At 46.1% G+C, this 72089-nt stretch overlaps 3 non-coding genes across 3 annotated transcripts; 2 read left to right on the top strand and 1 right to left on the bottom strand.

Annotated features, from left to right (window-relative positions):
- Positions 1–21738: 21738 nt before the first annotated feature.
- TRNAR-ACG (transfer RNA arginine (anticodon ACG)) lies at positions 21739–21811 on the bottom strand. Its single transcript has one exon. It is a non-coding gene; the product is annotated as a tRNA-Arg (tRNA).
- Positions 21812–43874: 22063 nt separating this feature from the next.
- On the top strand, positions 43875–43947 carry TRNAR-ACG (transfer RNA arginine (anticodon ACG)). The gene has a single exon. It is a non-coding gene; the product is annotated as a tRNA-Arg (tRNA).
- An 8907-nt stretch (positions 43948–52854) lies between these two features.
- Positions 52855–52927, top strand: TRNAR-ACG (transfer RNA arginine (anticodon ACG)). The gene has a single exon. It is a non-coding gene; the product is annotated as a tRNA-Arg (tRNA).
- The last annotated feature ends 19162 nt before the right edge of the window (positions 52928–72089 follow it).

Here is a 72089-nt window from a genome sequence, read left to right as displayed (position 1 = left end):
ATGCGTCGTTTTCGTCGTCGACTCCTATGGATGCCTGAAGAAAGATGCTGACAGGCAGTCAGTGAAGAGTGTCCAGTGGATCCCAAGGCTGGGATCAAGAAGAGAAGAAACCTGCAAGCAGAAGGGACAGAGTCAAGGTCACTAGCCAGTGACCACGTGGAACCAGGAAGGAACCAGGAAGGAACCAGGCGATGTCGTGAAGAGTTGCAGGTGAAGGTGAAGCTTGTCGCTGCAGCCAGGAGGACCAGGAAGCGTCGAGGACGACCAGGACCAGGAGGCGAGCTGTCCCACGAAGGCTCTTGCTGTCGGCGGCGTAGAAGTTGGACTAGGACTCACCAAGCCTTGGCAAGCGGAACCCACGAAGAACGAAGGACTTGCTTCTGGTGCAGACCAGGAAGGTCTGGGGTGCTTCTTCTTTGCAGAGAAGCGGGAGCCAGTCTGGAGGAGCCAAACCAGCGCAGAAGATTTCAGGGTGCGTCGTCACAAAGGCCACTAGCCAGCGGGCAAGCAACCGGACAGATGCGGCAAGCAGGAAAATGCTGAAGGGCCCCACGCAGGACTCGTGGAGTGTGGGGGGCTGATCTTCGGTGCAGATGGTGCTTGGGGTTGGGGCTTCTCAATCCCCGGTGCACAACTTCGAGGGTACCTCAGAAGCTGCGCTGTAAGTTACTAGCCACTTTTTCCAGGTAGCCGGTCCCACGTCGCTCGTCGCCTCCACGGATCTCAGCTTTGCTGTCGATGTGGATCAGGGTCGGAGAAGTCTGGAAGTCAAGGCTCTGGTCAGGCTCTGCAGTCGGTTCCTCGTAGAACGTGGGCAAAGCAAAGGGTAGTCTCTTGATGGTGCCTGTTTGCACAGGGTAGCCACTCCTTGGCTACAAGGGAGATTCTTCAGTCTTCTTCTTTCGTCGAATGTCGAAGGTCCAGAGTTTCTGTTCAGTTTTGCAGGTTCAGGATAATCTAAAGTCTTGAGGCCCAACTCCCACTCTTATACTAATCTGGGGGGCTGGGATACCTGCTAGGTCACGCCTTATGGGTGGGACCTGGGAGGGGGTGGTTACACCCACTTCCCTTTGTCCAGTTTCGCGCCAGAGCTGGGGCTGGAGTGCCCCAGCGCCGGTTTGAACTGGACTATGCAAGGAACACCTTGTGTGCCCCAGGCATGTCTCATTCCTTTCAGCCCACCCTGCCCCAATACACTAAAGGTTGTCTGGGGAGGTGCTAGCACCTCCCCAAGCAGGAAACCTATTGTCCAGGCCTCCCTGGCTGGGATCACTCCCAGCTGCAGGAGGTCAGACTTGTGTCGTGGCAGCAGCATCCATTTTGTGATGCTGAGGCTTTGGTCAGAGGCTAACAGTTGAAGTATGATTTTAACATGTCTTTCCCTCTAGAAAGGGGGAATAATATCCTCATCACCAGAAATGGTATGGGGGTAATATTCCAAAGTGTTAGACACCTTACACGACATGTTTTGATAAAGCCAAACCATAGTTACCATAACCGTTTAAGATTATAAGGCACTTTAAGAGTATATGGTAGGCTATATCATAGAACAGCCATAAGGACATGGTTCCGAAAGCTGCAGACAGGCTCAGCTCATGCTAGAGCACCATCTCACATGTTACCAAGCACTCTGCCTCCAGGATTGTTAAGGCCTGCCATAGGAGTGACTGATAGGTACACATGTGTCTATATATAAGGGTAGATATAGGCATACTATATCTAAGCAAGGGGTGATTACACGACCTTGCCCCAGCTGAGTGATCAGCCAGTTGTGTCTGATTGGAAGGCCAGACCAGGGGTGGCATAATACATGCTGCAGCCCCTGGGAGGCCTAGGGTACACCTATGCCCTGGGTACCTAGGGTACACTGTACAGGGTCCAATAAGGTGATCCTTACCAATTGGTTATGTACCTAGGGTACATGGAGTCCATTTTAAAGAGAGAGCAGACAGCCTGAGACCCTGAATGGCAGGATCTCAGGCCAACTAAGTCGAAAAACCAGCTAGACACTAGGCAAAAAGTTGGGGGTAACCATAGTCAGATATCCACCTTCCTACAATGTCAACAAAGGGGGTGGTTTGACCACGCAAGCACCATTGCGCTCAAGGGGCTTAAAGCAGCATTAGCAGCCAAGAACAGGGATAAAATTGTGATCAGGGAGCTTAGAGCAACCTATCAGGCTGCAGTCAAATGTAGGAAGGCCGAATTAAGGCAATAGGCCTGGGATAAATTAGACCAGGCAGCCTTAACTTCGGATTCCTCTTTATTTTGGGCCACAGTTAATTGTCCGTTTTTAAAGGATGATAAGATGCCCGAATTGACGGCCAACGTTAGTGTGGAGAATTGGGTTACCCATTTCTCTTCGATCTTTGATACGGATAGACCTAGGGGTGTACACGAAGATGGTTGGCCTATTGTCCCTCTGGACATTTCCATCGCCAAAGTGCAGGGAAGTATCACCTCCAGTAGGGGTGGGAAGGCCCAGGGGCCCAATGGGGTGCCCATCGATGTGTATAAAATTGAACCGGAGATATGGGGCCCGTTGCTAACTAACGTTTTTAATGCTGCTGTATGTAATGGTGTTCCACCTACTTGGGAGGAATCCATTATCATCCCCATTTACAAGAAGGGAGACAGGAGGGATGTGAAGAACTATCGTCCAATTTCCCTCCTTGAATCCTCAGTGAAAATTATGAGCAGGGTGCTTTTGGTTAGGCTGGAAGAATGGGCTGAATCTAACAATATTCTGGCAAATTGCCAATATGGCTTTAGGAAGGGACGAGGGACCATTGAACAATGTCTTAACCTCAAACTATTAATCGGGAAGTATACGAAGGCTAAGAAAGGATCCCTCTTTCTCTGCTTTGCAGATTTGAGCAGTGCTTTCGAAATGGTGGACCATAATATTTTATGGGCTAAACTATTAGAAATGGGGGCACCCGAGGGCATTGTCTATTTCTTGGCCCGACTTTATGCTAATTTAAGTACTAGTGTCCGTTATGGTCCGGGCGGGGAGCGCACCCCAAAGTTTAAGATTAGGCGTGGTATCAGACAAGGGTGTGTGCTTGCCCCACTACTCTTTACTCTTTTTATCAACGACGTTGATTCAGTTCTAAAGACGGTTGCGGCAGATGCACCTAATATAAATGATCTTAACGTCCCTGTATTACTCTACGCGGACGATGCCGTAATCCTGTCCAGGACCCCTATTGGCCTACAACGCCTGATGGACAGGTTTTCACTGTTCATCAAGGATAGAAAGCTGTTGATCAATAAATCCAAAACTTACATCATGGAATGTGGTGTGGAACGTAAAAAACCCCACGCCTATTTTATTGATGGGCATAAGGTGCAAACGGTGGAGTCCTTTAACTACCTCGGCATTACCTTTTCTAAGTCAGGTAGCTGGTCTAGTGAGCTTACTCATGTTCGGGCCAAGATGGCGAAATGTGCTCATGGGGTGTTCAAGTTTGCTACTAAAATAGGGGACAAACGGATTAAAGACATGTTAAAAATTTACCAAATGAGATGTCTTTCAATTGCCCTTTATGGTGCTGGGGTTTGGGGACATGCCATGGTAGGGAGCTTACAAGTGGAGGAAAATCTCTTTCTTAAGAGAATCCTGTGTTTGCCTAAATCAGCTTCTAATGACTTGGTGCACAGAGAGTTTGGTATTCAACATCTTTCAGACCTGATCACCCTAAGACCATTAATGTTGTGGCGTGCTATCTGGTCGAAGGAAGAGACTTCCCTAAACAGAGCCATCATTCAAGATTGTCTCTCTATTGATGACCACTTAAAGATTCCCTGGATCAAATTTATTAACTGCTTCTTAGAGATTTACGGTTTCAATTTAAAAGAGGACTGTTATGTTGCCTCCAGTCTGTCTAAAGCAGAGATGAAGACTGTCTTTATGAACCACAAGTTAGAGAGGTGGGGGAGGGTCGGTGGCAACCTTACTACATGTATGCTCTACTGAAGATTTTGTGAGACTGTGGGTTTTCAACCGTATTTGAGTTTAGTCACCTGAGCTTCCCACCAGTTCGTCTTAACGAGATTAAGGTTTGGGATTGTGCACCATTTGGTGGCCTTCCCCTGCATTAAAAAACACCCGATTGGTCCATGTCCATGCGATAATGCCTCAGCACAAAGCACTATGCACTTTCTATTGCTGTGTTACTTATATGATAATTTTCGCTAAGCTTTTTTAAAACCCATTTTTTTGAAGTATGGAGTCAGAAATGTACAAGATTCAATGAAGTTGCTTTTTAACCCCCACCCTGATGTTTGTTTTTTCACTGCTACCTTTCTCCTTCAAGCTATTAAAGCAAGGTCTAGCATGCTTTTTTAATTGTTTTTAAATCCTGTAATTTGTACTGTATTTTTTAATCATGGTTTTATGATTGTTGTATTTGTTGTGTAAATGTATGTTCTTTTATGGACTTTGTGTTTAAGCTCCGAATAAAGGCCTATGAAATGAAATGAAATGAAATGAATGACTGACTGCTGAACTACGGCACTCAGACCAATCACAACGCTGCATTGCAGCATTGTGATTGGCAATGAAGAGCCTGCGTGCTTGCTGCTTCCTGTTCCGGCCCGGAGGAGAGACACGGTTAAAGGTAAATGCATTTTTTTCTTACTCCCCCGCCCAGCCACTCATGGTCCGTGCCAGCTGCCGCTATTATAGTGTACAGCAGGGTTTACTTTATTCCTTGTAATGCATGTTCACACTATTAGCTTTCCCACAAAAATCTTACATTCTTGGTGCATAGCTCTTTCATACGAAAGAGAGAACATGTTTGCAAACATGAAGAATAAAACTGGAATCTCTAGTGCACAAGTAAACAAAAACAACATCTGTTAGCTATTTGTAGCAAATATAAATTAGGATCCATTTCATTCAAGTAAGATTTTTTTTTTAAAGCTCAGCTTAGAATGAGTAGAAACATTCAACAAGATTCTAACATTTCTATAATTACCTAAGGAGTGCAGAAAATAAACATGTTGCCATAAATATCTCTCTGCTGCTTCTTGCTGAACAGAGCAGAAGAAGAGAAAGCCAGGTTTCATTCTCCTTCTTTAAACTGCAGTTTTAATTATGCTCCATGGCCTGACCTGCCCATCCCCTCAGCTGCTGGCTCTGCCAGCAGGCCTTGTGACGTCAGAACTCAACTGTAATACGTCATTCCAGTTGAGTGGCGGTAATTTCTTTATAATCGTCTGCTGGGTGTATCACAAGTCGCCTACTATATTTGGTATAATGTACCACCTGCCCTACTTTGTGAGGATACTCCAAGTACACACAGTATTTTGGAAAGTATCATTGTATTGAAAGTATCACTTACCTGCTACTAAGTAAAAATTGGTTCTAGTAAAAATAACAAAGTGACAACTTTTTATACAAACAATTGGTCTGGATTCGGTCTGTGTGTGACATCTTTTCTTGCCTGAGTGTGTACAACACATGCTTAACACTACCCTCTGATAAGCCTGACTGCTCAACCATATTACCACAAAAGAGAGTAAGTTATTATCTACTTTAGCCTCTGCTATACCTCTGGGGATCCACTGGACTCTGTGCACACTATACTTTACTTTGGTATAGTATATACAGAGCCAGCTTCCTACACACTGGTCAGCAAAGTCACCCTAATTAGCCACCTGTTCTTTCCCAGTTAATCGTCCCCCTCAGGGCTCCAATGCCTGTGCCTTGAATCCTTCGAGCAACGTCTCCCATTGAATGGATTTGGGTGTCTTACGTAGGCCTCCATATTCTTCTCGCCATAAAGCCTCACTTTCAGCCAGACCCCAGTGCAAAACCTCCTCATGCCATTTATCCACCCTAGGGGCCAGTGGGGACGTCCAATGTTTCATTATGAATCTTTTCGCTAATAGCAGTGCTAAGTTCGTGAAGCATACATGCACCTTAGGACGTTTGGGCCGCGAGCATAATTCCAACATACTTACTGCCAACAAATAAATCCTTGGATCAAAAGGTAACTCAGTTCAGTTCAGTTCAAAATTTATTGTATGATTAATTAAAATCTTTACAATTTGTACAAAAAAAAAGTTATAAAATTAATGTCATTACAATCGCAATTTAAAAACCAAGCTTTAAAATCCACATTTGTGATATCTCATTGGTTATATGGTTTAAAAACGTATGTTTAACCATCACATACTTGTTATAATTACAGTGGTAACATTTTAAATCTAGTCCAGCTTCTGTGCACCTACTTACTAAAACTCTTAATCTTTTTTTTTTTTCACATTCTATCCGTATTCACACACGGCGCCTTGAGGCTAAAAACTGGATGGTCATTCTTCTCTGCTTCCTCCTGATCGGCTTGTCGTAATAATTTTCTTACCTCTACCAGGTATTTTACTCCCCGGCAGGCCAAAATTGTGGAGGAGCCATCCAACCAGCGTATCACGGCTTGCCTGCACGTGCGGATGTTCAGTTCGTTAAAAATTGGTTTTAAATACCGTTTCCTCAGGAACATAACTGCTGGGCACACACATAATAGATGAATTAAGGATTCCTTGGTGTGTCCACACAGTCGACACTGCGCAGGTTGTATGTGATGTTTCCAGGACGGCTGTAGATCTTTTGAGTCATGTTGGCCCATCCGAAAGTCTGTGTAGCTCCTTTTTATGTGCCGGCTGAAATGAGAGAATAAATATGCTTGCGGTTTTAGTAGTTTATAAGAAGAGATGACTGTCCACCCGTGCCGACGTTTGGCAATTATATTTTTGTCTTCCAAGAAGGATTCACTTTTTGCTGCGTCGTTGACCGCTTTACTAATACTTGCTTTGTCTGCCCTAGGTTCCCATGCTGTTTGTACTCCCAGGTCGGCCAAACATGTTTTCAAATAACTTCCCCATGAACTCGTTATTTCGTGGTCCACCTGGTACTTAATTTCTTCCCAGCATAGGCTATGCATATTATTTGGTTCCGCTGAATGGAATTTTTGGCATAATTTTACGAAGCCGCTCATGCTCCGAAATTTCTGGTTTTGAAGACCAAACTCAAGCCGAACTTGCGACAGAGAGGCAGAATTTGGCAGGTTGAAAACGGCCTTATAAATCTTTGTCTGGAGATTATTTAATAGGACAGCCTCCTTGCCACACCAGGTGACTAACCCGTATGACAAGGTGGGCAACATTTGTGCCGCCATCACTTTTAAAAGGTGGTTGTAATTCGGCAATCCAATTTTGTTTTTAGCAGTCTATATGCAAAAATTAGTGATTGTGCTTTGGCTTTTATAGCCAGTATATGCTCTTTATGTGTTATGCCCCACCCTATTATTATTCCAAGATATTTATATGACCCTTGCTCTTCAACCGTTGCCCCTTTCACCGACCATTTGAATTTGGTATTTTTAGGGTCCACTAGGCGAACGACTTTTGTTTTTGCTTTGTTTAGTTCCAAGTTTTCCTGGTCCAAGTAAGATACTAGGTTATTTATCGCTCTTTGTAGACCTATCGGAGTTTGACTTAGTACAACTATGTCGTCCGCGTATTGTAACACGGTGATCAGATTATTAGCCATTTTCGGCGGAAGACAGTTGGCTGCTTCCATGTTTTTGCTAATATCCGAGAGAAACAAGTTAAATAGGCTTGGTGCTAGCACGCAACCTTGCTTCAAATCTTGGCGCGTGTCAATGCTCGGAGTTGTTCTGCATCCGTCGCCTAATTTCACTCTTGCCCAGGTGTCACTGTACAAGGCAATTATTGCTTTTAGTAGTTGGCTCGGCAGACCCCATTCCTTTAATTTTAACCAAAGACGCTCTCTACTCACTCGATCAAAAGCCGATTTTATGTCGACAAAACATGCATACAGCTTTGTTCTCTTTTTTAAAGCTTTTTCTGTTAACAGTGACAGGATTGCCAGGTTTGTTATTGTGCCCATCCCTTGCCTAAAGCCTGTTTGGAACTTAGGAATTATGTTCTTATCGTCCATCCAGTCTCGCAGCTGTACCAGGAGGCACGAAGCATAAAGTTTTGCCTCTACATCAATTAAGGATATCAACCTATAATTCAAAGGCTCGCGATGATCTCCCTGTTTAAATATTGGGTGGATTATATTCCCTTTCCATGAATCTGGGACTTCGGACTGAGCATATATCTGGTTAAAGAGAGGCGTTAGATTCTCCGACCAGAAATCTGGGTCGCTCTTAAAAAGCGCATTGGGCAGCCCATTTGGTCCTGCTGCTCCCTCTGTCTTAAGTTTTTGCATTATGCCTCGAAGTTGTTTACAAGTGGTCAGGGAATATTCTTCAGTACCTCTTCTCAGACTCAGATTTGTTTTTGATTTTTTCGCTACCAACGTTAGCCCACAGGAGTCTTCTGTACTGCTTAATTCTGTACTGCAGTACAAATTTCGTACATGTTGAACCCACGTTTCCACTCCGATTCCTGCTTCCTGTTGCAGTCTTGCTCCTTTATTCAGGTTGTTTATAATGCCCCAGAAATCCCTGCTGTTTGGCAGTTTACTTACACACAATAGTTTGTTCCAGATGGATTCCTTGTATGCAGATTTAGCAGTCGTCAGCATCTTCCTATAGATGTTCCTTATTTCCTTTAATCTACATTTATTTGGGTTACTTCCCATTCTTATTGCCTGTGTTTGTAATCGTACCTCTCTTGCAACCCTTCTCTTTTGGTCTCGTAGGTCCATGTTGAACCATGGTTCCCTCCTGGTGTTAAACCTTCTTTGCTTACCCGGCACGGCTGGAAACTTTCGTGTGAGGGCCTGGGCCAGCTGTTTCCAGTTGTTAATGCGTTCGTCATCTAACTGTGGCCCCAGTTTACTCATGTATTCCCTTGCTGAGTCCTGAATGTTTTTCAGGTCGCTACCTCGCCATTTTAGTTTTCTCAAACTAAATTTTTCAGAATGTTGAATGAGGGAATTTATGTATTGGGCCTGCGTAAGAGATTTTCATTATCGTTAGTTGGGGGAAGTGATCACTTTCTATACGTTCAGCGATTTCAAAAGAGTCAATGCAGGGGAGTAAGTTGTTACTTATAATTGTAAAGTCTATTGTTGAGCGAACCTTACCACTCAAGTATGTAATGGACACTGGAGTGTCTCCCTTTATGTTTCCATTCAGGATTGTCAATCCCAGGTCTTTTAATTTGTTCGTTATTATTTGTCCTCCCCCGTTTGCTTCCTTCTTTCCTTCAACACGATCTTTGGTTATAAGATTGCAATTGAAGTCTCCTGAAATAAACATAGAGCATTGGACATTGGATCTTTGCAATGTTTTTATCAGGTTAATTAATGTAGACTGCTTTTCTTTCTGAGACTTTCTCTCTGGGTGAATGCACACATTGATCAGCAGAAGTTGCCACTTAAAGTTATTTACTGGTGACTTGCCACTAATTTTAATCACTTGTACCCAGTTAACACCTACATCCTGTTCTTCAGTTACCCAATCATATTTTTGGGCTGCGTATATCGATAGACCACCTCGTGGATGACCAAACGATGAGAATCTTTCTGCGAAAATGTGGTGTTCTTTAAATCCAGGAATTGAGATTGGAGTCATATTCCATGTTTCCTGGAGCAAGATAATGTCTTGTTGCTGAAAAAAGTTTAAAGTTTCGTGGTCCTGGTCCATTTCTTTAAAACCGTGAATATTCCATGAGCAGATCGTAACAATGTTCGACCTATTTTCCTTCGGAGTTTGGTCCTGTGTTTCCATTTCCGTTGTTTGTTTTTCTTCATCGTTAGGTATACTTTTTGTTTAACGCCTTTGGTACCCATGACCAATCCATTTTATCCAATGCTCGACTTCCCGCGTTTTGTGTACTTGTTGTTAAGTTAACCCCATTTCCAATAAGTGATGTTACAGGCGTGGTGGATCGAGCGCCTCGTACGCAAGAGGACTGGCTTTTCCCAACTCTTTCATCCTTCTTTGAATTTTTTGAACTATTTAGGAGAGGATAAGGGTTTCTTGGGGGGTTGTGCAACATCAGTGTAATTCCCCAGGCTCCAAATATTGATCTTGTTAAGTATATCTTATCCACCAGGTCCTTTGAGGCCCAAGTTGTCACGGTTTCTTCTATCTCTAAGTTTGATTTCGTTTGTTGAAATTCCACACCTGTCAAATCTTGTGAGGCTATCCCTTTTAATTCTGGGATTTGTTTGAACAACTTTAACAATTTCCCTCGGTTTAGAGTATCCTGCCTTCCTTTTGTAGGATATTCTGGCACAAATGTCAGTTTTAGTGCATAGGCCTCTTGATGGTATTTATGGCCTTCGGGAAATTGAAAAAAATCATCTTTGGCAGCAGCAGAATTGCTTATTATGAATGAGTCGCAAATAACATGATCTTCTTGTTCCACTGGATCTTCATTCACCTTCTCGTTTTTTCTCTCTGTTTTACTCGGGTGCCATATTGACCTTATCCTAGGAGGTTCGGGGTCTGGTTCTGTGGTAGATAGAGTACATCTTCGATCCTTTCCAATTATTAGAACCTTTAGTGGGTTATGTTGTGATTTTGGATTAGTTTTTTTCTCCTGAAGCTTTTTATTTGTTGAATTTTCCCGTCTTCTTTGTTCCTTCAGTATCTTACTTTCCTCATTCCGATGAACAAGTTCGTCTTCTATTACTGTTTCACGGCATATTTTATTCCAAGGGGCTTTTATTTCCAATTTTTGAGATGTTCCTGCTTGCCCCTTGTCTTTGATTGATTCAGGCTGTTCCTGCGTTTCCTGTCTAAGTTTTAGGTCTGTATTGTTTGTTAATGAACATCCTACATCTGTAAGGGCACGTTCATTCGACTTATTTTTTTGAAGAGAGGAAACGGTGTTAACTGCAATAACTGAGCCTTCATCCGTTGGAATCCTTCTTGGCCCCTTCTCAGCTCCCCGGATTCCTGTCGCGCCGTTTTCCGCCCCAACTCTGCAACACCTGCTACCACAGCTGTTTTCTCAGCTCCGATTCTCCCGACTCTCCCGCTCTCACAAAACCTAAGTACGGGCCAAGTGCCAAGTGCCTACACGTGCTGATCCTCCTGCTCACGCAGCTCACACAGCTCAGGGAAGGACCGCCAGCACCTAAGCGCCCTACGAAGTGATTCAGCGTAAGGCAGATCCGAGCTTCGGGGGTACAAGGGTTCAGAGGGCACGGCAGGGCGTACCAGTGAGCGCTGCGCGATTTCCACGCCCTCAAACTCTAATGCTGGCTAGTGCGGCTTCGTCCCAGGTCAGATCTCCTCTACCACATCTGCAAATGAGAGCAGCCGTATCGGCAGTATATTCCACTCCAAAAGTAATCCCTGCGCTCACCAACGGGAAATCCTACGCAATAGTACAGCGCTGGACAAATCGAAATGATTTGCTATGACTACCAGCAACAAAAACGTTGTGTAGATGGGTGGTTACGTTTCTGGTGTTAACTCAGAGATCCTATTGTTACTTGCAGATCATAAAATGCAGCCCTTTCAATATAGCGCAGTCGCTTGTGTTCAGTATTAGCTGGTGTCTTGGAATTGGTGTAACTCCCAAAAACAACGGACACAAAATGATGCCCCTCAGCTGCGTGCCTTACTTGCTGGTTCTCCCAGGCCCCTGTCTCAGCGTGCAGCCACCGGAGTTGGTCTCAGTACCTGGAGGCTTACTCCTTGGAATGAGGGCAGAGTGAGCTCCTGTACCCGCCTCCTTGCCGGATGATCTGAACCGCAGGTAGGCTTGGGTGTTGCTCAGTTTACCGCAGGAGCTCAGCTGCACCAACGCCGAATCCAGTCACCACTGGGTTCCAGTCGCTTCCTCCGGACCGCTGCAGGCTGCGCTACTCCTCGGCGAGGCTCCTTCCGGCGTCTTCGCGATCCACAGTCAGCAAGTGGGAGTGGGAGTGGACCAGTAGCTGATTTGGAACAACATGCTATCTTCACGCTGCCAAAAGCTCTTCCCGCAGGGGGGGAGGGGGGGTACAAGCCGCAGGATAGAACCCGGCCACCACTCCCCGCCGCTAAGGACAGTCCGCGGCAACTGCAACCGCCGTACCCGCCGTTCCCGCCTGCCACTGGCGGTACCGTCAATAGGGGACACACGCGGCAACTGCAGAACTCAGCTCAGCTCGATTCCGGCGCCGGGTGTGCTTGCCGGTGATTGTCGGCTCAGACCAAATCCCAGTACCGCAGCTCAGATCAACCCCAGCTCTCCTCCGCTCCCGCTGCTGCTCTGCTCTGCTCTGCTCTGAGCTCCGCTCACGTGACTCAAAAAACATGTAAAGTGACGCGCATAATCACACTGGGGAACCTGTGGGATGATCCCTTTCAGGACGAAATCGCTCACCCACCATAGGTGGCATGCTTATCATTTGGGTTTCTCCTCTCTGTGAGAATTCCTAGTCCCACTAAGGGCTACAACTCCCTCTCTGAGAGGAAGGAGCTCAGGGATGTTTTTGTATTCCTACTCTGTCGAGGATATACTAAATCCACTCGATGAAAGACAAAGGTCGGTCGGGTGAGGATGCAACACAACTAAGAATAAACTGTGAAGGAGTGATCTTAAAACTAAGTAGCAGGAACAAGAGGGAAACCTTTATTAACTTGTTCTTGCTGTCAGGGTTAAAAACAGTGCAACTGCAGTATTGATTTAAAACTGCATGTGTAAGACGAAGGGGTCTACATGTTTCAGCCAGGATGACCCATCCGGTTTCAAGGCTTTCGTCAGGACCTAAACAGGGTGTGCTGCTGCTGGAAAAAGTGCAAAAATAATACAGGTAATTTTGTTCAAGTATCAAACCAGTAATCCTGCTATTTTCTGGTCCAGATATTTACTGGTCGTGCCCATAGTGCACAGATTATTAGCCTCAACTCTACACCAGTCTTCCTGGACACAGACACCGCTTGCACTACACTTGCACATCAGTCACACTGGACTCACAAAGCTCTTGCATTATACTCATACTCGCGCACCTCTCACCTTGCACTTTCCCCCAATCCCCCTCACAGACCACTAATACACCACCGAGACGCAGTGGCGGCTAGCGGGGGCGTTAGGGGGGAACAAAATATGGAAAAAAAACACTTACCTCCTTGCGTCGCGGCTGCCTCCATCTCTCATTTGTCATTGCTGAAGAGTCCGGAAGCACATAGGCTTCCCTAAGCCAAACACAACGCTGCAATGCAGTGTTGAGATTGGATCCCCATAGCAATCACATCACTGCAATGCAGAGTTGTGATTAGTCTGAGCGCCGTGGATCGGTGCTAAGATGGGGACTGAGGGCATGGGCATGTTCTCCACCAGGCTGTGTAATGCAGCCTGGTGGGGAACATGCAAAGTGCACATGAGGGTTTGGCTGGGCCTAGCAAGCCGGCCAAGCAGTCATGCGTTCTTAGTGTGCACAGTTGCTGGAGCGGGTAATACAAAAATGTTTGTATACCCTCCCTATTTGCATGTTATACTAATTAGAATAATGAATTAATTTTAATTTTACTAATTGTTTGAAGTGAATAAATTAATTAACTTTATTAATAATGAATTACACGTGGGATTTGCATTTGCATGGCCTAATTAATACGTAAACTAAAATATGTACGCATACTAATGATAGACAATTAGATTATTGCATGTTATATGTTGCTTTTGTGATGATTTTGTATTTGTGCAATATAAAGTGAGTATAATTCGCATTGAGTGTTGCTTTTTGCTAGATAAATACACACACATAAGGGTTTTAGTGAGGGAATAACATTTTATTAGTTATTTCTATGTATTAATTACGTTTTTGTGTTTCTTTGCTTAAGTTGACCATTTGGGCCTGCCACAAGATGGCTGCCTTCCGTACTCGACGCGACATAAGCTGTTCCATGAGGTTCTGGGCAAAGTGCGCCTGCGCTAATACAAGCTACATTGGCCTCGCATTGACCTAAACAGACTGTGCCCATCAAGGACACTCTGGGACACCATCCAATTATCTGAAGACAATGGAAAGTCTCTTGAAACAGGAATTAACCCGTGTCATGACCTAATGGACAGAAAGCCTGTGAAACCTTAACGGATGATACCAAATCCACCAATAAGGAGAACTGAGACCTAAATATTTGTTACTTTGTCAATCATTTTTACTATAAAAATGATAGAATAGAGAGGTCGAATGCCATCGCACTTGATCGCCTTCTTGATTTCCTGACGTTATGCTGATGGAGAGGACACTGCAGGACAGCTGTTTCCCTGCATCTTTGACGGACTAAATTGCTGCCCAATTTTCTGATGAACTGCACTAATTGAATGGGCATAGATTGACGGGTTCGTTCCTATGGTCCCTACCCCTTCGTTGGGACTGTAGAGTCCTGTGAGACAACCTGATTGACTTAGAGGACGACTTTAGCCAGAATAGGTAAATATGGTCAATTGTGATTTACATAAATAATTTTTCCAGGTCATATTAATTTAGATAAAGATTTATTGTTATTGATCCTAAATGAGTTGTGTTGTTTATTCAATGAGAAATGTTCAAAATTTAAGGTAAAAGGGTTATTAGTATCATCAAACTTGTAACTAGCAGATTCGTCCCATAGCATGGAAGGGATATGCAGGATGAGGTAAGATATAGTGGTATAGATTTGTGAATAAAGGTAATCCTTTCATGCCAGCGTTTGGAACAATCAACTCCCAAGAGAGCAGACTAATGAGGTATGAAAGTTGGTGTTATGGGCCCCACCAGTGAATGTATTGATTGAATGTGGTAGTGTGATTTCTGGTCTGTGCTGAAGGGAGGGTTTCGGATTCCACGCTGCAACACAGTCCACTCCTCCTCCCTGAGCCACCAGCCCTGCCTCGCCCTAACCCACACCAATGGAAAAAAATAATATATATATATATATATATTACATATAATATAAAAATATAGTAACATTCCTATTATCTTTTTATTTTTCCCTTTGCCACTGCTCTGAGAGCAGTGGGGTGACGCTCCTCCGCCTTAGCGACGGTGCCACCCCTGCTCAGACACTTCTCACCAAGTAGTCACTCACCATTCATCCTGCTCTCACCCACATGACATTGATTGACCTTTGAGGGCATGTGAGTAAAGTTAGTAAAATTAATCGTCCTTGAGAAAATTGTGTTTTCTTCCTTCTCATTCTCCTGCCTTTCTTTGATTACTAGCGATTAATGTGATATTCTATGTTGCCTGTGTCTACAAGAGTAACATGCTCTGATAATTATTGACAAAATAACCTCAAATTTGTGAGAGCAAGGTGAATGGTGAGTGACTACTTGGTGAGAGGTGTCTGAGTGGTGTGTGAGTGGTCTGTGAGTGCAGGGTGATTGGTGTATGAGTGCAAGGTGAGAGGTGAGAGTTGAGTGAGTACGAGTACAATACAAGAGCTGTGTGAGTCCAGGGTGAAGGAAGTGACCTGATTAGGGTCACTCGCGACCACCTCTCAGCCTTCCATACAAATGAAGAGTCGGTCAGACAGTAGAGAATACAAACCAAAGTTATTTATTAGTCATACACTTGAGTGGAGTCCAGTCTGACCAGCCTCCTTACAATGCCGTAGAGGGACTGACCCCCGTCAACATGGTAATACAAGATATACATTTCCAACACCCCTAAAGACCTGCCCAGACTGGAATTTTCCAGTCTGGGCGCTGATGAACAAAGGAGGTACAGAAGGACAAGCTACCATCCTGAGACGGGTACATGCTATCTTAGTTTCAAGGTTACTCTGCCCATGCCCGTCTTCTCTGAGAGTGGGAGCAGGGCCACCTACTGGGAAAGGCATGCAAAGACAGAACGATCTATTCATTAGTGCAGTGAAGCTCAACCTTGTATAATAAAGAGAAACAATCGAGGCTGCTTTCTGCTGAGGCAGACAGTATGGGACAGAAGGTTACTTTTGATCTTAGTACAAAATGGCGGCTGAATACAAAATGGTGCCGCAAATGCTAACTTAACTAGCACAATGCTAAAAGGGGTTAGCTAGATGCATTCTCAGTCCAACAAGGGTGACCAATGTGTAAGTGCAGTGCAAGCAGTGTCTTTGTGCAGGATGACTAGTTTATGCCTGTGCAGTGTGATCTGTGTATGTGTTTGCAGAGTGAGCTATTTGTGCAGGGTGAGTGGTATGTCTGTGTGCAGGGAAAGTGGTGTATGTGAGTACAGGGTGTGGTGTGTGAGTAAAGAGTGGGTGGTTTGAGAGCTGTATGAGTGGTGAATGAGTGCACAGTGAGTGCTTTATGGGTAGGGGTGAACTGTGAGTGACTTGTGTGAGGGGTGCAGTGTAGGGCAGAGTGGCGTAGAGTGGAGTGGCATAGATTAGATTGGTATAGAGTGGAGTGGCGTAGATTGGAGTGGCATAGAGTGGGGTGGAGTGGAGCAGAGTGGAGTAGAGTGGAATGGGCGTAGATTGAAGTGGCGTAGAGTAGAGTAGGGTGCCGTAAAGTGGAGTGGTGTAGAGTGGTGTGTCGTAGAGTAGAGCAGCGTAGAGTAGTACAGTTTTGGATATTGGTAACTGAAGCGTCAATAGAGATGGCAGATAGGGTGAAGGCAACAGAACTAAGAAGCCATATGCCTGTTTTAACAGTAGGAATAATATTGAAATTCTTATTAAATTTAAATAATAATGCATTGCAAAATGACAAGAAAGAACAAAAACGAGGAAGAACTAATCTACTTGGTCCATGCTGCATTAAGGAGCTAACAAAAGAAAGGAAGGGAAGCACATGGGAGCTAAGCAATCGAAAGATTGCAAATGAGTGTGACAACAAAAACAAATAATTGTATGCTATGAGCGTGTTGTAAACAGTAAACAATATGTCTTACAGCTTAGCGCATGTGCTGTGTAGGTGAGACCCAAAAATGTGGGAGAGCAGCTAAGACAGTGAAGATGAGAGCACAACATGAGAAGGAGGCAAGGAAGGCAAGATACAAAGAATTGCCTTCAGTAAGAAGGACAGATGTGCTGCAGAAGGTGAGCAGCTTGAGGAGTGCAGCTGGAACAGAGAAGGCACGGCACAGAAATACGGTGTCATATGAGAGAATGCAGAGTAAAAGAAAGAGCTCAAGGAGAGCGGTGTAGAGAGAGTACCATTTATTTTAGTTATTTATATATTTTTCTAGTTTTATATAGCACAGACTTGGCCCGAGGGCATCAGAGTGCCTTACTCTGGATGCATAAACAACAATTACAGGGGGTAAAAAGCAATAGGATGCATGCAGGAGATATACCACAGGTAGGAAACATACAGTAAAACGCAATATATAACAAGTACAAAATTTGCAATGGGGGAAGGCGAGGAATGTCAATGCACTTCTGGGGTAGCTAAAGGAGCTTACGGCATGGGGCATAGCATCTTAGACCGGTGTGGGACAGTTTGTTCCTAGGATGTGATGTACAGGTTGGTGAGAAGATTTGCTTTAGGAGGGAGGGCTTAGGTATTTGTTGAGAAGAGATAGTTTGAGGTTTTTCCTGAAGTGTAGGTAGGATCAGTTGTCACATAGTTCTATTGGAAGGACTTTCCAAATTAGTCTTGGATTTGGGTGGAATCAGGAGAAGAGTGTTAGAGCTTCATATGGGTCTCTTTTGGCCCGCTTTTGAAAGTTTGTTGGCGAGGTAGGTTGGCTGTCCTGAGTAGAGGGTTTTGTGGGTTATGCATGCTGTTTTGAATATACTTCTCGCTTCAATTGGAAGCCAATTGAGTTTTTTGAGTGTGGTAGGGATGTGGTCATATCGTTTCTCTCCAGAGAGAAGTCTGGCCGCTGCATTGAGTGTGGACTTCGTAGGAAGGAGGTGGATTTTTGAGGTGCCGGTGAATATTGCTTTGCCACAGTCCGTTTGGAGAGGACTCAGGATTGTGTTACGGTCTTCAGTTCATCAATGGGGATGAATGGTTCAAATTTGTAAGGTGATTAAGCATGTAGGAGGCGCTTTTTGCTGAGGCACTGATATGGTCTTTCATTTTTAGGCTCTTGTTGAGACTGCAGAAGGACTGTCACCCACGGACTCATAACCAGCAGACTGGACTACGGCAACGCCCTCTACTCCAGAATCAACAGAGCGCTTCTACACAAACTCCAAACCATCTAGAACGCCGCAGCCAGACTGGTCCTCGGGACACCGCGTCACGAACACATGACGCAACACCTACGAGCCCTCCAATGGCTTCCCATCGAGAAGAGGGTCACCTTCAAACTCCTCACCCACGCCTAAAAATCCCTCAACTATATCGGACCCAAATACCTCAACAAGAGAGTATCCTTCCACGTACCCAAGAGGAACCTCCGCTCCGCCGACCTCGCCCTGGCAGAGGTCCCCCACATCCGCGGAAACAGAACTGGCAGGAGAGCTTTCTCCTACATCGCAGCCAAGACCTGGAACCCTGTGAACATCGCACTTTTCCCCACCCTGCAAACGTTCAGGAAAGAACTCAAGACCTGGCTCTTTGCCTGATCCGGAGCCGCTCCTCCCCCAGCGCCTTGAGACCCTCACAGGTGAGTAGCACGCTATATAAAACCCCTGATTGATTGATTGATTGATCCCAGGAGATTTAACTGAATTGGAGGTGGCTAGTTTACAGTTTAGTGCCGTTAGGTTGCTGAGTCAGTTCTGGATAGGGAGTGGGCTAGTGTTTGGCTGGATGAAAAGTTTCATTTTGGTTGGTTTGGGCTTTAGGTGGTTGTTGGTCAAGCCAGGTTTTTATCAGGGAGAGCATATTTTTTAGGTGTTGCATGGCTTTAGGTGATGACATTTTGATGTAGATTTGGGTGTCATCAGCGTAAAGATGGTTGGCTATCTTTGCCTGTTTTAGGAACCCAGCCAGGGGTTCCATCTAGAGGTTGAACAAAGCAGGGGATAGGATTGAGCGTTGGAGAACTGGTTGTTTAACAAGTGCTGCTAGTGATGTGCGATTGTTTATTTTCATTGAGTGGGATCTTTCATTCGGGTATGATACAAACCATTGCAGGACAGTACCACTGATGCCATCACGTTGTGAGAGGGTGTTTTGAAGAGAGTTGTGGTTGACGGTATCAAAGGCAGAGGTGAGGTCCAGGAGGATTGTGAGGCAGGCGTCGCCATCATTCCGGGATCTATGTAGATCATCAGTGATGTTCAGGATTGCGCTCACTGTAGTGCAGCCTTTCCTGAATCCATATTGGAAGGAGTCTTGTAAGTTGAATTTTGCGATGTGGTTGTTTAGCTAGGAGAGTACGCATTTCTTCATAGTTTGGGCAAGGAGTCGGAGGTTGGTTATACGTCTTTAGTTGTTGAGGTCATTGGGGGTCAGCGCCAGACTTATTGAGGAGGGGGGTGATTTGGCCAAGTTTGAGAAAAGCTGACATGGAGCCGCTAGATAGGGAGGAGTTAATGATTTTGGTCCAGGTTGGTGAGATGATGTGTCTGAGATTTTTGAAAAATAAGGAGGTGAGAGAGTCACAAAGTAGGGAGGTAGGCTTCAAGCATGATAGTATTTCGAGGTCTTCCTTTTCAGGGATGGTTTCGAACTTAGACCATGTGGCGCTGTTTTTTTAGATATGTGATTGGTGATGCAGTTCTGGTTCTCTGTGGATGCGGAGTTGGGAGGACCGGGGGGCCATCTTTGGGAGGGGGGTCGGCTTTAGAAGGATACAACACAATTGACAGGGGTGCTGCACCTGCATGGGTCACGCACTGCACTGTGGTGGTGGCAATTCAGTGCCAGTAACTGACTGTGAGTAGGGGAGACACAGTGCAAGCAGATGGGATTCAATTCAAATGAAAGGAGTACATTTTGGGTGGAGGAATGCAGTGCTTGAGATGCAGTGTGAGTGGAATATGTGTGGTGGGATGAATGCAGTGTCAGAGAAGCAGAATGAGTGGGCCTCGCTGGATTGGACGTAGTGCCAGTGGAAGCCATTTAGTCTTATGGGAAGGCTCTAGTGCTGGTGATGCAGCGTGAGAGATAGGAATGCAGGGTGCTGTATTTTAATACTACTAGCTGCAGATGGAGAACTCTTCTTTTTGGTCTATGTTGTAAGTTAATTGGCATTAGTTAGTGTTCAGGTTTGTTTTCACTCACAATGTATTCTATAGCTCTCCTAGCTTGCTAGGCACTTACCTCTTTATCATTGGTCCTTTGTGTCCTATTCTTTCTTAGCATTCCAAGTTCCAGTATGCATTCCATGTCAGTTGTGATTTGTTTTACCTGTGTGTGGATGCTCCCTGAAAGCAGCTACTTTCTTATACAAGTGTGATGTCATTACTTACCATATTTTGGCAATGAGAAGTGGAACACTAGAGCACCCTCCTTCCCACACACTGCCCCGTGTGAAACTGAGTGAGAGGAGTATGATTCGAAGTTGGTCGGGACGTGTTATATTTGTTCCAGCTTCTCCAATGGTGTACTAGTGGTGTACCACTGGAGGGACATTTTTTATACTGTTGTCCTTCCTGTTTTTATGGTGAGAGGAGGGATTTGGCTCAATGGGGGGCGTGAGTACTCAGCACGAACGTTCTACAGCGCAAGAACCCATTTTAGGTACCCGGGGTACCATTAACAGGGACTTACATAGAGCCTAAAATGGTGCCAATTGTAGAACAATGGTACAGTTTAGGGAAAGAACACTGGTACTTGGAACCTGATTAGCAGAACCCAGTGCACTTTCAGTCAAAAATGCACCAGTTAACAGGCAAAAAATTGGGGGTACTACCACAAGAACCCAGTTTCCTTCAATGGGCAACAGCATGTGAAAACAACGGGAGTATGCCTCATACAGGGTTTGTTACAGTACCCATGTTTTCAAATGTGGTAACTTCAGAGGTATATTTCCTTAATTTTGCTGCAGCTAGACATTCTTGACGTTTCTAGTATTGGAGCCCTGGGTCCGGATGGCCCACAATAGTTACAATGTACACGCTGTGTAGAAGCAGTACCCCTTATAGGTTTGATACTACGCTCTCCGTTAGTGACGGCACATTGTTATTGTTTGTTCTAAGGTTTGTAAACGACGGAGAATCGCTGGGCCAAGTATTGTTGGAATGTTCTGCACTGTTCGACGCTGTCACCTGATGCATTAGTGGGGGGAGGGGGTAATAAGAGATGTGTATGGGAACAAGTTCTCTCCATCGTCTTCTTACGTCAAAATGTCGACTTAGCGAGTGTTTACAACATTATAACTTGGAATGTGGTGTGTATGGGGGTCTGTGTACAGTAGGCATAGAATACTTGCCCAATTGCATTGGCGCCATGCCCAGATTACCTTCATACAAGAAACCCACTTAGTGGCTTCCGAAGCTCAGAAATTACGCAAAAGATGGAGATGTCAGCTGTTTCACACATCCAACTCCACTTTCTCGAGGGGAGCCATGATCTGGCTCTGGGTTGGGTTCCCATTTGTGGTGTTTTACTCTAAGATTGACATGCACTTTTTATGGGATCCTGGCGTATTTTGTTTTCCATTTCTACTACTGTTTGTAATCAACTCTGTCTGTACACACCTTGGCAGCTCTTTTAAAGATGTCGAGGCTCCTGTAAAAGTTCACTTAATTACTCTACTATTAACCGCTTGCCACGAGATCGAACTGTCTCTGGTCCATCAAACTTTTATCACACTTTAAGTGACCTCGCGTTAGATGACAATGACGCCTTCTTTGTGTCACAATTAGTTTTACCATAAAAGACACCTTTGATACATACCTACAGCTTCAAGGATGGACTTGAGTAAAACCGGGCTCTTTATAGATTTAGGTGCACACTTTTAGGTGTAGGGGAAACTCTAAGTAATAGGAGACATCCACACCAGCCAGCCAGGAGTCGAACCTGGAATCTTCTGATCCGTAGTCAGACGCGTTATCCATTCCGCCACTGGCCCGATGCTGAGGACTGACGTCACGACAAAGGCCTGGGAAAACAGAGTCATGGTGGGAGACACAAGAGTCAACTCATCAGTCTAATCATAACGCTCAAATTCAAAAACAGAACATGTAAAGAAAGCCAGAAATTGAATAAGAGAGCGGCTTTAGTATTCGATTTACCCCTATAAACTCCAGCTGCCTGCACTCACGCGGAGAATGTTCGTCCTTATAAAGAAGATTACAGTTTAAAGGATTTTATGGCTATTTTATTATACGAACTCCCTCGCTGTCTCACGTGTTAATTATTGTCACGAGATGTGGACATTGTACGTTTTTAAAAGTAGCAGAACGAGGAAAAAAACTGATGGCGAGTGAATGATGCCACTGCAGTGTAATGTCAATAAATTAAACTAGCAGTAAACACAGACGGTAAGTTTGGTCCCTGCAAGTTGGGAGGATATGCTTTCAATTAAGCACCAACACCTGGCAGATCTCTTCATCCCTGTAATATTCTAGTAATCAGGTATTTTCTGCAAAGAATCTGTTCGCCTCCTCTTTCTCCCCGGTGCTCAGAAGTCACCCCTTCCTTTTCTCTTGAGCTGCATTGGAATCAAAATGGCCGAGAGTTTAGCTAGCTCAGGCTAAAGAAATAGAAAGAGGGTAAAACAGCCTGGGAACTGGAAATAAAAAAAGGACGTCCTTGGTTAGCTGCCTACAAAGAGGCAGCCATGTTGGAATGACTCCAAACTGATCTGATGTAACTGACCTAATCTGATAATTTGCAATCTACCTGGTTGTCCCCCTGGACTGGTCCAAATAATAACGATTACTGTAAAAACATGGTTGGTGGGGCCCTGACCTCTTGTGAGTTAGGAGATACACTGCTATAAATGTTTTACACTGCAGTTAATATGGCACTTTAGAGTTTAGTGGATATACTGCATATAATTGTATGATAACTACCTCCCTGCATTATGCTTGATTCCGGACTGTGCCTCAGCATTTCTTCTTCGGCCTGAGTCCTGATTGTATCTCGGAATTTCTACCGTTCAACCATGCACCAACCTTACCCCACCCGGAACTAGAATCTTATGCGCTACAGACCCAACTCCTGGTCCATTAACTACCCAGACAAAATGACCAGTAATGCAAAAAAGAACTTCAAGCATAGTACTCCAAAACAACACCCGGAAACACTCATTGTAGATAACTACCACACAGCGACCAACGGCAACACGAAAACTAACTTCATTTTCTACACAAATCGCCCGGCTAAATGGAAAACCACTTTCTCTCGTCACCTTCAAGTCGCCAAGTCAGTAATAATCCCCTATGGAACTGGAACCATTCTCATACAGGCCACCGACCGGCACCTCACCACTTTTGACCGCCACTTCCCCACACTTCTTTCCTCGTTAACTCAACTGAGCCGTCAAACCATATCTCCCCAACCCACCATCATCCTTACTAATAACGTGGAACTGATCCAATCTCCCTGCCCTGAAGAACCTCTCTTCAACTCATGGACATCCACCATCACTCACTATAACCATAATACCCCTATCATTACTCTCCGCCGCCAAACACCCACAACTATTACATCTACTGAGCACACCAGGAACAACAAACTCACAATTAACAAACACCACAAGACCGATCTAGATCTTGACAGCTCGGACTCTAACCTCTGCCCTCCCGCGACCGAAATCCCCACAGGCACTCTCCGCTCGACCCCTGATAATCTGAACCTTCCCTCACAAACTACCTCTTCCTCAACACAGACCCTTTTCCCCCGACCCTTACTTCCCCCATGTCCAACGTCATCTCCAATCCAGTGGTCACTCTCCCCCCTACTACCACTGCACACTCCCCCTCCGATGTCCCACATCCACAGACACAACCTGCCTCCACCGCTAATCACATTGACATTCCCCGGAACTCTGACTTCTTACCTAGAACTTCTCTCTCTCCTCACTTGGACAGTAGACCCTCTACTCCTCCTTTGAACTCCTTGAATGGGAGCATTACTAATCCAGCTCCCCACGTCCAACCTCTTCCCTCTCCTAACCCCACTGATTCCGTCCAATCCCCGACGCCTGTTCACTCTACCTCCAAAGACCCAAGTAATTCTCAGCCCCTGCCTAAACCCTTAAACTTTTTGAGCTCAATAGCACAGCAACTGAACAGAATGGAGCTGAAAATTAACTCCCTTGCTGCTGATTTCCTATACTTACAACAAGATCTTCTCAACAGGACCAAGCCGCCGTGCTCCCTCTCCCCGGGTAGATTTCTTCCCACCCCACTCAATACCGCTCCCTTGACCCCACAGTGCACCCCTCGTCCCTCCAGTCCATCAGCGAGTCAGGCACTTCGGCCCAACCGGGATCGCCAACCCTTTTCAATACCGAAACCTGATGAGATCAATGACTCTTACCTCACTGTGAGCCAGAAGTCAGCCCCTTTCCCCATCCCTGTTATTATCGGCACTAACAGAATTCCTAAAAATGTCCACTCGCCTAGACCTCCTGCTCAATACTCCTCTATCCACCTTACTCCCCCCATCATCGAGGCTCCCCGTCCTCTCTCTTGCATGCACCTCAACTGCAGATCAGCAGTACCACACGCCACAGACATTGCTGAAGCTCTACTCGCTGAAGAAATTGACATCGTTTTCCTCACTGAATCCTGGCTCAATGTCCACTCCACCCCCATTCTTGACATTCTAACCCCTCCAGGGTACACCATCATCAGACAAGACAGACTTATCAAAACTGGGGGAGGACTAGCCATCATCCACAAGGCAGGAATACAGATTACCAAACTTAAACCTGCAGAATACCTATCGTTTGAATACCTGGGTGTCGAACTCACTGCCAAGGGCATCTCACCCATCAAATTCCACACCATCTACCATCCTCCTGGAGAGCGTACCCTTTTCCCCGAAGAACTAACAGACCTAATATCATGGTTCTCCATGACAGACACTAAAGACGTGTTCCTGGGTGACCTCAATATCCACTGGAACGACCCAGAAGACTCCACTGCCCAGAACCTATCCAACCTACTTGAAATATATAACCTCAAACAACTCTGCAATAAACCAACTCACATCAAAGGTGCAACACTGGATGCGATCATTACCAACAATGATCTGGTCTCTCTGAGAGCGATTTCTCCCATTGACTGGTCCGACCACCACCTCATTCTGTTCAAGATTGATGCACTTGTCTTCCACCAACCTATTCGTGATGACAAACCTAAACACTGGACCAGAAATATCAAAGAAATCCCTTTATCCGAACTTGAATCCAGGATTCATGCCCATCTTCAACTCCAACCCTCATCATCGACGGCCGATGACCTCACTACACACTTTAACTCAAAAATGACAGAGGTTCTAGACCAAGTAGCTCCTCTCAAACTCAAACAGTTGAGGCGAACCAACTCTAAACCCTGGTTTAACGTGGATCTGAATGAGGAAAGGTGTCAACTCAGACAAACGGAAAGGTCTTGGAGAATAAACCCTTCGACCTTACACCTAGCGCAACTCAGATCTGCTTGGCAAGCATACAAAAAACACATTTTCAGTGAAAAGGTGTCTTTCTTCCGCAGCCAACTAGATCTGGCGAAAAACAGACCAAGAGAACTCTAAAAAAAAATTGTCAAAAGCCAAACTAACTGCACTCCCTCTCAAGAAATCAAAGCCACCAATGAGCGTTGTGAAGAAATTGCCAACTTCCTCACTAATAAAGTCTAAAAAATTGATAAATCTTTCATCTAAACCTCCTTCCCTCTTAACCTGCCCCACTCTAACCACCCCTGATCATTCAGAAAGAGTTCTTACCAAGGACAATCAGGTCTGTCTCTGGCTAAAAAACAATGCGCATTGGTCCGACTTTGAGCTAGTGTCGGAAAATGAGGTCTTCAGTATAATTTCTAACCTAAAACCTTCCTCTCACACTATGGACCCCATCCCATCCACAATCATAAAAGAACTCAACCACAACATTTCCCCTTTCTGGACAAAAATCATCAACGCCTCTCTCACCTCAGGCTGTGTCCCAGACTCCCTTCAACTTGGACAAATCACACTCATTCTCAAAAAACCAGGGGCCGACCCTAATGATCTCAACAACCTCAGACCTATCTCCAACCTCCCATTCCTTGCAAAAACATTGGAGAAATGCATTCTCCACCAACTCAACAAACACATTGATAAGTTCAACCTCCTCGACACCTTTCAATCAGGATTCAGGAAAGGCTGTAGCACGGAAACAGCTATGCTCAACGTCTCTGACGATATTCACAAGGCTTTAGATGAAGGTGATGCCTGCCTACTCATCCTTATTGACCTATCTGCGGCATTCGACACAGTAAATCATCCAGCGCTTCTGGAGACCTTCTCGAAGCGCTCCGGCATCAATGGCACCGTACTAAAATGGTTCACCTCCTTCCTTCAACACCGCTCGCAACAAATTAAAATCAACTCCTGTCTCTCGAAGCCAACAAAAGTCACACTTGGGGTCCCGCAAGGCTCGATCCTCTCCCCGGCTCTCTTCAATCTTTTCATGGAGCCCCTCACAATCATCTTGAAAAAAGCTGGAGTGAATTACCACCTTTACGCTGATGACACCCAAATCTATGTCAAAATCAAGTCTCCCAGTGACATCCAACACCTCAATGCCACTCTAACCGAGATCCAAACTTGGTTCAACGCTAACCACTTAAAGCTCAACCCATATAAAACAGAACTAATCCTATTCTCTCCAAAAAGCAACCATCGTCCAATCCAAGAGTGGCTCAAGAATCTGGTCGCCCTAAACTGCCCCATCGTCCTATCCGACTCAGTTAAGTCTCTAGGCATCACCCTTGACAAGAACTTATCTATGGAGGCCCACATCAAAAACTCTGCAAAAAGTGCTCTATTCTCTCTAAAACACCTCAAGAAATTGAAACCTTTTCTTCCCCATGATGTCCTCAAGACAGTAGTCCAATCCCTAGTTCTCTCTAAAATTGTATCTGGAGTAAAAAGATTTGAACACATCACTCCAGCTCTCAACTCCCTCAACTCGCTTCCCATGGAAGGGAGGTGTATTTACAAACTGGCCTGCATCACACACAACACCCTTCACTCTCTGGCCCCTAACTACCTGAACAACAAACTGGTAAGAGCAGGTCAATCCAGAACGCTGAGAAGCTCCAACTCACTCCTTCTTATTCCTCCGAAAAAGAAAACCACACAATACCGATCGTTCTCTGGCAACGCTCCCAGGATGTGGAACGCTCTCCCTAGAGTCCTCAGATGCAACCCCTCCTTCTCCTGTTTCAAAAGGGACCTGAAAATCCATCTCCTTAACAAATACTTTCCTGACCAACGTCAACTAACCTAGACTTCAATATCCGAGTTGACTCCTCTCTCTTGACATTCAAGGATAGTTGGTGACCGGACTGTGTTAACCACCTTATCTTCCATGCTGTATTTTTCTATCCCTGGTTTTGCTTCCTTACTGCCTGCCTACTATGTAATGCAATTTCCGTCTGTTTTTTTTCTTTACAGTATGTTTGTAAAGCGCTCTGATACCTACGGGTCATGCAAGCGCTATATAAAACTTTTAAAATAAATAAAAATAAAATAAACAAATAAATAAGTCCTGACCAATGACCATACACAGATAAACGTCCATACATCTTCCAGGCCCAGGAGGCCCTTTGAGGTGCTGCGTCACTCTCGGCCTGGCGCCCCCTAGATTCGCGGGCCAGTGGTACAATGGATGACGTGTGGCACTACAAGCCCTCATGATGAAACTGATGAGGTGACTCTTGTGACTCCCATGGCCGTCTTCCTATAGGTCCTTGTTGTGACGTCAGCTTTCAGAATCGGGCCAGTAGCGCAAGGGATAACGCGTCTGACTACGGATCAGAAGCTTCCAGGTTGGCTCGCTCACTTATAGCACTTTCATTTATTAAAAATTCATGTCTATTCAACTGCTTAGATATCAAAAATACTTTGGGAAGCAGACCTTGTTTAGAATTACATCTAACTGAACAAAACAATATCAAAAATTGAAACAAGTGAACTATGCAGTGGTCTCAGCTGTTATGTATTTGCTGTCATTTAAACTTTGAAAATAAATTAGATTTTAGTCCCTTTTCTTGCAGTGAATGTACTAATACTTTAACTTTGGAAAATTACCCTTTGCCTATTTTCGCTGCTCTCTGGTCCACCATGGCTTCACCAGAGCCGATTGAGTGGAGAGAGTGAAGAGAGTTGGGCGTGGTAGGGCTGATTGCACCATTGACGGCCGCCATCTTGAGCGGTCGTCGTTCTAGTCTCTTGATAGCACGTAATCAATCAATCACAGCATTTGTAAAGCGCACTACTTACCCGTGAGGGTCTCAAGGCGCTGGAGGGTTGGGAGTGCAGCTACTGCTCGAATAGCCAGGTCTTGAGGAGTCTTCTGAAGGTTAGCAGGTCTTGGGTCTGCCGTAGGTGGATGGGGAGGGTGTTCCAGGTCTTGGCGGCGAGGTGGGAGAATGATCTGCCACCGGGGGTCACTCTTTGGATGCGGGGGACTGTGGCGAGGGCGAGGTCAGCGGAGCGGAGCTGGCGGGTGGGGGGTGTAGAAGCTGAGATGGCTGTTGAGGTATGCTGGTCCGGTGTTGTGGAGTGCCTTGTGTGCATGGGTGAGGAGCTTGAAGGTTATCCTTTTGTTGACAGGCATCCAGTGCAGGTCTCTCAGGTGGGGTGTGATGTGGCTGCGGCAGGGGATGTCGAGGATCAGGCGTGCACAGACGTTCTGGATGCGTTGAAGTAGTTTCAGGAGTTTTGCTGAGGCTCCTGCGTAGAGGGCATTTCCGTAGTCCAACCTGCTGCTGACAAGGGCCAGGGTGACCGTTCTTCTTGTTACGGTGGGGATCCACTTGTAGATCTTGCGGAGCATGCGGAGGGTGTTGAAGCAGGAGGTAGAGAAGGCGTTGACCTGCTTAGTCATGGAGGGTGGAGTCGAGGATGAGCCCTGGGGTACACCGCAGATGATCTCGGTGGCTTCGGAGCAGAAGGGGGGGAGGCGGACGCTCTGTGTTCTGCCAGCGAGAAAGGAGGTGGTCCAGTCCAGGACCTTCTCTTGGATCCCGTCGTCGTGGAGGCGTGCACGTAGTGTGCGGTGGCAGACCGTGTCGAAGGCGGCTGACAGGTCCAGGAGGATGAGGGCCGCGGATTCTCTGTTGTCTAGCAGGGTCCTGATGTCATCTGTGGCGGCGATGAGGGCAGTTTCGGTGCTGTGGTTGCTGCGGAACCCGGACTGGGACGGGTCCAGGATGCTGTCCTCCTTGAGGTAGCAGGTCAGTTGTTTGTTGACAGTCTTCTCGATGACCTTTGCCGGTAACGGGAGCAGGGAGATGGGCCAGAAGTTCTTGAGGTCCTTGGGGTCTGCCTTGGGTTTCTTGAGTAAGGCGTTGATCTCCGCATGCTTCCAGCTCTCCGGGAAGGTAGCTGTCTCGAAGGAAATGTTGATGGCTTTCCGGAGATGGGGTGCGATGGCGGCGCTGGCTTTGTTGAAGATGTGGTGTGGGCATGGGTCTGACGGAGATCCGGAGTGGACAGTGTTCATGGTCCTGATGGTGTCGTCATCTTTATGTTGGTCCAGGTGAGCAAGCGGTTGGTGCGGATGGTGGTCGTGGGGGTGGAGGTCTCAGTGGTTGTCGGGCAGTCGTGGCGTTGAAGCTGTCGTGGATGTCTGAGATCTTGCAATGGAAGAAGGTGGCCAGTGAGTTGCACAGGTTTTGCAAGGGTGGGATATCGTTGGTGTTGGAGCTGGGGTTGGAGAGTTCCTTCACGATGTTGAAGAGCTCTTTGGTGTTGTGTGCGTTGTTGTCTAGGCGGTCTTTGATCTAGGCTCTTTTGGCGGATCTGATGAGGTGATGGTCTCTGCAGGTGGCGTTCTTGTGGGCTCCGTAGCTGTCCGGTGTTCGTTCCCGGAGCCAGTTCTTCTCTAGCTTTCGGCAGGTTCGCTTGGAGGCCTGGAGGTCTTCAGTGAACCAGCTGGCTTTCTTGCTGGTGTGGCTGTTGGGGGGTTTCTTGAATGGGGCGAGGGTGTTGGCGCAGTCGTTGATCCACTGTCTGAGGTCACGGTCGGCGGTGTCGGGGTTGGCGGGTGGGCTCTGGGCGAGGGTGGTGGTTAGCTGGTCTTCAGTGACTTTGCTCCAGCAGCGGTGAGGCATCTGTTAGGTGCGGTGGTGCGTGGTGGGTTTCCGGAAGGTGAAGTGGATGCAGCGATGGTCGGTCCAGTGGAGTTCGGTGGTGTGGATGAAGGAGACGTGGGGGCTTGCGGAGAAGATGGGGTCAAGCGTGTGGGCCATGAGCCGACTCTGCGCTACTATTTAAAACCTGTCCAATGCGGACACGCAGCCGATGCACGGAGGGGGAACGCCAAAGGTTTTAAGATCCAGCTGGCAACCATGCTTACATACTCTCGAAGTAAGTTGTTAGCACTGTCTACCACTATCCCACTCTGCCCGAGGCCATTCCTCAATTGAGTTAACTGCTCAGAATTTCAGATGTGCCATATATGTAAACTTAAGTTCTTAAACAATAAAAGTACACACTCTGGAATATCTTACAAATATAAAGAGAAGGATACATCTGCCCCTGCGGGACCTAGAACCCCGCCAGGGCTACATTATGCTCTCATTAATGCACGTTCGCTGATTAAACATAAGTACGAATTTGCATACTTTGTAGATGAGCAGTCCTCGACAAAGTGTTTGCTGTGGAAACTTGGGCAGATGAGACCTCGGGTCCTGACCTGGTGGTGGCTATCCCCCCCAGGCTTTTCTATCACCAGGACAGATCATATCAGGAAAAAAGGGGAGGCTAGCTATAGTCTATCAGGACCGTTTGAAAGCATCCTTTAAAGAGATTTCCATTGGCACTGACTGCAAAGTGCTCTCCTTCAAGATAGCCATTACACACACTAACTCTTTTAATGGAATGCTGATTTATCGACCTCCAGAACCTAGGGCTAACTTTCTACAGACCATGGGGCATCTGCGTGAATATAAAATCAATTCCCAGGACTATACCATTCTCGGGGATTTTAACTTTCATCTCGGTAACCGGCTTAGTAAGGAGTTGAATGCCCTTATGGATCTCTTAACCAGTGTTGGCTTAGCACAGATCACGGAAGGCCCCACCCATAAAGCTGGGCGCTTCCTGGACGCTGTTTTTTCAGACTGTCCTTTTTTGGAATTTAAAAATATCCTGCAGCTACACTGGTCCGATCATGCAGCAGTTATGCTAACTCTCACTTTGCCCTCTTCGGCCAGCAATAGGCCTCCTCCTATTAGAAGTCAGAGGCGATGGTACCGCCTGGATAAAATCAAGTTTAACACCCAACTAGGCATGAGCAGGCCCTTTATATCCCAAGATCCAGAGATAGAATCTTTAGATTATCATCGCTGGATTGGGTCTTCAGTTTAAGCAACAATTCCGCAAAAAGCAGGGAAAAGGACAAGGAAGGCTCTCACCGAACCTTGGTTTTCAGACGAACTTAGGCCTCTTAAGAGGCAGTGTCGCAGACAAGAAAGACGCTGGAGGCACTCGTATGACATAAAGGAAAAAAAACACTATAAGGAATTATTAACTCAATACAAAGGAACGATCCATAGCACTAAGATCAACTATTTCTCAGAGATAATTGAAAAAGCAAAAAATAATTCTGCAGAATTCTTCACTACGGTCCAGAAACTCGGGCGAGTTCAAGTATCTAGACATAATATACCAGACCAAGCCTTCTGTAATACCTTAGCATCCACCTTTTGTAGTAAGGTACTGAGTATCTACGATACGATTGCAACGCGACCAGTATTTGATAATATTACTCAGTCTGCACTCCTGGATGCTGGATGTGTGGATTTACATGACCCTAATGCTTCCTGCACCTCCCACTTCCAGTCCGCATTCCCTGATGCAGAAAGAGCGGATTTATACGGGTCCAACATTGGCCGTACTTCCCATTCTTTACCTCTCTCAGAGTTTCCGACTATAACGTAGGAGCAAGTTATCAAACATCTCTCTGCCACCATGTACGGACCGCCTCTGGACCCATGCCCTCCCAAGAGAATACATTCTGCGATGGAGCTAGCCGCTTGTTATCTAACTGAGATATTTAATCAGGTTATTAAAACTGGATTTTTCCTAAAATGTGGAAGAAGACCTCCATTCTTTCACTTCTAAAAAAAGCTAACTTGGATAAAATAGATCCTGGCAACTACCATCCAATTGCCCGCCTGCCACTACCAGCCAAATTTCTGGAAAAATATATGAACCAAGTACTGTCCACGTTCATAAATAATAATCATATTCTGGATCCAACACAGTATGGTTTCCGGAGTGAACATAGCACGCCGCTTGAATTGATCACGGCGTCCGAAGAAATCAGGCGCTCTGTGGATAATCGGGGCATAGCGGCTTTGATATAACTGGATCTTTCGGCGATGTTTGATACAGTAGATGATAGTCTCCTAATAAGACGCCTCCAAGAAATAGGAATGGCGGGCACTGCCCTGTCTCTTTTAAATGACTCCTTATGGACCGGGAACAATTTGTGGAAGTGGATGGCCTCGGGTCCCAGAGCTTTAAGCTCCCCTGTGGGGTCCCTCAGGGCTCGTCCCTGAGCCCAACCCTCTTTAATTTATATGAGGTCCCCCTGGCCAGACTAATTAAATCACAAGGCTTTGCCATGGTGTCGTATGCAAACGACACCCAGAATATAGTGTTCATTTCAAATAATATTCGGGACACAGCTCACAGCGTTCACGCCTGTATGCGACAGGTGAGTAGATGGATGTCAGAGAACTGCCTTAAGCTGAACTCCAATAAGACCGAGGTTCTACTTTTTTGCTCCTCAGATTGGTGGCCCACGGAATTAGGCCTCCCCCCATTTCAACCTCAAAGGCAAAAAATCTGGGAGTCATTTTTGACACTACTTTGTCCTTCTCTCATCATCTGAAAGCGGTTACTTTATCCACTTGCTATACTTTGAAGATTCTGAGGAAAATCTTCCCATTCGTACCGCTAGTTCTTCAGAAAATGCGGGTCTCTGCATTAGTCTTGTCTAGGCTGGACTACTGCAACGCCCTCTTGATGAACATAAATAAAGCACTCCTTGTTAAATTGCAGGTCCTCCAGAACTCTGCCGCTCCATTGTTGTTTGGTATTCCAAAATATTCCTGTGCCAAGTTGGCCCTCAATGCTCTACATTGGCTTCCAGTGGAAAAACGGATTCATTTTAAGGCCCTCTGCATCGCATTTAAGGCCCTGCATAACCAGGGCCCCGTCTACCTGACTGACCATTCCGCTGGTATACCCCTACCAGAAAGCTTCGATCCTCTTCACACAGGTTGGTGGAGGTCCCTAAAACACGTCTTTCAAATTGGGGTGGTAAAAGCTTCATAAATATCACAACCAGACTTTGGAACCGTTTGCCATACAAAATTAAAAACTCACCTGACTTGCTTTCTTTTAGGAAAGGTTTGAAAACCAGGCTATATTCTGCATAATTTTGTTATAGCCATATTCTAGCTTCTTCATAAATCTCAGTGATGATTTGCTGTTGGATGACAAGCGCCTAGACGCCCTAGGGTATTAGCTGCGCTATATAAATAAATAAATAACTAACTAAATGAATAAATAGATAAATAAATAAAGAGCAGCCAGGACGTCTCACATAGAAGTGCCTGCTTAAAGCATCCAGTTTTTTTTCAAAAGGCCACAGGTAAGGTAAAAATAGTTTTGCTTCCATCATGGCTTGACTTTACACTGCTTCCGTATGAAGTCAGTCTCAAATGTGGATCTTTTTGCTGATAGATATGTTTGTTTTTGGTTCTTTAAAATCAATAGATTGGCTTTGCCAGTGCTTGTTCAATATTGCCAGTGTGCCGCACTGTACAACACACAGACCAGTCAGAAATGTTTTTTACGCCTGTATAAACATAGTATTTTGTTCTGGAAGGGTGCCCTTCAAGTACAAAACCTATACTAGATTCTTGCACTCACATTTGCACTATGATACAGAGATGTGTGTGTGGAGTTAGGCAGTAAGACACTGCACCAGCGCTAGGAAAGGAAGCAGCAGTCCAAGGTGGCATGTGTTAGTACTTTCTGCTTTTCATGCAACCAGGCTCTTTACTCACACCACTGGCCCTTTACTCACACACCACTTATGCAGCTCTCACACAACACTCACTCACTGGTCACCCCACTTATAAAGCACTCACTGTTCACTCGTTCACTACTCATACAGCTCTCACACCGTTCACTCTTTACACACACACCCCACCCTGCACTCACACACACCACTTTCCCTGCACTCAGACATACCACTTAACCTGCAAAAACATACACAGATCACAGATTGTGGAGAGGATGTGGTCTCCCCGTGCCTGAATGTGTTCTTATGTAACGTAACCGGTGCTCATGTAAAGTGCTCCAATACCTTCGGGTCGAGTTTGTGCTATATAAATCTCCATTAAAAAAAAATCACCCTGCACTCTCATACACTAGTCATCCTTGACACAGACACCGCTTGCACTGTACTTGCACATCAGTTACCCTGGACTCACACAGCTCTTGCATTATACTCGCACCTCTCACCTTGCACTAATCCACCAATCACATCACAGACCACTCATACACCACCCAGACGCAGTGGCGGCTAGCAGTGGATGGGGGGGTAGGGGGGAACAAAATATGAAAAAAAAACCACTTACCTCCTTGCGTCGCGGCTGCCTCCATCTCTCATTTGTCATTGCTGAAGAGTCCGGAAGCACATAGGCTCCCCATAGCAATCACACTGCTGCAATGCAGTGTTGTGATTAGTCTGAGTGCCGTGGATTGGCACTAAGATGGGGACTGAGGGCCTGGGCATGTTCTTCATCAGGCTGTGCAATGCAGCTTGGTGGGGAACATGCAAAGTGCATATGAGGGTTTGGCTGGGCCTAGAAAGCCGGCCAAGCAGTCATGCGTTCTTAGTGTGCACAGTCCACTCCTCCTCCTTGAGCCACCAGCCCTGCCCCGCCCTAACCCAGCCCTGCAGCAAGGAAAAATATTAATAACCTCCTTATTATCTTTTTATTTTTCCCTTTGCCACTGCTGGGAGGCTGGCGGGGACTGGCGTTGGGGGCCCCTGGTGCAGGGAAATGCTGTGCATGCTCTTTTACCATTGCGGACGGTGCTGCAGCCAGCAGCACCGTCCGCAATGGTAAAAGGCCTGGATGCTCCCGCCAGTATGGCGGGCGCATCCTAATTGCACTGGTGGGACCGCCGCACGTCTGTCGGCCCGCCATCATAATGAGCCCCTAAGTTCCTCCTCTTTCAGACATCATCAGAAATTAATGTAACAATAAATGTTATTGAATACAATTACATTACTTTTAATTCATTGTATACCTCAATTTTGATAATTACGAATGCTTAATAAAAAATTGTAATAATTTTACTTTAGTGGGTATTTTATTTTATAATTTAAAGTTGAGAAAAATAATTTTAGTGTAATTTCATATATTTTAACAATGCAATGTTTATTTGTAGATAATAGTACGATAGCATTTTTTTAATTCTACAATCAAAATAAATATATAAAATTACTTTACATTAACATGTAACATAAAATATTTTTACCTATATTTTCCAAGTTTAATAACCTTTTTTTCACTTTTCTCTATTATTTAAATACGGAGAAGTTCACCCCATTTGCAAAGACTCCCTTAAATTCAATTACATATATTTATATTTTTAATATTTTAAATAACTGAATTTAACATTATTGCCTAGTTCCTACTTTCATTATTTTCCATGGGAGAGTGCTGCACTACCAGTGGTTAGCAATGTGTGGTTCTGTACTTACTTGTGTTCTGAACTCAATTAATTTACTACCATTTTGGGTCCCTTTTGTGGTCGAACATGCAAGACAGCACATGCGACGTCTGTTGTGAGGCATATTGTGGCTTACCAAGATCATAGCGGGGCTTTGAGCCCGGACACTGCTTACCATTGGTTGGCTTTCCTGTCACTCTCATTTCCTACTTATTTGTGTCTCAGCTTGAGGATCTTGTGTCTATCCCTACCATGGAGCATGGCCTCTTAACCATCTCTTTAATTGGAAGGCATATCTGCTCCCACTGCTTGCTTTTCAAGCACTACTTTTGTTTACTTTTATGTTAAGCACTCCATGCAAGTGCATGTATTTTTGTGCAGTCTTCCTTGGGCTCTTCTTTCCCACTGCACTCGTATTAGCAGAGGCAGCCCCAGAAGAGAGCCTTACAGGCTGGCGACATAACAACCACTGTGGACCCAAAAATACTAGTTCGGGCCGCCACAGCACACCCAGCAACAATAGTGAAGACGCCCCCTCTCCTTCCCCCTGGTCATGACTGCGCACCAAAGTTGGCGCAAAAATACCTGGCCATTAGGTGACCGGATGAAGTTTTGAACGCCCCAATGGGTGATGCCACCACATGCTGGAAGGGGACGATGCGGTGCTATAAACACTGCACTGCCCCTGCACCGGCTACTTTCGATAGCAGGGGCAAATGCAGAGCTACAATTTGAGGCCCACCCACAGCGAGCAGCATCAGCATTTTTGAGTGCTGGACGGCAGGCGAAGCAGATAAAATAGGGTACATTTGTTGGATAAAGCACGGAGTGCAGGAGGAAGGCCACTTACCTGGGGATGCCTTGCAGCAGGGTGAGAAGGCCGAAAGGGGGGAATAAGTAGAGCAAGGCACTCGCAGCCCAGACCTGCTGGACGGCAGGGCACCAAATGGACAGACAAAGTAGCGAGTTGGGGTCTAACTCCAGTAAGCAGCTACCACCCCATGCAAATGGAGGAAAACCAACAAGGGACTTTATGACCCTATAAAACTGCTTGTGTGATGGCCTGAACCAGTGCTTAATTTGTAAAATATGAAGTGCAGGTGCTCTAATGTTTGTCGGAGGCCACACCTACTTTTCTATGGCTCCACCCACTTCCTCCACTGGCTCCACCCACTTAAAAGTCACTGAGAGGGTGATGGCTGACCTACTCCTGTCAGTTTTTTTGCGCATCATCTCTCATACCAGTGTAAGGTGTCAGAGCATTTTGCATCATACAAACATTGCATAGATACAATCCTACATGTGTAAATCAGAATATAGGGAATGTTACATCAGACAGGACTACAGGGTATAGGAGCCACATGCCATCCACGATTGTCATTGTAAGCAATATAGTTTAAGAGTTCTAAGTCTGGAAAGGCGCAAATTCAGAATTTAAAACATAACAGCATTGTTAGGGGTTCTCTCCAATAAGAATTGATTTCTACCCAAATGAACCTTTTTGCAAGCTTCGGATAATGAAAGATTGGGCAAAAAAAACATATAGCTCTAATATATAACTTGCAGTTTGCATGCAGCTCTTTGATGACAGTTAATAGCTTGCTGTTCTATGATAGGATTTTAACTTACAAACTGCAAGTAACAAAAGGATCTCTCTGACAGAAGCAGTAACACACTGACCTACTTTACATTATATGCACTTTTTGATCTGCGCGGTAAACGTTCTTTGCAGCAGGTATATTAACCATCTGTACTACCTTACAAGCAGTCACAACTTCCCCTAGACAAAACTCCTGTCTCTCTCCAGGAAGACGATTAATCATCAGAGTTATCTTGACATTTTAATTGATGCCTGAATATTACTGGAGGCCAGGAAGGAACTCGGCAGCAGGAGGTGCTTTTAAAACAAGAATATAGGGGCAAACTGACGCCCCCACAGTGTTACATTAAAGAATGGAACAGAGCTTCGCTAAGGGATCTTACTTTACAGTAACAGTGCAGCCAGTCACAGTGTGTGTCAATTAAAACTTAGGTTACTGGTCGGTTCAGGACAGAGAGACACACACACACCGACTACTGCAGTAGTGCACAGGCTGCAGCCTCACTATGTCTGCTGCGCAGCTTTATTTTAACTGATTAGGCCTTGCCTCACCTGGTGGCTGGTGCGGTTACTGGCAGGCGGCACTGGCCAATAGTAGTACTCACTCACTGCTGGCAGCGGCTACGTCACTGGGGGCCGGTCTACTCTGAGTCCTCAATGCCAATAAGTCGCCAATGCACATCGTCGCACCGTCGTCTGGCCTGGCCGTTCGCGCTTGCTGCTGGCTTACTTTTCACACTTAAGTTAGAAGTGAACCGACGCTGTGGAATGGTTCTTGTAAGTTGTACCCTGGCTTGAACGTGAATCGCCATGACTCGGTGGTGATGAGAATAGAGCGAGGTGAGGCCGTGCGTGTATGCTGGGGTGTGGTTAGGCAGTGAATGCGCGCGCATTACCATAAATAAAATCTGCGCACGCTGCTTGCCGCGCACAGCCCCAATGGCCAACCCCTGCAGAATGAGATTCGTCATTTGTGAAACAGAAACTGTAAGTGTAACCAAAACCAAAAGTAACTGAATCCAGCCAGGCCGGGCCGCAACATCAAACTAAAGGCCGCGCGGGCCCGCGGCCGTCGGCCACCACGCCATCATCATCAATCATAATCAGTCGATCGAATAATCATAATCGCCACGCCATCTTCAATCAACATATAATCAGTCGAATAAGCATAAACTGTCAGAGATTTTGAAATACATTCATGAGTCTGCTCTCTTGGCTAACAGTGTGCACTGTGCCCGCAACACTCTACTGTGGGACGGACACAGACCAGTAAAATGGGACTGTGGGAGTCGTCTAGGACGGGACCTGACTCACTCGGGACTCTGTCACTGTTAGGCTGCTGCACACTGCGCAGCTTCTTTAACTGATTAGGCTGCGGCGCATGCCTGGCCCCTGCCTCACCTGGTGCTCCTTATTGCGCAACTTTATTTTAAATAAATGATGCCTACCAGGCCGTGCCTCACCTGGTGCTGTTGTAACTATGTACTGTACTCTACTCCTCAATGCGGTCAACGTCGTCCAGATCGCTCTCAGCCTCTCACTCAGAGACTTTGAAGCCAAGGGCGGCAGCGGCCGCAGTACCACGATGACTCGGTGAGGTGCAGCGGGTATGCTGGGGCGTGGAAAAAAGCAGTGAATGCGCGCGCATTACAATCTAAAAAATCTGCGCGCGCTGCCTGCTCCTGCTGCGCACAGCCCCAAGTCAACCCCCCGCACCCGCAGAAGACCAACCAAAGGATTAGCCCTTGCATGCTTAACTCTGTGTCCCGCCCACTGGGCCGGCAACACTGAGCCGTAGCCGCCAGTGCCGGCCACAGTGCCACTGCATTGAACATTGATTGAGAACAAACGAACAGTTACGAAGTGGAGGAATAATTTACTAACTTGAAGGTGTGTGACTCGTGAAGAAATTCATCAGTACTTTAACATCAGTCATCAATAACACAACGCAACCAGTACGTAACACTCTAACTAACCTTACGCGGTAGAGTAGCACTCAACTAATTACTATCAAGTATCAAATCAATTACGTGCGGTGCACTAAATGCGTGTAGACCCGGCCCTAATAATTAATTGCCGGTGCTAAGCACCGGCAAGCACCGGCACAAATTAAGCACTGGCCTGAACAATCGAAAAGGTGTCACAAATATGACAAGCAGATAACAGAATTTGATTGAGATGTGGCAGAGATGATTTATGACTAGTCATCCATTGTTAATTTATGACTGTCATGTACATGATTTATGAGCCTGTCAAAAATGATTTATGACTGCATGCCGTTGATTTATGGCCCTGTCATATTGATGATATAAAAAGCAAAATGCAAGTATTTCATACCTTAAAATTAATAAACTGCAGCCAACATTTATCACAAGAAACAAGACATGTGTCTGGCAAACTTTATTCAAATGTATGTGAGTAATGATTTGCATGTACAGGTTGGAGTATGCCCAGTGCTGGTTTATGCCCTCTGTCACCCGAGTGCTTCTCCTCGCCCACCTCCCCATTGCGCTTACTTGTGTACCCGCGTGTTTCTCCCCTATGCTTCCGGGTGTCCTTGATGTTGCTTCCCCCTACTGAGGCCCACTTTCTCTCTTCCCTTCTTTCCTTCCCCCACCAGCACTCTATGGTGCTTCCCACCAACTTGTGTTGCTTCCCCACCCCTCCAGCCTCCCCTGTGTTGTTTACGCCTCCCTTCAACCTGCTCACTTCCGCTCCGCTCACTGTAGGTTTTATTTTCTATTTAGTTAGTGATACATCTTGAATCTGTAACTAAAAAGAAAAAGGTGCTAGGGTAATTTTGTACCCCTGTGCATGTGTATGTTACAATTATGTAGTAACTTGAGAAGTGACGTTGTAAATAGCAATGGCTTACTCTTTAGTGGGTGTGTACCTGTCCCTCCCCAGAGCTCTCTCTGATACCTCCCTAGCAACCCTCTCAGACCCTCCCTCTTGCTTTTAGTAATAAGTATTCTCCATGTTCCAGACACTCCCCCATCCCTCCCACATTAACTACTACAACGTATACTTACGTGTGCAGAGGCTACGTAGTCGCGGGTAGTGATCTCTTCACAGAAAAAAAGTGGTGGAGGTGTAAACTCCACGCATAGGTTTGTACAGGGCTTTAAGTGGTCCGGCAGTTCTAAAAAGCAGGTGCTGGGACGGGTTCCTAATGGGCTCTCCGTTTTTGCCCTCACCCTTGTACTGAAAAAAATCTTACCTCTGCGGCAGGTGGTATGTAAACAATTCATCCAGTTCCGTGCTTTGTGGATCTCTGGATAACCCTAATCTGTCCAAGTGAGTATTCTGGTATCAGGGGTCCTGCATGCCTGTTTTACAATGTAAATCGGTGATGTGCTGAACTTCCTGATTAAAACCAAATAAGGAGGCCGAGTGATGAAGCAAGAGAGTGGTATCTGAGCCAACCCCCATTCACCGCTGTAGGAAAGTGCCCTTTTTTGTGGTTACTTTTTGCGTGATATCTGAATCACTTTGACTGAGTGTGCACAGGCTCGCTGCCAATCAGGTTCCCAGTACCTGTGTTCTTTCCCAAAACTGTGACTTTGTTCCCACAATTGGCACACCTCTGGCCCACATGTAAGTGCCTTGTAAAGGGTACCCCTGGTACCAAAGGCTTTGTGACCAAAGAGGGGCTCTAAGGGATGCAGCATGTATTTTGACACCCTCAGAGACCCCTCACCAAACACATGCACACTGCCATTGTAGACCCGTGTTTTGCTGCAGACAAACTTGAGAGTCGCTATGGTACACATCCCTGGGTGCCACGCCCACAAACCACTGCCTGTGGCATAGGTAAGTCACCCCTCCAGTAGGCCTCACAGCCCTAAGGCAGGGTGCCCTATACCACAGGTGAGGGCATAGCTGCATGAGCAAAATGCCCCTAGAGTGGCTTTGCCCATTCACAGCCATTGTAAGTACAGTGGAGCCATATCGAGGACTTGGGCGGGGAGATTGTCATTATGAACTCCACAACTCCATGACGGCTTTCCTGAATGCCAAAGAGTTTGGTATCAAATTCCTCAACATAATAAACCCACACTGATACCAGTGTTGTATTTATCACAAAATGCTCTCAGAGGGCATCTTAGAGATGCCCTCTGAAAAAAGACTAAGTCCCTCGTGTCCAGCTGGCTTGTCTGCATCAGCCTGCCACACACAGGCATGTTTCTGACCCCCTGAGGTGGGACCACCTATGCTCTTGTGGGTCAGGGACAAAGACAGCTTGAGGTTGAGGTGCTTTACACCTACCCCCAAGCATGTTGACTGGAAGGATTCTACCCAGTCAGGTCAGGGGTTGCTCCCTACTGAAAGGAAGGGGACATACAAGTGGTGTAGTCACCCTAAAACCCTAAAAGGCAAGTAGCCCATTGGCTACCAGCAGCTAGTGCCTGAAACACCCCTAAAGTCTGTATTTTGGGGCATCCCTAAACCTTGATGGTCAAATTCCTGCAACCAACGAAGAAGACGCTGTGTAGCAAAGCTTGAAGACGACAGCTGACTTTGCCCCAGCCCTACTGGCCTGTCTCCAGCTTGAAGACCCTGCGAAGAAGATGACGACACCTGTCCTCTGGCAAGGGATTTCCAAGAACTCCAGGAAGACTGCCACTCTTTAACAAAGACCAGATCTCCAGAGGACAGCGGCCCTGTCAAGAAAACTCCAACTTCAAGGACTCAAGATCCAAGCGGATCTGTGACCCCTGCCCACTCTGCACCAGACGCCCATGGCCCAAGTCTGAGTGGCTTACCTGTCCAATTGAGTCTCCCCAGCGATCCAGACCTTCATTCCATCAGTAGCTGACCTCTCCTGGACCCCACAAAGTCGCCTGCAGCCTCAACACGAAGGGTTCCCCTGACAATGACCGGCTCCTGTAACGAAAATCCGACACCAAAAGGCCCCTCTGCATCCTCAGGCCCCCGACCTTGGAAAGCCCAGCCGACGGTGCCCAGGCCTTGTCCTCCATCCCAACTTACCGGTCCAGCCGGTGGTCACCTCTATCCAGCCTCCTGTCCCGTGGCTGCAGCCTCTTCGTGCGACCGAGATCCTCCATTCGTTTGCAATGGGCGTCTGACGCTGATTGCACCCGGCCGCCCCTGTACCGCTGGTGGTGTAGATTTGGTGCTGCCATATGACCTGACAGATCAACACCGTCGCCTCCAACTGCTTCAACACCCTCCGCATCCTCCGAAAGGCCTTCAAATGGATCCCCCACGAATCATGGAAGACTGTTACCCACGCACTCATAACCAGCAGACTGGACTACAGAAACACAGTCCATGCCGGGATAAACAAGTCTCCGCTCCGCAAACTCCACACCATCGAGAACACCGCAGCTAGACTCGTCCTCGGCATCCCCCAACACGAACACATCATCCAGCACCTGCGTAACCTCCACTGGCTCCCCGTTAAAAAAAGAGTAACCTTCAAGATACTCACCCACACCTACAAATGCCTCCACAACACCGGACCCCAATACTTCAATGACAGAATCTCCTTCCACATACCCAAGAGGAACCTCCGATCTGCCGACCTCGCTCTCGCCAAACCCTCGCGCATCTGCAGAGCAAGAACGGGCGATAGAACCTTCTCCTACATAGCGGCCAAGACCCAGAACAGGCTGCTGATTAACATCAGACGCGCCCCCACCCTGCACATCTTCAGAAGACCCTGAAGACCAGGCTCTTCGATTGACCGGAGCTACCCTCCACACCCCCCAGCACCAGGCGCACAACGCCCATTGGACTCACAGGGCTTCTGCCCCCCCCCTCTCTCCCCCGTCGTTTGTGGCAGCCCGGGATGAGACCGCTTCCCGGGCACACACACAGCCGCAGCCGAGTACTTCACAGGTCTTTAAAAGACCTTTTGCTTGTTAATGAGGCTTTGATGGTTTTCACCCCTGCTTAGAGCCCCTGCAGCTCCAGTCTGCCTTTTGCTTGAAGAAACAGCCCCCCCCCCAATTTTTTTCTTAGCGCCCCCCGAAATTTGACTCTAGTTGCGCCTCTGTCCAGCACCATGAGACCCTCACGGGTGAGTAGCGCGCTTATAATTTCCCTGTTTGATTGAAGCCATTAGTCGTGGTAGTTGTAAGTTGTAGGTGTAATGTTAGTTGTTCTATATCTAAATGCAATGACAGAAGCAGCAAGATACCAGTCCGGCAGCACACTCTGCTAAGCACGGAGCCATGGGTTTGTGTATAGCATATAGTAGTTTGTTCGTAGTTCTAAAGTAGTACTGCAAAATGTTACATATTGTTATATATAACGGCAAGAATTGCAAGATGTCAGGCTCCAGCGGCATTTCTGCGGTTTCCCACGAGGGCAGCAGTCACCTCTGCATTGTAGTAGAGTGAGCAGGGCTCTTAAGCTCCACAAACCTATAGGCTGGCTTCAGGGCTGTGATATTGTACTGAGCTCCTCGAACTGTGTGTTTTCTATTGTTAAAGAGGAATGTCTAGAGTACATCGCCACACTCTTACTGCCACACAAGCTTGTATTCCCTCTGCACGAGCCCGCCCTCGAGATGAAACTGATGAGGCGACTCCTGTCTGTCCTATTTTAGACCCTTGTTGTGACGTCAGCCTTCAGCAGCGGGCCAGTGGCGCAATGGATAACGCGTCTGCCTACGGAGCAGAAGATTCCAGGTTCGACTCCTGGCTGGCTCGATTGTGGCGGTGCCTTTTTACATCCAGCAATATAATAATACAATCATGTAGAAACATTACAAGAAAATACATCCCGTCGATAGACCATGGAGTTCAGTCCTGTGTGATAGTATCAGAAACAAATCTGTAAACTGCGTTACACAACAGCTAGGCAATCGAATAAAAATACATACCGGGAATTTAACGCCAATATTTTTATTTTAAAGTGAGCCATTCAGAGTTTCTCTAGAGGTCTGGTTTTTAACTGCAAAACAGGTACCTCGATTTGCCGAAAGGCCCAATATGTTCATGGAAAAATAAATGATAGGGATTTTGTGAAAAAGCACATTTCCTGGCGTGCTCTCGGAATAGGCTTGGACCGTCATGATGGCTGTCACGGCCGCAGTTGCAAGTGACTTATTCCATTTAAATTGGGCAAAATAACTTGGCCTCTGAGATATTGGCGCATGGCCACTGTAAAGTTGGTAATGAGCACTCGGAACAAGTGTTATCTTTCCGCTATGTTTATTGGCACAACAGTTGAGCAGTCGCACCTAGGAGCGCCGGCCACCTCTATCTCTGCGCTTGCTGCCACGCACCCCGCTCCTCACGCTCCGCGCTTCCCCTGCGCGCCCATCCTGGCGTCAGCCTGCGTACCCGCGTCACGTCACGTGACGCGCTAACAACTAGACCGCTACATATCTCCCCCTTTTACCGACCCAACAATAAGTCACTTACAGTTCGCAGTCCAGTTCAAAGTCTTGGAACCTGGAAGGCCTTACTACTTGTCTTCCGCTCCTGGTCACCTTACCGCTTGACCCTCGAGCCCCTTGGCTCTGTGTTTCCTCACGTTCTGTCCCTTCGGCCATCGCTCCCCCACTGTTCAGATTACCTCCCAGCCTGTCCATCTCTGCCACTGGGGTCTCACCCCCTTGCTCTCCTCCTTGCTCCTCTCCTGTACCTGCTTCTTCCCTTTCTTCACTTCCGCCCGCCTTATTCTCTCCATCCGCGTCTCCCGTGCCTTCGCCTTCCGTCTCCCACTGTTCCCATCTCAATATTTTGTTGCACCGGGCCATGCGGTCCTGCGACCACACGTTCCCGTCGCTGAGCAGAGCCGCTCTGTCATACACTTCCTTGACCTGCATGGGCTTGCTGTACTTGCTGTCTCCTTTCCTTTGTAGGGTAGCCAACTTTACTCTCACCCATTCTCCTCTCACTAACCGAGTGTCCTTCACACTCCTCCTCTTGTTGTAGTTGTTGGTGTAGATGGCTTGAGCCCTCTCCATATTTGCTCTCACGACTGCCGGAGACCATTCACTGGTCACTACCTTCTCCTTCCAGATTCTGTTGTCGTGCGTGAAAGGTTCATGTCCTCTCAATATTTGGAACGGGCTGTACCCTGTGCTTGTGGGCGTTATCCTGTAGGCCCATACCATATTCTCCACCGCCTTCTTCCAGTCTTTGTTGCAGGTGATGGCTGCTTGAATGGCCCCCATCACCACCCTGTTAAATCGTTCCACCAGACCGTTACCTGCCGGATGGTATATGGCCGTGTGCTTTGCCTCGATGCCGTTCCTCCCCATGAACTGTTTCCATTTTTCTGATGTGAACTGTGGCCCGTTGTCGCTTAAGATGGACTTGGGAATTCCCTCTCGGGTGAATGTTTCCGATAGGAACTCCAGGATGTTCTCCGTGTCCATCGTTTCGCTCACTTTTATCTCTGGCCACTTGGAATAACGGTCGATGAGGACACACACATATTTTTGCACGCTCTGGTCATCCAGCACCGGCCCTAAAATGTCTATGGACAACTCTTCCCATGGGTTTGCGGGCGTGTCGAATTTCCCCAGAGCCGGGCGTAATGGCCTCAACGTTTTGTCCGCCCCTTGGCATTGGGGGCACTCCCTGACATGTCTCTCTGCTCTCATGTCCATGCCTGGCCACCAGTAATTCTGTTTCGATCTAGCTTTGAGTTTCCCAATACCCAGGTGGCCTTCATGCAATAGGTCCAGTAGTTTGTTGATGAGATTCGTGGGGGGGATTACTCTGTCTCCCCGGTATATGAATATGCCCTCATCTCCCACGGTCAGTTCTTCTCTCACTTCATAAAAAGGTTTGAGGTTGGGTTTCACCTTTTTCTTGTCAGGCCACCCTTGGGTGATGTGGGCTTTTATCTCCATCAAGTCCGCATCTTCGTCATACGCGGCTGTCCACTCCTGTCTGCTGATGATCTTCTCTTGATCCTCAATGAGAGCCACCATCTCTCCTCTGTCCGCGGGGTCTTCTTCTCCCTGCTCCATGGCCGCCGCTCGGCTCAGGTAGTCTGCCACTCGGTTCTTGTTTCCCGGGATGTACTCTACATCATATCTGTAGTCCAACAATTTTAGGGACATTTTCGATATCCTGGGTGTGGCGCTGGCTTGTCCACACGACGTCAGAACCTTCACTAACGGCTTGTGGTCCGTTTTGAGCAGGAATCGGGTACCCCATAGGAATTGCCGGAATCTCGTCATGGCCCACACTACCGCTAACATCTCCTTCTCAATGACGCTGTACTTGCCTTCTGTCTCCGTCAGTGCTCTGGAGGCGAAGCTTATCGTCTCCACTTCTCCACTTCCTCGGTCTTGCATGAGTACAGCGCCCAACCCCTTGTCGCTGGCGTCCGTGATGAGTATGGTGGCGCCTTGCGGGTCGTAACCCTTGAGAGGCATCGCTTCTAGGATCCCTTTTTTGATGACTTCAAATTCCGCCTGGGCTTCCGGTGTCCATTGGAACACCGTGCTTTCTCTGGTTAGCCTCCTCAAGTTATAGGTCTTGGATGCGAATTGTACCACGAATTTACTGTAGTACTCCGCCATCCCCAGGAAGGACCTGACCTCCTCCTTGTTCTTGGGGGCCGGAGCTTCAACGATGGCCTTCACGTTTTCCATCTTGGGGGTGACCCCTTGTTGCCCTATTTCGTGGCCTAAATAGGTCACCGATTGCATTCCCAACCGGCATTTCGACCATTCCGCCGTGAGACCTTTAGCTTCCAGCGTCCGTAACACCTTTTCCAGTGTCCGGTCATGGTCCCTCCTATCTCTGCCCATCACCAGTATATCGTCCTGGAAGTACTGCACGTCCTTGCAGTCTCTGAACAGCTGGTGCATCATCTTCTGGAAAACGGCCGCCGCCGAGGCCAGCCCGAACGGCATGCGACAGAATCTGTAGCACCCAAACGGGGTAATGAACGATGTGAGACTTTTGCTGTCCGGGTGTAGGGCTACCTGGTGGTAAGCCGATGTAAGGTCGATGGTGGAGTACCACTGGACTCCTCTGGTTCGTGCCAGCATCTCCTCTATCTTGGGAAGGGGAAATTTTTCCACCACTATGTTCTTATTGAGTTCTCTCAAGTCTACGCAAAGCCTGACCTTCCCGTTGGGTTTCATCACGACCACCAAAGGCGCCAACCATTCGGCACAGGTTATGGGTTCTATGATGCCCTTCTTCTCCAGGTCTTGGAGTTCCGTCTGGACAGCTTCCCTTACTGCAATGGGCACATTCCTTACTTTGTGTGCTACTGGTGTGGCTCCTTCCTTCAGCACTATTTTGTGTTGAAATTTCTCCATTTTTCCTACTGCACCCCCAAACACTCTCGGGTAGTTTTCTTTCCATCTGTCTGTGTCCAGCCATTCCACCTGGTCTGTGAGCAGGATCTGTTCCTTCCCCCCTGGGTCGAGTTTTATGCCCAGGTCGCCCTGGTCCAACCATCCCAGGACGGAGGGTCCTTTCTCGGCCACGTACAGCTTGCACCACGCCGTACGGCCTCTGAATTCGAACAACAGGCGTCGGTACCCTAGCATGGGGATGCGATCACCATTGTATGTTACCGGTCGTATGTCTAGTTTCTCCAGCCTAGGGCCCAACTTGGGTTGGAATTGTTCTACCCACACTGCATGCTGTACGATGGTGAATGGGGATCCGGTGTCTGCCACAACCGAGATGGTTATGCCGCCCACGGACATTTCCAGGACCGGTTTGGTTGATCTCTGGGCATCCACGCTCAGTACCTGATCATATATGCACAGTACGGTGACCACCTCCTCCTCCGTGGCGTCTTCCGGGTCTTCCGCGCTTTGGTCCATGTATTTCACCACTCCTTTCTGTTGTTTCTTCCGACACACCTTCTCGTAGTGGCCCATGATACCGCAGTGCATGCATTTGGCTCTGAAGGCCGGGCAACGTCTGTCGTGGGCTTCGTGGGACCAGCTTCCACACCTGTAGCACGTTTTCTTGCTCTCACCGTCCGCTTGTTTCCCTTGCCATCTGCTGGTTCCTTTGGTTGTGGGAGGCTTGGGTTTCTGGTCCCTGCGGTGATCACCCTCCTGTATCCTGTTCACCATGGTTGGGGCGCCTGTGTCTTTTCTGGTAGCATCGGCGCACCTCTTCGAGAGTTCCGCCCTCTTCACAATGACCATTACTTCCTTGAGTGTGGTGTCCCCACTCGCCCACAGCTTGTCCTGCACGTTTGTGCTGGTGGTGTGCATGATCACCTGATCTTTTATAAATTCGTCTTCCCACAGTGCGTACCTGCACGGGGCTGCTAGCTTCCTCAGTGCTGCTACATATTCTTCGATGGATTCTCCCACCTTTTGTTTCCTTTGCTGGAAATTATATCTGTCTACCGAAACACAGACGGTGGGGCGATATCGCTCATCCAGGTCCTCCACCGCGTGCGCATACACGTCATCGTCTGTGTCTTCTCTCTTCGTGGGCACTAGGCTCTTGTATATTCTCAGACCTTCAGGCCCTAGATTTAGTAGCAGGATGCGTTTTTTCCTCTGGGGTGTGAATTTCTCTTCGTTCTCGTCCTCCAAAACCCCTATGAAATTGTCTATGTATTCCTTCCAGTCCTCCCATTTCATCATTGGTTCACCGGGTTTCGTTAGGAATTGCACCGGTGCAATCGCATACCCTGCCGGGGTACTCATCTTTGCTTCCTTGGCGCTTGTTTCGACGGTGACTTTACTCGGGGGGCTGCCTGGGGTGTTGTCGTTGTTTCTTGTGTGCTCGATCCTCTGGGGGCACTTGTCACTGGGCCCCACTTCCTCCTCTTTGGTAGCCAGTGCAGCGCTTTCTGTGCTTGATTACGTGCGAGGGCAGCTCGTGTGCTTTTATTGGTTGAGGACGGCGTCGTCTCTGTGGCCTGTTTGTGGTTTGGTTACTGTACCGTGGCACTGCCACGCTCCTCGGGTGCTCTGTGCCTGGGGTCGATCTCCGCAGTTGGCTGGGTCGTATCTCGTGACTTCCCCCTTCCAGGCGGCCCGTGCGGTGTTTTGTTTGGGCTTGATGGCCTGGTAGCGTGTCTTCCTTCGACTCGTGGGGCCACGTGGAGTGTAGCCTTCTACTGCGCTTCCCCCCGTCGGTCCGGTTTCCGTCCCGACCTCGTCGCCACTGTAAAGTTGGTAATGAGCACTCGGAACAAGTGTTATCTTTCCGCTATGTTTATTGGCACAACAGTTGAGCAGTCGCACCTAGGAGCGCCGGCCACCTCTATCTCTGCGCTTGCTGCCACGCACCCCGCTCCTCACGCTCCGCGCTTCCCCTGCGCGCCCATCCTGGCGTCAGCCTGCGTACCCGCGTCACGTCACGTGACGCGCTAACAACTAGACCGCTACAGCCACCGCTCTAGAAATATAAATAACAAAGGTATTGTGTGGGAGGAACAGTCGTTCTTTGCAGTTGCGATGTCTCACGTTGGTGCAAACAGTCGCATTTCCCGCCACACCGCGCCTTGTTAAGTTGCGAGTTTTGAATGGCTGTTTCCGACCAAACCGAAAAGACTTTGATACAATCAGAGCAGGGGACACAATATGCCAAGTGACGTCACCACTCTTTGCCCCAGGGAGCAGCAGGATGTTAAAGTTGTTGTGACTGAAAAATTGTCTAGCAAGCGCGACGAAGAATTTTCAATTCTATTAAGGACACGGAGGCGAGGATTATGCTTCTCTTTGCTTTACTGCAAAACACAGCAGCCAATAAAACAACTTTAAACTCCAGCATACCCCGGAAGTACAACCCCCTCCATAGTATGCTCCAATCACTGTCAGTACTTTAGTATATAAGTTCGAATCACGACATCACTTCCTCTTTCTTTGCATGAAACTTTTAACACAGTCCACAAACTTGACCGTTGAACACTGGACCACCGATATCCCCATCGACGTGCGTCCCAACTTGAACTTCGAACTTCCTCTCCGGAAAGCGCTGTCATCTGCCCACTGCCAAGATGAGTTGTCTCCCTGATGAGCCGTATCATCCTCGCCGATGCCAAAACTCCAGAACCTCAAGGTTGCTTGGTCTGTTCACCTGAAATGGAAACTGACATCGTAACGTCCATACAAAAAGACGTTGAAGGGAATGTATAGGATTACTGGGTGGGTACAACATTATAACGAATACACCATAATGCCATCATTTCCAATGCTTGGGTGGGATAATCCTCGCCTCCGTGTCCTTAATAGAATTGAAAATTCTTTGTCGCGCTTGCTAGACAATTTTTCATTCTATGTCAGTCCACGGAGGCTCTGATTATGCTAGTTTAAAGTTGATTCACCACCACTGAAGCTACATCCACAATAGGTTTATGATAAAACGTTTTGAATGTGGAATCAGCCGACCAGTCCGCCACAGTCATGATATCTTGCAACCGGGAACCCGCCCCAAAAGACTTAGAGGCCATAGCTCCCCTAACGGAATGAGCTCCAAAAATGGAAACATCCACCCCCGCAAGACCCAGTAACCAAGTGACCCACCTGGCCAGGGTTGCAGATGTGACCGGGCGAAAAGGTCGCTGAAGAGCAATTAACAATTGTCCTGATACATCAGATCTAAATTCCCTAGTACAATCTTCATAAACCTTCAAACACTTGACCACACACAATTTGCTGTGATGAGGAAAAGCAGGATATGTAATACACGGAGAATGCGTCTTAGTACGTCTAGAAATTGTAAAGGAAACTCCCGAAGGAGTAAATACTCTACCTGCCAAATCCAATGCTCGCACATCCGACACTCGTCTACATGAGATTAGACACAGTAGGACTGTCAATTTTGCCGATAATTGTTTCCTACACAGGGCTTCATTATTCGGCCAGTTCCTCAAAAAACGCAAAACCACCGAAACATCCCAAAGTACGGTGTACTTAGGTTGAGGAGGGTTCACTAACCGAATCCCTCGCACCACCTTGCAAACCAAAGGGTGTTCCCCCACCGGTCTGCCCTCCACATGCGGATGGCCCGCCCAAATAGCCGATCTAAAGTTATTCACCGTCCGGTATGTCACCTCTATCCAGCCTCCTGGCCCATGGCTGCAGCCTCTTTGTGCGACCGAGATCCTCCATTCGTTTGCAATGGGCGTCTGACGCAGATTGCACCCGGCTGCCCCTGTGCCGCTGGTGGTGTAGATTTGGTGCTGCCATATGACCTGACAGATCAACACCGTCGCCTCCACCTGCTTCAATACCCTCTGCATCCTCCGATAGGCCTTCAAATGGATCCCCCACGAATCATGGAAGACCGTTACCCACGCACTCATAACCAGCAGACTGGACTACAGAAACACAGTCTATGCCGGGATAAACAAGTCTCCGCTCCGCAAACTCCACACCATCGAGAACACCGCAGCTAGACTCGTCCTCGGCATCCCCCAACACGAACACATCATGCAGCACCTGCGTAACCTCCACTGGCTCCCCGTTGAAAAAAGAGTGACCTTCAAGATACTCACCCACACCTACAAATGCCTCCCCAACACCGGACCCCAATACTTCAATGACAGAATCTCCTTCCACATACCCAAGAGGAACCTCCGATCTGCCGACCTCGCTCTCGCCGAACCCTCGCACATCTGCAGAGCAAGAACAGGCGATAGAACCTTCTCCTACATAGCGGCCAAGACCTGGAACAGGTTGCTGATTAACATCAGATGTGCCCCCACCCTGCACATCATCAGAAGACCCTGAAGACCAGGCTCTTCGATTTACCGGAGCTACCCTCCACACCCCCCAGCACCACGCGTACAACACCCATTGGACTTACAGGGCTTCTGCCCCCCCCCTCTCTCCCCCGTCGTTTGTGGCAGCCCGGGATGAGACAGCTTCCCGGGCACACACACAGCCGCAGCCGAGTACTTCACAGGTCTTTAAAATACCTTTTGCTTGTTAATGAGGCTTTGATGGTTTTCACCCCTGCTTAGAGCCCCTGCAGCTCCACTCTGCCTTTTGCTTGAAGAAACAGCCTCCCCCCCCCAATTTTTTTCTTAGCCCCCCCCCCGAAATTTGACTCTAGTTGCGCCTCTGTCCAGCACCATAAGACCCTCACGGGTGAGTAGCGCGCTTATAATTTCCCTGTTTGATTGAAGCCATTAGTCGTGGTAGTTGTAAGTTGTAGGTGTAATGTTAGTTGTTCTATATCTAAATGCAATGACACAAGTAGCAAAATACCAGTCAGGCAGCACACTCTGCTAAGCACGGAGCCATGGGTTTGTGTATACCATATAGTAGTTTGTTTGTAGTTCTAAAGTAGTACTGCAAAATGTTACATATTGCTATATATAACGGAAAGAATTGCAAGATGTCAGCGGCATTTCTGCGGTTTGCCACGAGGGCAGCAGTCACCTCTGCATTGTAGTAGAGTGAGCATGGTTCTTAAGCTCCACAAACCTATAGGCTGGCTTCAGGGCTGTGATATTGTACTTAGCTCCTCGAACTGTGTGTTTTCTATTGTTAAAGAGGAATGTCTAGAGTACATTGCCACACTCTTACTGCCACACAAGCTTGTATTCCCTCTGCACGAGCCCGCCCTCGAGATGAAACTGATGAGGCGACTCTTGTCTCTCCCATGTCTGTCCTATTATAGACCCTTGTTGTGACGTTAGTCTTCAGCAGCGGGCCAGTGGCGCAATGGATAACGCGTCTGCCTACGGAGCAGAAGATTCCAGGTTCGACTCCTGGCTGGCTCGATTGTGGCGGTGGCTTTTTACATCCAGCAATATAATAATACAATGATGTATAAACATCACAAGAAAATACATCCCGTCGATAGACCATCGAGTTCAGTCCTGTGTGATAGTATCAGAAACGAATCTGTAAACTGCGTTACACAACAAACAGCTAGGCAATTGAATAAAAATACATACCGGGAATTTAACGCCAATATTTTTATTTAAAAGTGAGCCATTCAGAGTTTCTCTAGAGGTCTGGTTTTTAACTGCAAAACAGGTACCTCGATTTGCACGAGGCACTTCAATTTAAAGAGCACCAGAAACAATAATGATAATACACAAATCACACTGATACAAGTGGCACGCCATTGTTTCTAACAGGCACCTCGACTTAAAGAACACCGGAACTGACATAGATTGACGAATAATGTGCACAATATTTTAGGCACCTTTTGAGACACCATGGTCCCCTTTTATACACAATAGGGGGGCTCATAAGTAGGCGGATACAACATGAAGCAAGATTTATGGCCTTATATGGACATGTTCAGTGCATGATCAATACATGGGTGGAGTTAACAGTTCCTGAGACCCGCGAAAACACATTCAAGCAAAGCCTAATCAGTGACAGATGTGGTCAGTTCTGAACATGCACTAAACGCACAAAGGAGTTATTCATAGACTGTTGCTAGGCAGATCTCAGGAGTGACTAATGAAGAGGTAAGACTCTTCTCGTGCAGAGCACGTGGTTTCATGGCCATACAAAATGGCGGATGGCTAAGCAAAATAGAGTCTGAACATTAGTCAATATAAAGCAGAAAACGTAATTCAGACATGAAGAGCACATGTCTTCAGTGAATGCTTAATCATATCGCTGTTTTATTTACAACAGACGACCCTTTCAGCATTTGCTGAAGACATTCGGCTTGCTAGGATAATCGAGATAATCATCATTTATATCGATTCTCATCATCTCAGTTATTTCTTTGTTTATGCGCTTTTGATAGGTGACATCGGCAACAGCTTTCTTATTGGGGATACAGAATGAAACACATAGGGAACATATCATAGGACCACATTGAATACACATACAACATGTGAACAAAATTGCTACAATAATACATAGACCAGTAAGAACTTTCCATCCCCATGTAGTAATTAAGGTCCAAAACCATCCAGAAAAGGTCCAAGTGCCATTTTCTGTATGAATGTCAGCAGCAATTTTATGCAATTTATTAATAGCTTTATAAACTGATGGTGTGTGATCAGGGATGAACACACAACAACTACTTCCTATAATTCTACATGCTCCACCTCTATCTGCTAACATAACGTCTAATACCCTACGATTCTGTAATGCAACAATTCTGGTGATCTGCAATTCTTCCGTAATGTTCCAGAGAGCAGCAGCAGTTTGATTCGTCACAGCCTCTACAACCCTAGTTAATCGTCGAACCTTCCTACTATTCAGGGCAGCTCCAACAAAGAAAAACAGTCCTAGATTAAAATCAATATACTGTTGCAAACTGGTATCCGTCTGGTCAACGTCATCAACAGATAGAGTACGTTTATACCTATTTACGGTTACATTGTTTAATAACTTCAAGTCTTTATGATAAGACGCAGGTGCTAAGAATACAGGGGGTAATAAAAATGCCACATAACATACCCCGGACCATCCGGCAGGCAAACGATAGTAACCTTTATTACCACACACAAAATAGGTATTGTGGGAGGCCAGAAATGTACTGTTATTTAATCCGTCTATATTTAGTACAACAATACAATCACTGACATCAACAGGAATATGACCAACGCTTTGGATACACATGTCCGCTTGGGCTTGTGCCACTGAAATTACAAATTTCTCGTTTCCATTAGTGTCTCTAGTATTCGTAAAGATGTAGGGAATCGATTCATTGTCTGGTCGATATTCTTCCCATTCCCATATTGTTCCATTGGCTTGTGGGTAGCCTTCTTTATCCTGATGACACTCTTTGTTAAGTCTGAAGAGTAATCGTCCCACTGTATGTTTTCGTGTGGCAAAAAGCAAAGTGCACCATGCTCTACAAGAGCCATTATGGGAGAAAGGGAGAGGTATAAATGGTGTTCCCCTTTCTTCTGATGGGCTGGCATCATACCACATATCCAACAGTTTGTAGCATATGTAGCAACGTGGGTATGATGCAGCATCTGGATGAAAGTATTATTCAGATAGGACTGGCGATGCTTCAATTCTTGGTATGGAAGGGTGTAGAAGTAGTGCTCCTCAGGCACTGGAGTAGACACAACAAGCAACTCACGGGCAGGAATTACATCCTCAACAAACCACGTGGTAGTAGCAGCAATTGCTATAGCAACAACGAAACCTGTCGCACAAAAATTTTTCTTCTTCTCCATTTTCAAACAAATATCAATATCTTCCTGAAACTAGAAAGGTTGTCAGAACTCTACCCCCTAGGCAGCGGTTGATTTCTTCACCATCGGGCCAAGACGGGTGTCGCTACACTAATGCAAGGCTGATCCCCCCCCCTTGCCTCATCGGCTCTCTGTTTCACTAACCCAGGGACTGCTCTGACAACGTATTTTGATACTCAGAAATTCACTTCCTCGGTCTGAGGTGATATCTTCTTACTCCAGGGGTCGCTTGGTCCGGGAAGAGCTCCTCAGTGTCGTCCGGTTCCACAGCACGGCCTTTCTTCGCAGTCAGGATTTCTCGATGGTCGGTCAATACAGCAGGCTCCACCAATCCGGGTGGCACTCTACGACAGTGTATAGAGTGGATCCAATTTTTGCGGTTGGAGACCCGGACAGCCGTTCTTGTGGCAAGCAAGACCTGCTCGGGACCGCACCACCTCGGCTCTAGACTGCTCGCTCTCTCAAACGATTTCACCAAAACAAAATCTCCGGGCCGGAGATCGTGGCCTTCACCTGTGGACCGGTCAGGAAGCGCTTCTCGAACCTGTTGATGAATAGAGACCAACTTATCAGTTAACTGTGCCAGATAATCACTCATCATTACACAAGGTACATCATACACTGACTTTGGTTTCGGTGGGCCACAAATGTTCATCGGACGTTCAAACACGATCTCATATGGCGTGAGACCGGTTCGAGAATGCGGTACTGATCTGATTGACAATAATGCCAGAGGTAAAGCATCCGGCCAAGTCAGAGAAGTGGAAGCTTGTATTTTCGCTATCTTAACCTTCAGAGTGCCGTTGTACTTCTCAACCAATCCCGCAGACTGAGGGTGAAACACTGCGTGGAATTTCTGTGTGATTCCCAATCCTTTCAGGACATACTTGATAATGTCTGCTATAAAATGAGGTCCGTTATCACTCCATAACGATCTACAAACCCCATATCGAGGGAAGAACTCCTTCAATAACACCTTGGCTGTAGTAATTGCAGTATTGTCTTTCGTAGGGTATGCCTCAATCCATTTGCTGAAGGCACAAACCACTACTAGGACATACTTCAGATTATTACAGCGTTCAAGCTGAATATAATCCATTTGCAAAACTTCAAAAGGTGCAGTGGGTGTTGCAAATCCTCCTGCTGGAGTTCGTGTCCCTTTTCCTGGATTGTACTTTTGGCAAATCATGCAAGTCAGCACCACTCTCTTTGCCGTGCTAGCAATCTCTGGATGCTCCCAATCTCGTGTGAGCAATTTTACAATTGCGGAAGCTCCAACATGAGCTAGCCCATGTGCCATCTGAACCATAGGTTGTACAAAAGCTATGGGTAACTTCCATTTATCCATCTGCTTATTTCTCCAACAACCTTCATCGTCCAATTCTCCGTCATTAGACCATTGCTCCCGTTCTTTATCGGAAGCTGTCCTCTGTATCTCTAACACTTCTCTCCTAGCATGGTGCCATCTTTCTGCCTGCGACTTCACAACATACTTTGCAGTGGAGTCAGGCTGCATCGCAGTATCTCGTGCTACTCGATCTGCCAGATCATTCCCTTCTCCCACTTTATCTATCACTTTGTTATGTGCATTGCATTTAACTATGGCAATCTTCTTTGGATATGTTAATGCAGTCAAGAGGTTGTGAACTAACTCTCCGTTCATTATCTGTGCTCCATGTGACGTTAGAAACCCTCTCTCCTTCCAGAGTAGGCCAAAATCGTGCGCTACCCCGAAGGCATAGTGGCTATCTGTATAGACATTCACACACAATCCTGCACTAAGCTCACATGCTCGTGTTAATGCTATCAGTTCCGCTGCTTGAGCTGATTTCTGTGGTATGCGTTCTGTCTCCACTACTGTTTGTAACGTGGTGATTGCATACGCCGCTGAAGTCGTACCATCTGGTAGGTTCAGGCACGACCCATCCACCCACAGTTCTCCATCTACATCTGTAAAGGGCGTATCCTGGAGATCAATATGACCCTTTATCTGTTCCTCAGTTACAAAGATGCAATCATGTGCTTCTTGTGCCTCAGGCTGAGTCTCTGGAAATGGCAACAATGTGGCTGGGTTTAGTGTTGCGCATCTCTTCAATGTGATATGAGGAGCCAACAACGTCAGCTCATATCCTGTTAGACGAGCACTAGTTAAGTGCTGCGTCTTTGTCTGATTCAACAGGGCATCAACAGCATGGGGGACCAGCACCAATAGCTTATGAGATAACACAATTCCTTCGCTTTGGCGTATTGACACAGCTGTCACCGCAACCGAGTGAAAACAACCAGGCAACGCTCGGGCAACAGGATCAAGTACTGCCGAGAAATATGCACAAGGGCGCTGCTTGTCGCCGTGCATCTGCACTAAAACTGATAACGCACATCCATCTCTTTCATGTACATACAATGTAAAGGGCTTCGTATAATCAGGGGTGCCTAACACTGGTGCTGAACAAAGGGCTTGTCCTAATTGTTGAAAAGCATTTCCACACTCGTCTGACCAGGGAAGGGGAGTTGGAGTGTCTTTCGTCAAAAGTGCCAACAGCGGTTTAACTATGTGTGAAAAACCCAGTATCCATTGCCTACAAAAAGAAGTGAGTCCCAAAAATGCACGCACGTCCTTCTGTGTGGAAGGTACTGGTGTGTCCAAAATTGCTTGAATGCGATCTAATGTGAGTGCACGCCCCTCCTTAGACAAAAGGTGACCTAGGTAGGTTACCTTTGGTCTACAGAATTGTAATTTTTTCTTTGATACTTTGTGATTGTGCGATGCCGAAAAGGAAAGCAAGGATAACGTGCACTTCTCACATTGCTCAGGAGTATCGCCCGCCAACAAGATGTCATCGACATATTGTATGAGGGCCACCCCTTCAGGTAAAACAAAGGAATCCAACTGTCGTTTCAATGCTTGACTGTAAATGCTAGGACTTTCTGTGTAGCCTTGAGGAACTCTACAAAATCGATATGAACGATTATTCAAAGTGAAGCCGAAAAAGTATCGGCTATCAGGATGAATAGGAATCGAAAAGAAAACATTTTTCAAGTCGATAACAGAGAACGTGGTCGCCGTTGGCGGGACCAGAGTAAGCAATGTTGTGATGTCAGAAACCACTGGGTATTGAGGGATCACTATCTTATTCACCTCCCTCAAATCAATAATAAAACGATAAATCCTAGTATCAGTGTCTTTCTTCAAAATCGGAAGGATAGGACTATTGCAGACATTGTATGGAACTTCCTCCACCACCCCCACCTTAATGAGATCCTGCACTATCTGCGTGAGTGCCTCCTCCCCCTCCTGTGAAATGCGATATTGAGGTAGGCGTGGTAACACAGCTCCCTCCTTCACCCTAATGTGTACCGGTGGGATAACCATCTGTCCCACATCAGTGTCCGAGGAGGCCCACAGAGTACGGGGTAGAGAAACCAATGCGGTATCCTCTGCCACCACACACATCCTTCCTGTCATGGGATAGTTATCGTTTAAAACCACACGCACTCCTTCAGGGGAGCAACGGATTGTGGCTCTAAAATGTTTGAGCATATCCAGACCCACAATGTTATCAGGCGTGTTCGGGGAAAGCAAAAACGGACAGAGTGTAGATAACTTATTAACATGAAAGGCAAGGGGTTGTGATAGTGGGCTAAGTGAAGGTGTGCCATCGAACCCTATCGATGTAACCGTTAAGCAAGACAGGGGAGCCCTCGGAACCAATTGTTTGGACAGAGCGCTATGAGTAGCTCCTGTATCAACCAAAAACCGATCAGTAGAACCCAAAACATGTGCTGTAACATAAGGACCCCTCTGATCTAGTGGCACTTCAACTGATTCCTCCCCCCACCCTACGCAATCCTATGCATGTTGCGAATCGTGATACCCAGGGCGTTCATAATCGGACATTTGATACTGGTTTCGTTGATCAAACACATTAGACCCATCACGTGGCCGCATATTAGAATCAAATCGAGCACGATCATTTGAATGTCCTCTAGGGCCCGAAAAACCCCCTCTACCTCTCACCGGCCCCTGGCCACGCCCCTGGCGCTGTGCGTGTAATACCGGACAATCCCTGGCCCAATGACCCAACTGTTTGCAATACGCACATTGATCCTTAGTTACATCTGGGCGACCAAAAGGGGGACCCAAAAATCCTCTCCCACCTCTCTCAGAACCCTGGCGAGGCGGACCATACACTTGCGCCAACATCACCTTTGTTTTTAAATCTTTCGACTTCTTCTCTTCGTTACCCTTCGCTTCTTGTTCCTGACGCTCGTAATACTGAGCCATCGTCAGGAGGGATGCCTGAGACGATGTTGTCCAAGAGCTTTCACTCGCTTTTAATCGAGCTGCTACTCCTGGCAATAAATTCGACACATATTTATCAACAAAAAGATGTCGACCCGTATCATCCGTAAGTGACTGACCGCTAAAATCATGAAATGTTTCCTCAAACCGCGTAAAGAAATCAGAAACTGATTCATCAACCTTCTGTTTGCATGAGGCTAGTATATTCCAATCGATCTTTTTAGTGGGGATAATCGTTTTTAACTTAGTCAAAATAGCAGCTGGGAGATCTAAAATAACCTGGGGCGGCTTTTGCGCTGGTTTTCTTTCTCTATCCTCATCTTCAATGTCAGACCATTTCGCTTTAAAAACAGCTAGATCATCTACTTTTCGTACGGATCACCACATATCCGGTGGTAAAATAAGCCCAAAGAACAAATCTATATCTGCTAAGGTCATAGTACAAGAATTTAAAGCCCCCTCAACTTCCTCATAAAAGACGGCAGGATTCTTTCGGGGATCGGGTAGTGCATTCTTCAATGCCATAACATCAGCCCTATGCCAAGGAGTATAAACCCAATTGTACACAAAATATCCTCTAGCATCGGGGGAAGACATATCCGAACTAGTTCCCGCTCCCTTAGGAGGAATGTACAGAGGCGCTGCCTCTCGCATCGGCTTAGCATGCACTAGTTCAATCTTATCTGAATGAATGATAGACGACTGCTTTCCGCCTGCATTTGGATTCGATTGCTCCTCCTCCTCTTTCTTTTGGCGCGCTTCTTCTTTGAGTTGAAACATCGCGTCCCGTAACGCAAAAAGCCGTCGAACCGCATCGGGTACCTTAGAGGGAGAAAGAACACCGTTACGTAATGCTTTAGAATCTAATACTATATCATCAGGCTCAAAGACATCAGAGTATTTCCGAAAAGCAGTAACCACTTCATCAGAAAAGGTTTCAGCAAAGTATAACTTTTCCCTATCCTGCCATCCTTCCAAAGACGACAATAATTCAGCGAGAGATAGTTTATTTTTAAGCGCACGAAAAGAAACTTTCCGAAGCTCACCCATGCGATCAGTTGATAACATGGACCGCGTGTCTACCTTCTCCTTGAGCAATCCAGAATCCTTGACTCCCGGAGCGGACGGGCCAACATAAGGTGGCGGAGAACGATCTAATAGAGAAAAATCATCTTCAAGATTAGTAAGGACAGGATAAAGAGGCTGCCGAACAGCATATTGACCCGATATTTGCAACCTGTGCTCTTTCTCCTGTTTTTCCGCCCGTTCTTTTTCCTCACGCTTTTTCGCTTCCTGTGCTTTCACATGGTCCTTTTTCCGTTGTTCTTTGTCACTTAGCGCTTTTTCACGTTTCTCGCGCTCACGCACTTCTTTCACCCACAATCGTATACATTCAAACATGTCTTGTCTTGCACGCCGCTTACATATACACTGTTCCACATACTCAATCTTACGCATATCAAACGATCCATACAAAGGCCATATCAACTCAAGATCCTTCTTGGTATATTTCCTCCACAATGTGCTGTACATTATAGGGGAAAGACCGTGCTTCACGTACATGTCCCTATTAGGAGTCCCCTCTGGGGGGGCTGGTTCAGGTTCCTCAAGACTTAACCGGTTTCCAAAACAGCAGCACCACTTACGGAGTGCGCTCAAAGCAGGCATGTTCAAGAATAGTGCAAAATATGCAATATTATCCAAAAAATGGCACTTAAACGCTGCGCCGTTCAAATTCAAACAACCCTGGAGAAATATCTCCACATTACCTGCCTATATGTGTTGCAACGCATATATTTTCACATTACTTATTTCAAAATATGACCAGTCATCACAAATGAAATCAAATCCTTGCCAACCCAGGCTTCACAAAAGCTCGCAGCAAGTACCGTACAGCGGTTCTTACCAATCAAGAGCGTCCAGATTCCAACTGCCAAGTTCCAAATTCGCCCAAACGCCCATTGCACGGCAAAACCGACAGAAGGGGTCTCAGTCGAGGACCGGCGCCACCCAGATGGTCAGCTCGGAAGGGAAGGAAGAAAGCCTCGGGATGCCAGGACTAAAGACGCCGCTGGCAGTGATCACGTCCCCGGCAAGGTTCCACTCCTTCGTCACGACCAGTCCTTCGAGCATCCGAGTCGCCGATGAGCCCCACGTGACGGGCGCCAATTGATGAGTACAGGCCCCAGCTAGGCCCGCAAGTACAAAGGGTTCGCCCTTCTGTGTACAAAGTACTAGAGGGAAGTTGGCACGGAAACTGCAAAGACAAAGTTTATTAACCTTCAAAGGTGGTCCTACAACCTATACAACACTTTACAGTATTGCACAGAGTAGTACAAAGAACTTGTGCACATGGTCCCCTTTTATACACAATAGGGGGGCTCATAAGTAGTCGGATACAACATGAAGCAAGATTTATGGCCTTATATGGACATGTTCAGTGCATGATCAATACATGGGTGGAGTTAACAGTTCCTGAGACCCGCGAGAACACATTCAAGCAAAGCCTAATCAGTGACAGCTGTGGTCAGTTCTGAACATGCACTAAACGCACAAAGGAGTTATTCATAGACTGTTGCTAGGCAGATCTCGGGAGTGACTAATGAAGAGGTAAGACTCTTCTCGTGCAGAGCACGTGGTTTCATGGCCATGCAAAATGGCGGATGGCTAAGCAAAATGGAGTCTGAACATTAGTCAATATAAAGCAGAAAACGTAATTTAGACATGAAGAGCACATGTCTTCAGTGAATGCTTAATCATATCGCTGTTTTATTTACAACACATGGAAGTGGGGATGCTACCATATTGACTATTCCACAACGCTCTCTGGCAGGGAGTGATACCCAGGAGAACGGTACAAACCGGCAAATTTGACAGCAAACACGGCAGTGCACGATTTATAATAATAAAAATTAGATACCCCTCGGGTTGACACGCCGTGCTGAGCAAATACTGATAGATTTTTAAATAAATTTCCCTTCTGGATCAGAAGCCAGTGCAAGGACATAAAAGATGAGTAATTGAGGCCGGCGGGCAGTGCTATTTTTTTACCAGTTTAATCCATTGAATAGAAAAAACATGGAGACCGAGTTAAAGAGCATTAGAATAAGCAAGTCAAGCTCCTACCACAGCTTGTATTACATGGTTGTGAGTTGATTTCGGGAGAAAGTGGAGTATGTGCCTTAAGATTTTCAGATCTGAGAAAAAAAATATGAAACTGTAACTTATTCAAAGCAAATACAAGGAGATGATGGATGGAGCGCTAAAACTTTTCAGACGCTCGCACATAGTCACAGATCTGGGTTGAATCCATAATCGTTATTTAGATCACTTCGCCACCCCAGTTCAGACCCAGCCATATGCAAATCAGTCTTGACCCTGTGTTCATGGGAACTGTCCAGCCCGAACTGCCAAACCACGTATTCTCTGGACCAGAAGCAAGCATCCTGAGACTGGTTTTGGGTTAACACCCCTCATCAGTCTGGTTGCTTGAATCCAGTGGCAAAGTGAGCAAGTGACCCACGTTGGGGCATACCCTGCCAACTTAGGGCAAACCAAGCAAATCCAAGGAGAAGATGAAGGGAGCCAGGTCGAGATCCCCCCCCCCCCTGCTAAATTTTGTGCATTCAGTATTAAGCGTGTTGTAGTCAAGTGAACAATTAACCAATCTTCGTAATACAGTAATGTGCAATATTTGTTTTTAATGTTTAAACAAATTTTAATCAAAAGTGTATTCTTTGAGCTAGAAGGCTCTCGATTCCATCCAATGACACTGAAACTGTGATCGTCTGGAACATCTGCCAATGTTTTGACTTTCAGAACATGTACAGAAGTAAGAGCTTTAGAATGAAGATCCAATTCTGCATGTGATCCATTTGTGCTATGTCATTAAGGTGCAATGTGCTACTAACGTTCAGTTCATTAGAACAAGCAAAGTAATAAACCATTCTTTCTAGTTTAAACTGGCCTTTGGCCAAAAGTTAAACTTAGGTCTCTGTTTTCAGCGAAGGAAGAGATACATTTGCCAGGCTGTGTAATTGCTGTGCTTAGATTTGATCAGAACTGAATTTGATTAGATTTGTGGCAAATGTGTGAGTATGTGTTCTTATCAGTCAGGGAGAATGGGCTGTTCATGGCATGTGCGGCTGTAGACACACACGCTCCGGATCCTCCTGCCATCTAGTGTTGGGCTTGGATGCTTGCTTCTTGTTTTTCTTCGAAGAAATCTTTCAAGTCACAAGGTAGAGGGACTCCTTTTATGGTTGGTAATGTGCATGGGCATCTGCTCCATTATTAGGTTGTTTTTTTTTTCCCGCTGTCTGCTTCAGATGTTTACAGATCAAGCTTTGAATCGACACCTCTTAGTGCTGGTTGTCTGACTTCTTCGGTCTATCCTTCCCATTGGTTTTGAAAATCCTTCGCCCTTTGTGTTTCTCCTGGTCTTCGTAATCACCGGACATCAACGACCTGAACTGTATTGCCACCTTCTGTCGGGGCTTCTCTGTGTGGGTCGGCCTCCTCCCACACATTCCATTGGCCTTTGCGTGTGGCTTTCAATAATGAAAGCACGCAAATGGCCAAAGACGGGTGCATGGCCCGCCTTTCCTCTAAACCTTCACTTCCATGGCCTAGGGGTCGCGGGAGCGAGCAGCGGCGTGCATTGTGCCAGCTGCATTCCTCCCTTATCGTTATCTTGGCTCATGTTACTAATTTAAAAAAGCACGGTCGCTTTCGCGGCCGCGCTTGTTTAAACTTTGTTTTTCTCCCTCTTTGATGCTTAGAGCTCTTGCCAGTTCAAAAGGCCCCTTTAAAAAAAATAAACACTAAAACGTTTAATGTTAGGGTAGGCGCCTTAATGTAGTAATTTTGCCTCATATCGCTTCTAAACTCTTGATGTAACTATTGTTCTCCAGCAGTATGTACACACTATTAAGGGTTTGGGGACTGATATTATAATCCCAATGCCAATTTTTGTAATTATGTTTTTGCATTAGTGGAACAGACGCGTTTCTTAATAGACCAACATTTAAGTTTAAAATTGTGAGGTACCAAGGTGTCTTCGTTTAACAGGGCTATACTCCTCAACTCTGACATGTGACATGTAAGCTTACAGTCTCTTTCCTTTTCAAAACTTCAGAAATATATGAGAGAGCAAGAATGGCTCTGCCTCACGATAAGCACTATGGCATTTCCAACAAAATGATGACTGTATCAGCGTTCACATACTCACGGGTCTTTTGATCAATCCCATGGTCGTTTCCAAATTAACATGGGGTGTATCGCCCTCGAATCCACCTCTCTTTGATCTCTGGGTCCATGAAGAAATTGCATATTAAACTTGACATTCTCTCTTTTGTATGGCAATGCCTAGGGAGAGGCATAAACTTTGTGGCCTCTGATTTTAATTAATGTTACAGGAGACAATGTAGAATGCTTAATTAATTGTGACCTCTGATTGTGATTGTGATTAACTCTACAGTAGCCATGCTTTAATTTAGTGCTGGTTCGCATTTTGAATAATTATTAATGTTTTATTTTATTTGGGATTTTTGTAAAGCACCACATAACAAATTGCAGTGGTTTCTGAACGTTGTGGGAGATATATATAAAGATGGTGACTTGAGCCTTGCATTGGGTAGACTAAAGTATGCAGTAATAATACAAACTGCACGGTGGCTGGGTTAAATTCTGGTGCACGCCTATGTGTACAGTATAAAGTAATAGAAATATATCTAAGTGCGGTGCTCAAAAAGGAAATGTGGCCACATGACAGCATTTAAGAAACAAAAAGTTACACAATTGATAACGCCTCTGAGCAGACAGCCCCATCAAATTAATCAACAATGAGGCATAGATGTCAAATCTTGTATCCTTTCATTTTAAAATTAAAATAACTAACTACGTTTTTCTTACAGTGTTTAATGCATAAGAGTGGATGATAAGCACTAGCCAAAACAAACTCCTTTTATTAGGCCTTCAACTAGATTAAAACTGTGAACTGCTACAATTGGTACTTATTTTTCTTTTACAGAACACTTTGCAATTTATTACTTATAGAGTCCTCATATTCAGCAAAACTACTTACGCCTCCCAAAGGCGAGACCTATTGGCTATGCCAATGCTTGTTACACATGTCTCCGGTCTGCCACTTCAGCCAATAATGCAGTTTAAAACTGCCATTTCGACGTGGCAAAATAAAGATTTACCTTGGCCCGAACCTTCCTTTTTAATGCATATACATCACCCATCAGGTAGGATCTTAACAGCCCATTGGGTAAGGTGCATTGTATTTTAAAAGTAGTACATGTACTTTTTTGTTTTACGTGTTCTGGTAGTGAAACATTCCTAAATTCGTTTTTCACTATTGTGAGGCCTACCTCTCCCAAAGGATAACTTTAGGTTACCTTATTACCTTTATTAAGTGCTAACCTGTGATTGGGAGCAGGTAGACAGGTCAATGTTTGGACTCAAATGAGTTGTAATTTAAAGAACTCTTTAATGATAAAGTGGAATTTTGAATTACAATTTTGAAAATGAGACTGTTTGAAAGTTAGTATTTTCCTGCCCAAACGTTTCTACAGCCTTCTAGGAGTTTCCAGCTGCCTGGGTCTGTTAATGGTTCTGCCATTAAGAATGCATATTGGTCCTAGACTGTGAACGATGGGACCTGGGTGTAGGCCAGATGGGCCAACCTGCCCGGATGGCTGGGGGGCAGAGCTGTTCCCTGCTCTACTGACACTTCAAATGGCTTGCCTCCAGCACACACAGGATGAAGAGAGCAGTCCAGTCCTCCTTCTTAAAGTGCAGGGCAGGCCTCAAGCAGCAGTGCAGGTTTCAGGGGATCGGGGCAAGGCAGTCCTGAGGCAGCAGGGCAGTCCTCTGGGGAGCATGGCAGGCCCCAAGCAGCAGGGCAGGCCTCTGGGGAGCAAGGCAGGCCTCAAGCAGTAGGACAGTCCTCTGAGGAACAAGACAGACCTTCCACAGTTGAAGGAGTGTACTGTAGTGACTCCAAGGTTCAGTGGGCTGACTTGCTGTCTGAGCTACAGAGACACAGCAAGCTCCAGATGTCTCCCTGCAACTTCCCAGCTGATATGCTGCAACAGGACATGCATGAGCCCTGCTGGCCTCTGCTAGAGTGAGTCCCTGATCCCCAAAAGGTGCCTCCCCAGGTCCTGGACTCTTGGCTGGCATCAGAGTGCACTTCTCTTAAACAAAAAAGGAGACATTCTGAAGTTCTGACTTCTACGCACTGGACTTTGAGAAAGTAACTTTTCAGCAGGACCAACCTGATCCCTGTATCCGGCCCACATTCCATAGCGATTGGCCTAAACCTGTGACTTTCCAGTGGTCTAGCACGACCAGATGGCCACGAGTGGCACTTTGTGCTTTTAGGAGCTATTTTTACCTAAAATGTTAAAATTGCATATCTTTGGTTCTATTGGTTGGATATTTTTGTCGTTTTGGTATCATTTTTTTTCATTCTATTTTTCTAAATTAGTGTATGATTTTTCTTGTATTCTGTTTTCACTTTACTACTGTTAGAGGCACTGTATAAAGTATTTATGTAGAATTCATAGTTAAACCTGACTGCTTTTGTGCCAAGCCTTGAGAGGGTTAGACACAGGTTAATTTAGTGACTTTTGTCCTTCCTGACAAGGATTGTTTTGAGAAGAGTTGTGGTTGCAGCTTATTAGAGTTTTCAACCCCTAAATCAATAAGCCAATTTCCTACAACTATCCACCTGGTGCAAAGACTGAGTTCAGTGCACCAACTCAAATTAGAAATCCATTTGGATTGCGACCCATACCCAAACCACTAATCAATACTGTGCAGGTGGAGTGTTCTGGTCACGATCAGTCTCTCTAGGTGAGTTCAGGGACACAGTGGAACGCCATACCTTTTTCCAAAATGAATAAACCACTTGAAATAGCACTAAAAGAGGGGGTTACACTTTAAAAGGTTTATTTCTAAAACCCAAGTCTAGTGCATTAGATTTGAACGCTAACCGCACGGGATGAGAAAATAAATGCAGCAATGCATGACCTGACCAGCGAAAACAATATGAACATTCCTAACATGGTTAGCAAGTTCCTAGTATCCTAACGCTCAATTGCTACTTCGAGGTGCTATGCTAAAATTTTACAGAAGTAGGAATAGCAAGCCTATACATAGAGTTCCTTAAGATGGATCGCACAGCATACCTTATCTCAGTAAAAATAATTGCCGTTTGGATATTCTCTATCACAGCCTTTGCCTTGGTACGATAAGTGCTGTGCAGAAGCTCACTTCTCTGCAGCAACCCCCGACTGGGACTGGTTTGTTCCAGCAAACTGTTGTAACCTTGATAGTTCAGTCACAACACCCCTTCCTCTGATGGTCAGACAGTTGAGTTTTTATAGTATCTGATCTTCTGATACAAACTTCTAGCAGCAGATTACTCACCCTTGGAATATTTCGCACTGATGCTGCTCCATTCCGGAAATGATGTGCGGAGCCAATATAGGTGCCACTCCCACACGCAGACTTTAGCAGCTCACGAGGCCAGTCTTAGTCGCGACCCAAATGGTCCAGGAAGTCCAAAATGACACATAAGAAATCTAAGGGGGACTCAGCCCCCTCTTGCCACTCATTTTCCTAAACAGGTGAGGCTCAATGAATCTAGAACAAGCTCACAAAGTCATCTGACTTCAGAGCTGATCCCACAACTGTTTCTGGCACAACCCAAGTTTCTGGGGCCATCTGCTACCCTGCAACAGTTTTGAAAAGTTATATTTGGCGATGCTCTGGCTCCTCATCGACTCCCTCTGACTTGCCTTCAAGCCTCAAGGAGCCGAGAGGCCCTCCACCTCAAATACTCCCTACTGGTTCGCCCTCTGCACCAGCTGTACCCTCCAAGTCCATCCTGAAACCTCTGGCCCCGGTCTGGACTGTGCCTCCAGTGCTGAGGTCAATGCCAGTTTCTGGGACGAGGAGATTCCAGTAGTCCTGTCAGACTAAGAGACTGCCGGTCTAACCTCACCCACTGGTAGTTGAGGCGCCTTCTTCATCTGCTTGCTCCGCCACCTTTACAAGAACGACAACAGACTTGACATTCTCTTTTTGGTACCGACTTGGAAAATAAATAGGATGTGGGTGATGTTTGCTCAGCCCTTTGAAAACTGCAATTGGCATGATGGCTTGCAAGAGGTTAGTGGTCTCGATACCTTAGCTGAAAGGGGCCTTCTCTCACCCCCTGGACACGCCACTAAGAAATCTACTTCCTACTTCATGGTTATGCTTAGGGTGGCTTGAGTCCTTGACCTTGGAGGTCAAAACAAACGTATTGACCGAAGTTCTTCAGCCATGGCAAACATCTTCTGAGCCCCTCCTGCTATTTATTAAGACCCTAACAGACAAAACACCTTATTAGGGGTGTGGACCAAAACTTGCTCTGGTTCACCAGTCAACCACTGGATAGATTGTGAGATGCCATTGCCCTGTCCCGGGCAATCCCGCCTTCCTATCTCAGCACCCCTTCACTGAGAGTTTGGTGGTGCAAGTGTCCACAAGTAAGACCAATCCCAGTACGTTCCAATCAGGTCCGTGAATGATGCAGCGCATGGGACAGATTTACATATTCTCCTTATGTCACAGATTCTTATTCACAACAGCGCATTCATACACTCATTCATTGGTGGGGCCCATAACACCAACACTATCATCATTCAACCAAACTCACTCAAATCTGTACACAGGAGAAAAATGCGCTGGACACGTTGGTACCTTATTGCCTATCAGGATTAATTTGATTATTACATTATATACACTTTTTTATACAACTTTCAGAATCCTGACTTTAACATCAAGGCACTCCACTATTTGGTCGATGGACCAATTAGTTGGACTGGTTGATGGTTAATTAGAACCAGATAAAACACGAATAAGGTCTAGAAATCATTTAATTTTGTCATAACTTTAAAGAATCACAAAACTCATTCTTATTATTTAAATCGATGTTTATCTAATTAATAACATTTCTTATGTTTGCATTTAATAACTACAGCTCATAATCTAAAATTTTAGTTTTATTAAAGAGAAATCAAGCATTTAAAATTAGGCATGAATTTTGAAAATGCGGTTAATCAATTACCAGTTAGCAAACGACGATGGCTCCAGATCAAATAGAGAGTTATCCGAATTCTCAAGTGAAACTCCCTCGAATGGCTGTCTGACCCAGACCGAGGGATCAAACCATCAGCCAAACTATATCATGCACCCCAAATCTCTTCTCCCAAACGCCAACAAGCCCAATGCAAACCAACACCACGAACGAGCGGGAACAAAACCAAACTAACATTAACCCAATGACAGATGAGGGGCCAATTTTACACCCTTTTTCCCCTTACTTCATACAAAATATGGCGACATTTAGGGGCAGAGAAAATGTTCTGATTGGACTGTTTGGGGTTATCATCGGTTCATTTCATTTTTTCCCACTGCTAACTGGTTCTTCATGGTAACTTGGCATAGGAAGGCACAATTTGTAAATGTTTCTCAGGGGAGAGCAGTGAATGTATCTTCTCAAGGTGAAAAAGTCATATTCCACGGGTTCTTTATTGTCCTTTCGCTGTTTCCACATAGTCATCTATTGGCTTTCGGTCAAGTCCCTAAACTTCTGTCCTGGCAGGGAACACTATGTCAGGAGTTCATGTCACTTGGTGATCTCCAGAGCCATCTGGGCATGTGCAGAAATAATTGCGCTCACATGGTGGCATCTGCTTCAGAGAACGCCATCTTGGGTACTGCGGCCTAGTAGGCCCGAATGTCAACTTAAGCAAAAATAGACATAACAGTAATTAAAATATAGAAATGAAGATGCTACACCCACCCACACTAATCCCAATATATATATTAGTATTTTCCTAGCAGTAGCAAAATTTAAAGCGATAATACTTACCATTTTATGACTTTTAAAACACAAACGATCACAAAGCAACATATATCATGCAATTTTACTATTTCACCACAATCTAAGGTTAGTTTTGCGTACCATAGTAATTCATTAATTGTTCTGCCATGCAATTAGCAATTTAGCCCCACGTGTATTTCGTGTTTATCAAGGTGCAAAGGTTGATTAATAAATTTTCACTGCAAACATGTTATTGCAAATTAATTTTAGAATTATTACGTAATTAATTTCATGCAAATTAGAGGAGGCATACAAAATTTTGTTTTACCTGCTCCATCAATCCCCCCCTTTGGTGATTTTAAACATCACCACTACTCACTAATTTCACTAAATTTATCTACGGAAATGGTTTTATTCAGTTCCACTTGCATTGGTTAGTTTTAATCATAGTGTTCTCCATACTGTTCTCTTTTGTGTTCTTGTACATATTTTCTTGCAATTCTTCTAATTCTATTTCTTCTATCTCTCTTGCTCTTATTTCTTTCTTTTACTTGTTTTCTCTTTTTATCTTCTTTAGTAAGTATCTCCTTTTTATGCACAAACATCCTAATCTTAATATTAATACTAAAATAATCACAAAAGTCACAGGTATCAGTAATTTTCCCACAAAGGAGCTACTTAATGTTGTTAATAAATTCTTAATAGTGGAAAAACCCTTACCAAGTTTCTCCCATACACCTTCAACCGTCATTGGAACAATTTCTTCATGCAATTCAGTTATTCTTAATATATAGAGCAATGTTGTACTTTCAGCATTCCACAGACTCCTCCCTCTTTTGCCAATATAATGTCAAGGGCAAGTCGATTTTGAATTACCATAGCTCTCATGGCAACTATTTCGGTATTTACCATTAAGAACCCTCCAGCTGTGCTTGTCGATAAATGATCCACAACTGTAGACAATTTTCTAATTTTATGTGCATTCAGAGATCCCCAATAATTTCTGACCAACTCTCCCTTCTACGTGTTAGCTGTCTACCTATTTCGTGCAATCCGTCAACTCCCCTTTCCACATGAAATAATTTTTGGAAAGACCAGGCCTAAGTAACAAGTCCCGTACCAATGGTCCAGCAACCTATAATAAGCTATGTTTCCACAGATATAATATATTCCAGGGAGAACTGGATCTTTTCCTCCTTTAAATCCCCATCCTCCCATGATTTTGTATAAGTCATGGCACTCACTTGCACCTACAAAATAATTATCATATACAGTATTATCTCTACTTATGCATAACTTCCCTTTCTGTGGCCAATCTAAAGCCATTGCCGGGTTTGTTTCTCCCTTCAAATGATTTTCCTTCCCAACATCCCAAAATGTTGTTTCCATCTTTTCCCCGGACACCTTCTTTTGCATTTTAACTCTCCCCTCTTCTACCATGTTCAGGAAAGTTTTCTCTTCTTTTCTTAAACTACAAGTACGGTTATTCTTAAACACTTCTTCTAAAGTTAATTCTCTTGTTTCCAGAAAAAAATCACCTAGGGTTTTACCAGGAATCACCTTGTTTAGTT

Source organism: Triturus cristatus, chromosome 8, assembly GCF_964204655.1.
Source record: "Triturus cristatus chromosome 8, aTriCri1.1, whole genome shotgun sequence".
Taxonomy (NCBI): domain Eukaryota; kingdom Metazoa; phylum Chordata; class Amphibia; order Caudata; family Salamandridae; genus Triturus; species Triturus cristatus.
This window is presented reverse-complemented; position numbering and strand designations above follow the sequence as displayed.